Below are 71489 nucleotides of genomic sequence, written 5' to 3'. Positions count from 1 at the left end.
GACCTAGAGTGTGCAAGCTAAAAAAATCTCTCTACGGGCTCAAACAATCTCCAAGAGCTTGGTTTGAGAGGTTTACTCAGTTTGTGAAAAAACAAGGATACACTCAAGGGCAAGCAGATCATACCATGTTCATTCGACATTCACTTGAGGGAAAGACAACTATCCTAATAGTGTATGTTGATGATATCATACTTACAGGAGATGACTTGTCAGAAATGAAAAATTTTAAAAATCAGTTGGCCACGGAGTTTGAGATCAAAGATTTGGGCCAATTGAAATATTTTCTTGGCATGGAAGTAGCGAGATCAAAAGATGGCATTATGGTGTCACAAAGGAAGTATGTGCTAGATCTTTTGAACGAGACAGGGATGAGTGGTTGTCGTCCAGCTGAAACACCTATTGATCTGAATATAAAATTCGGATACACAGAAGGAAATTTAATTGACCAAAGTCAATATCAGAGACTAGTGGGAAAGTTGATCTACTTGTCACACACTCGGCCGGATATAGCTTTTGCTGTAAGCTTAGTCAGTCAATTCATGCACTCTCCAAAGGAAGAGCACCAGGAAGCGGTCTATAGGATTCTAAGATATCTGAAAAGTTCACCGGGGAAAGGGTTGTTTTTCAAAAAAAAAACAACAAAGGAGCATTGAAAGCTTTACAGATGCGGATTGGGCAGGTTCTACTACTGACAGGAGGTCTACGTCTGGATATTGTACATTTATCTGGGGAAATCTCGTGACTTGGAGGAGTAAAAAGCAGAATGTCGTAGCCCGTAGCAGTGCCGAAGCTGAATACCGATCTATGGCTCATGGGATCTGTGAGATGATTTGGCTCAAGAAGATGATGGAAGATCTAAAAAAAACATTTGCTCTACCAATGAAGTTGTACTGTGACAACAAAGCCGCCATAAGTATTGCTCACAATCCAGTTCAACATGATAGAACAAAGCATGTTGAAGTGGATAGGCACTTCATAAAAGAGAAGATTGAAGAAGGAAGTGTGTGCATGCCTTTTGTCCCAACAAATAAGCAGATTGCGGATGTTTTCACAAAAGGACTCTTTAAACCAAAATTTGAAATTCTTGTAAGCAAGTTAGGCATGACAGATATTTACATGCCAACTTGAGGGGGAATGTTGATTTGTGAATATCTGATTATGATCAGATCTGATTTTATCAGATCAATTGATTATGATCAGACCTGATTTTGTAAGATCTTAATTGATCTGATAAAATCAGATCTGATATGCTATTGGATGTTTTAGGAAATTAGATCAAATAAAATCATCCCTTGATTATCAAATCTGCTAGAATCAAGGGATCAGATAGCTAGTTTGTTTGTTTGTTTCTACTATAAATTTGTACCCCTACAGATGAATAAAGTATGCAACTTGGGTACCAAAACTTTTAATCCCAACAACTTTTGCATGTCTTTAGCATTGAATCAACCACAGATTAAAATTGAAAGGTTCAAACTTTAGAAGAAATTTTCCTTTGGCAGGAGACAGCTTCAATTAATCTAAACGAAAACATGATAAGACGAGAATATCCCTTCGAGTGACAGACATGAAAATGAGAAGGGAGTTTGACAAGGTCTCCTGAAATTGCATTAAAGTCATCATTGACAATTTTTAAGTACAGAAGACAAATAATAATGCCCCAAAGAGATCTTTTATGACGCTAACAATAATAATATCATCAAAAGATCTACTTACAGCATATGATTTAGACTCCCTCCAGACTGTACTGTAATCTGTATTCTCCAAACGAGGGAGATGTAAGCGATCTAACCCAGATTCACAAAATTTTACAAATAGTGAGTATCCCTCAGCAGCTCTAGACTCGCTGCTTTTAGAACTCTGAATAGAAGAGTGTTCATGAGGAAATTCCACACTCCCCTGTGGTTCACCTGCATAGGAAGCACTTAAGAGATTAATTTCTTAATAGGTAGCCTTCACATGACACTTGGTTGCATATACGACATTTATGTTATTTCAATTGTTTAGGCCAATGGTGTCACGTTTATGTTTTAGAGAACTGCTATTAGGTTGTATGTTTCTTATTCATGCATGGAATGTATTTCAGTATGTCATGTTAGGTTGGTTCGCTCAATGCAAGTTTAAGGCATGGAGTGCCGGTTGTAAACTTCCAGTTTTGGGCCATGCATGATAATAACATATGTAGAGTTGCACAAAATGATGAAATCTACAAAATCTTAGACTGGTCAAGAATATATGACATATCTTATTAATAGATATTTGAAATACATTCTCATGAATAAGTTATTCAGAAATTAATACTAGATATACATTATGTGGTTTTACCTTGAAGCCTAACGAAATTCATCAATGGTGTCTTTTACAAATACTCACCAGACTCTGAAGGGCTCCCGTGATGTAAATTAGACTCCAGGATCCTCTGATTTTGTTGGCGTCGTAAGGCTTTCCCTTGACGCCCTATTGTCGGACTTTGTAGCAATATATTTGGATAATGTCTGAAGAGAACCTTCACAATCACTGCAGGTTAGTGGGCTACTGCACGGACTAGGTGTACATCAAACCACCACTACTACTAACAGAATGTTTCAATGAAAGGATTTATAGATAAGCCCAAGGAAACCAATTAGAATAATAGACCACAATAAGCAACACGTACCATCTGGAAGGCAGCACGGTATTCATGCAACTCAAAGTTGTGAAGCCCTGTGTGCCCACCCAAGCCTCTCCATCTATGAGCACTCTGATAAAGCAGCCCAAGGTCAGAATACAATTATAGTGAAAAGGCAGACAGCTTTAGAGATGCAATGAATTTGAATTGTGAATCCAAGCAAGTTCTACAACAAGAGTTAACAAAGAATAGTATAATACCCATCTACCTGACAAGCTAGATCACGAGCACTTTTGCCGAGCATTACTCCAGCAGATTTAACACCTTGGCTTACAGGAAAACCACAACAAGATACTGCTATGTCGATGGTTTCCTCAGAAAGCAAGTTATAACAGCAACCAACGCTAATCACCGCCTCAACTTTGTCACAATCCAAGAATGTCCTTAATTAAAACAAATATTGAGTCAACTACATATCACACAAATATCAAATTTGGTGGGACTATCACAACAGCCTAAAACGATTCCGTGAAGCAAACTAAGATAAGAATAAGGCATATAGTAAGAATTATTCACATAAAGCTTCTCATTATACAATACCTAATATAATAGAAACATAAAACCCAAAACTTATTCCAAAGGAGAATAGACATGGGATATCCCCCTTTTGTACATAGTATTTATGCACCAAAAACGAAAGTCGATCTCCACTAACCGGTCAAACGAATGGAGTAGCCCATGAACATTCATGGTCATCTTAGCACCCTTTAGTTTCATTGTTAGGTCAGTACCACCTCATGAGACTTTGAAAGGAGCAAAATTAAACAATATGGTACCCACCTCAACATTGTCACCGAGAGGTCTCCACAGGCATGAAGTCCAGCAATAACCAATGTAGAATCACTATGAAAGCCTGAACAATTTTGGCTCAAATATTGATTCCCAGCGTGATCATTCTCTACTGGGGAGTTACTCAAGGCCTTCAGCGTGTCAGAAGACAGCACTCGGCATGTAACTGTCTTTGGCACACTAAACTCTCTGTGTTCGGAGCTGGAAAAGTGGAAATGGATTACGAATAAGCATTCTGAAAGAGGAAGACCATCCAATAAAATGACACAAAATACTGATGCTAGCTAAATGTAACCATGAATCAGATTAATGTAGAGCACTGAAAGCAGACGCATATTTTGGTCAACTTGCCAATGAATACTACCAAATTTCTGCAATAATTATGTTATTTTTAAACACCCCAACGGTACAACAACAACAACAACAACAACATACCCAGTGTAATCCCACAAGTGGGGTCTGGGCAGGGTAGGATGTACGTAGACCTTACCTCTACCTTTATGCAGGGGCGGATCCACACCATTGGGTGTGGGTTCGCGGGAACCCACAGCTTTTATCCGAACCTTGTATTTATAATGTGAAACCCGTCAAATATATAAGAAATTTGAGCTGAGAACCCAGTAACAACAGACCCTGCTAGCTGGGAACCCACAAGCTTCAAATCCTGGATCCGCCTCTGCCTTCATGGGGTAGAGAGGCTGTTTCCGATAACCCTCGGCTCAAAAATATTTCTTCTGTTACTGCTCATTAATTGCTTTAGCAAAGCTAAGACAGCATTTAGACTTAACCTATGTACTTTTTGGGTGTATGAAATAAGGTGAATAATCAGGCAGTGGAGATTACTGCTCACTACTGTTACTTATTGTGTAAAGTCCAACCAATAGCTCAAGCTGCAGCAGCTAAAAAGGTTTATCTCCCTCTCTGAGGTAAAAAAGAAGTTTATCTCCTCAACACAAAGGAAGAATCTCCCTCTCTGAGGTAAAAAAGAAGTTTATCTCCTCAACACAAAGGAAGAATCTTCACTATATTCAGTTTAGTTTCATTTCCTGTGAAGTGTGAACCAAACATAAAACAAATCAGATTTAGTCCTCAACTTTCAATTTACAGCCAAGTTTTTCAGACCAATTTTGCGTTATATAGGTTGATTTTAGCCTAGTTCATACAAAGATTCATTAGCATAAGGAATATGTGCCTCATATATATATGATAATCTCAACAAGTGCGCATTCTGAGAGACTCTACCTACCAATTTTTACGCATCTTAGCTGCATAGTGTTTCCTGATTCGCTCTGCACGTGCATCAGTAATCTTACCATGATGTGAACAAGCATCAACCGCAATTACAGAAAGCTGGTAGTCAAAAGCAAGCACTTGTGCAAGATAACCCTACACCACATGAACAGTCTAAGTAGAAGCAGACAACAGGAAAGCCAGGTAATTATTTCTCCACAAACAGAAGTACTAGAATATTTTTTCATTATTTTGATCAGGTAAGCTCAGAATTTCATTGATATTGCATCCAGTAGTTGCTGAAAATTACCACAACGGGCTAAAAAAGAGTTAGCTCTTTAACAATGAATCTTCCTGTATGCATTCTGAGGAATTCTAAAAATAAAAAAAAAGGTCAAAAAATTCATTGAAACTATTGACAATGTGAAGGTTACTCCAGCAGAAAAGGTTCACGAGACATTTAGTTTTCAGCTGATCCAAAGAAGTCCTGAATTACTACAATTTTAGTTCTGTTTTGTATAATTTTTGAATGAGATAAGCTTAAATGGAGCGACATGAAGAGTGAGGATTCTACCCGACCCCAACTTGCTTGGGATTGTGGCATAATTGTTATTGTATTTAGAATTACTAGAAAAAGTTTTAGATTTTCTTTTCAAACGCAACAACAACAACATACCCAGTATAATAGTATAATATAATCCCACCAGGTGGGGTCTGGGGAGGGTAGAGTGTACATAGACCTTATCCCTACATTGTGAAGGTAGGGAGGCTGTTTCCAAGCACATCATGAATTATTGCACCGTAAGGCTGTCTGATGGTTAATGTATTAACCCAACATGGAATTACAGCAAAAAAATATTAACTAGAACCATCTACAAACTCACAAAAAGGTTCTTTTGTCCTGTAGAGTCTACCTATCTATTGAGTCATTCTACAAAACAAATTAAGATAAAATAAATATGTAAGTTATAATCCTAATATGCAAATACAGAAACACACACCAGAAGAGGCAGAATATTTGAATTGCATAGGAACGAGCCTGATAATTGCACAAAGCAGAAGGGGACACACCTGTCCAGCGCCAACATCCACAACTGTCCGCGCTCCAACTTGCTTTGCAACTAAACTGACCAGGGCAGAAAGGGCTTCCACCTGCTTACACAGTATTTTACCATTCTATCGTTCAGGTTGAGAAAATTAAACCCGTAGAAGGAATCTGCATAGTTGGTTTTTCGAACTTAAGCTCATCATTAGGAAAAACATTTAAAATCAAAAAACAACATCTCTTAAATCCTTTGATCCATTTTGTAAAACTTCTGGAAATTTATTATGTTCTTTCATTCAGGTTGAGAAAACAAAACACTAAAAGAAATATTCTTAGAAGCTCTATCGCACATAAATTCGTCATTAGAAAAAATATTATGCAATCACATACGTCGAGCATTAGCTAGCAAGAGAGGCCACTTCTCTGGTGTACCTAAAAGTTAAAAGTAAAAGTAAAAGCTTGATGGTAAAAAAAGAAGCTTCCCTAAATGACCTGATATCAGCACGTAGTCATCTACAAAAATGAAACTCGAAAGCACAAAGGATAAAACACATTTGTAGCCAACCAATTGAGCACAAAGATAGGTGTGTAAAAGGACTAAGAAAATAATTCCATGCCTTACTTCATGTTTTTTCTTATGATTCATGCCTTGAGCTAAAACATTACTTAGTGAAGCTGTGTGCATTCCTGAAAATTCCTGCAAGCAAACAGAAAAAGTGAAATTTAATGCCTGACTGCCTCACAAAATGGTCTTGGATGGTTTGAAGAAAAAGGAATTAATTAAAGGAAAAGAACATGGAAGGTATTGCTATCTCCAAAAGGGCACGGCAGAGATCATCTAGCACCTTTCAAGAACTCATGCAACTTTAGAGGTCATCTAGCACCTTTCAAGAACGCATTCAACTTTAGATGGAAAATTATGCAAATGAACCAGCTATGGCAGTAGGCAAAATATCCTTAGTCTAGTTCTATAGATATCATAACCCAGAAGACACAACAACTAACCAAAAGAAATGTCACCAGTACAGAAAGCTACATGTACAAAACTTCAAATATGGGAAAAGCATAAGTAACAACAATGGGACCAAATAAGTAGAAAAGCTCTAATTGTAATTCTAACTACTATGTATCATAAATTTAAGAAAAGAATGAAAAGAAAAATAAATGTACCTGAAAATCTGCCTGTTCACGTGAAAGAGAAAGAGACCTCAGAGTGAGGATGAACCCCTTAAGTGAGTCAGGCCAGTGATCCTAACAACATAAATGAACAAAGTCAATTAACAAAGAAATATAGGTTTTCCTACTGTTATAGATACTAGTTAGTTAGGAAACAACAAAGTTGTTCCTTTTTCTTAACTTTTCCTTTTAGTTCTGGATAGGTGACACTACACTGAAATATTGAGAATCTTGTTATTTAAAAGTAATCTGTACAGAGAACGGAATAGCTACAACACTAGAAAAGTTACGGCTACGTTTATCTAAATTACATTTGATAGTTAGTGGCCAATACTTGACAGCAACAACAACGACTATGCCTCAATCTCAAACTAGCTGTGGTCAGCTATATGAATCCCCGTTATCCATATGGCTCCATTTGGACCCTAACTGCCAATACCTGAGCCAATGAAACTTTGCTATTTATTAACACTTGGTACATTCAAGATAAGTTCAGAGACTAGTAATGTGAGGTGAAAATATGTGCTACTGCTTCACCTCTACAAGTAATTTCTCCCAAAAATGTGCAGTTCCTCTTTCTGGAAGCAAAGCAGCTAATGAACCTCCTCGTACAGCTCTACACTTTCTATAACTCCAACTAACCACACAAATTCGAATTAGAAATGCTTTAGTAACAGGAAACCAAATAATTCATCTAAATCCACATGAAATTAACACGAAAACTAATAAATCGTAAAGGTAGGAGTATTAATAAATATTTAAAAAAGATACTTACAACTACCTGAACCACACCAGAAGGAATTTGGAGAAGATTTTCAACCGGCTCCTTCCGTAAACAATCCATCCATTCTTTATCAACAGATTCCCATAGTCTATCCTGCATATACTCGGAAAAAAATTCAAAATTTACACATAAATTAGCAGAATGCTACACACATAGCATAAACAATCGCAAAAAATAGCTCAACTATGCTTATATCACAGATGAATCATGTAATAGACATAAAGTAATTACTGAGACATAGTAAATTGATTAACATACAGTAAACTGAATCCAGCATATACTCGCAAAAATAGCTACATACAAAGCATAAACAGTAGCAAAAATAGCTCAACTATGCTTAATTCACCGATGAATCATATCGTAGACGTGAAGTAATTACTGAGACATAGTAAAATTGATGAACATACAGTAAACTGAATCCTGCATATACTCGCAAACTTTTCACAGTTTTACACATAAAATAGCAGAATGCTACATACAAAGCATAAACAGTCGCAAAAATAGCTCAACTATGCTTAATTCACAGATGAATCATATCGTAGACGTGAAGTAATTACTGAGACATGGTAAAATTGATGAACATACAGTAAACTGAATCCTGCATATACTCGCAAAAAAATTCAAAATTTCACACATAAAATAGCAGAATGCTATATACAAAGCATAAACAGTCACAAAAATAGCTCAACTATGCTTAAATCACAGATGCATCATATAATAGACATAAAGTAATTACTGAGACAGTAAATTGATTAACATACAGTAAACTGAATCCTGCATATACTCGAAAAACTTTCAAAATTTTACACATAAAATACCATAATGCTACATACGACGCGTAAACAGTCAGCAAAAATAGCTCAACTATGCTTAAATCACAGATGAATCATATAATAGACATAAAGTAATTACTGAGACATAGTAAATTGATTAACATACAGTCAACACCTTTTTTTTTTTTTTTGGATCAAGAGGTGCTATGAATTTACACATTACATACCACTATACAAAGCATGGGCAGTAGCAAAAATAGTTCAACTATGCTTAATTCATAAATGAATTATATAATAGACATAAAGTATTTACTCAGACATTGTAAAATGATTTGACATATTAGCTGAATAGAAGGTGAAGGTGAATACCTTGAAAAAGTTGACAACATGAGCATCTAAGAAGTATCGATAAGGTGTTATGAATTTGATAATTGCATGAATCCATTCTAGGGTTTCACTAGCAGTATTGCAAGTATACTTGCAATGCTTAGCCATGGAACCGAAGATTTGCACTCTCCCGCCACCGTACCTTACTTCCAGATTGGCTGCTATGGGAAATTTCATCAAAGGCCGGGTCGTTGGGCCTCTTAGCCCAAATATTTTGAACTGGGCTTGTCCAGAATGACGATAGAAATGGATATTATTTTGGGGTGGTCTTTAATTCTTGGCCCTAAAATTGTGGTCTTTAATTTTAGCCATTCAGCATTTTTGGCGGGGACTAGCATGGTTAGCGTTTACCTTCCACATATGTATCATAACATCTCATATGTTATATCAGACAGGGCAAAACTTTCAACATAATCTTGAAAAAGGCATAAGTATAGATTTCGGACGGCATAGTTAGCGTTTAGCTTCGACATATGTATCATAACATCCACATAAGTTATGCCGGAAAAGGTAAAACTTTCAACACTCAATATAATCTAAAAAATACTACACAACTTATCCCGCATAACATAATTCCTAAAGAACTTGTGCCAAGCGAAGCAAAAATTCAGTTCCCGAAGATAAAAATATTGCAGGACTTATGCCGAGCGAAGCAAAGTTAAACACTTTCATTAAACAAACAGCAGGGACAGAAATTAAAGACGTGTGCATTTGAAGGGAAATCCGTGCAAAAACTTCCAAATATTTGAACTGGGCTTGTCCAGCATAACGATAGAAACCAAAGCATTTTTTTGCACGGATTGCCCTTCTTTTGGGGTGGTCTTTAAATTTTGCCCCTCATATTTGTGGTCTTTAAATTTTGCCCTTCGCTTGGATACTTAAGGTTCTGGGTTCGAACCCCCGCTCAGGCATAAAATAAAAAAATAATTTCGCAAGGCAAGGTTGGGGGGAGTGTATGCCGGATCCGGCATAAAGTCCTTAAGGAAAAACTAAAGTTATGCCGAAGGGAGCATAACTTTTCCTCAAGGCATAGTTTAGTTATGTCTTATGGGGCAAAACTTTTCCTTAAGAACTATGTCTTATGGGACAGACTTTTAATCAAGGCATAGCCAAAAGTTTGCCCCATAAGGCAGAACTTTTTCTTAAGGTATAGACTTTACCTTATAAGGCAAACTTTTAATTATGGCTTAAGGAAAAAATTCGCCTTATGTGGCATACTATAAAAGTTCGCCCATTAAAAGTATGCCCCCATCGGCATAAACTTGTGAAGGAATTACCAAAGTTATGTCGGACCCAGCATACTTACGCCAAGTCTGCCCATAAGGCATAAGTATGCCGGGTCCGGCATAACTTTGGTAATTCCTTCACAAGTGTATGCCGATGGGGGCATAGCGAAATTTAAACTCTGCCTTGCGAATTTTTTTTAAAATTTTGACTGTGTGGGGGTTCGAATCTGGAACCCATAAAATTTAGCCGAAGGGCAAAATTTAAAAATTTCAAATATGAGGGGCAAAATTTAAAGACCACCCCAAAAGAAGGGCAATTCTGCGAATTGCCAAACCAAAGAATGTTATCGTGTAGCCAGTAGCCATTTGAGTCAGAATTATTAGAGCGGGCCGGCATTGACAGACGTATGGGCTGTTAAATAAACTTACTAAGGTGTGAAAATTATGTGGCCTAGCCACTTTTTTATATCTGTATTCAAAGTTTAGTTACTGTTTGAAATGTAATTAAGAATTAGTCATATTTTAATACATGTTAAAACTTGAATAAAAATAACTTAGCCAAAACACGGAAAAGCTCCAGCGTATTGTGCTGAAGTTCGAAAATTTAACTGTATTGGAGTTGGGGAACTCCCTTTTATGTAAAATTTCACTAGAGTTTCAAACTTTTACATGTATTTGAAAACTCCCTTTATGTGAAACTCCAACAGAATGTGATAGAATTTTAAATTCTAACATGTGAGACTTCAATATAGTATGATGGACTATTTAGACTTTAAACTGAGTATTACTCGTTTCAACTAACACTTCAGACATTATCAATACTAATCTTTACTACTCAAAAATTTCATGATAACACTTATAGATTCACTAACATTTATATATGTTCTTTAGAAAAATGTTTTTCATAAAAAATAACAAAAACTCTTAAACTCTACTTTTGTTGGAGAAAAGCTAGATGACAGAAAAGGTGGCATGTTTTTATTTGTTTCTTTATATCTGGTGTTCGATATCCGTATTAGAGCCCGATAAAATTTGAATGAACGCTAACAAGTATCCTAACACTAGAGATAAAGTATTTCATAACTAGATCTATTACTCCAACACAACCTTGATCGGTAATAAAGGTGGCATATTGATTCTGGACAGAGAAATACTCATTGGGTAATGCCTCTTGAAGAAACCTCCAAAGACCAAAAAGGGGAAAAGCAAAGAAAGGATATACGAAAAGAAAAAAGGAACAAAAGAAACTCTGTGTTGCAAAAGCAGATGCACAGCTAGAGACATCAGAGTACTTTCACGTTACAACTCATAATAGCACACCACAAATTTCAACAGCACAGTAGCAAACACATCAGATTAATTTAGGCAGCTTTAAAGCTCCCCACTGCAAAGTAGTACTACCAAATAAATACCTATTAAAAGTTCTCAATCGTTATTTCCTTTACTCTTTTCTTCAACAAATATTAGCTTTTTCCCCCTCACAGTCACCCAACGAACAAGTCCTAATTCATGTACGTATCTTTGAAAGCTAAATTTCCTTTCCTATTTTTAAAAAATTAATCAAGGGAGAAAGATTTTCCTGTTGCGCAAAGTTCAAACATTACTTTTAATGCAGTTTGATATAATATGCTTTGGATCAAGCACATATGGTTTTTCCTAAAAAATCTTCATAGCTAGCTTTAAAAGTTTATCTATAGTTCTACACTTTATATGTAACTTTATAATCTTTTCAACTATCAACATGAGATTTTGTGCGCACAACCAATAATCTCTCTTTCGAACTAATTCATCACTACGATTCACGATTCTTTCTCTCGAACTAAGTTTCACGTGGCCTATTAGTCACTGTGTCTCACCCGCGTGATCGAGCATTTATGACCAGCGAAATACAAAGCTAGCATCTTCTTGTGTGTGGGCATTTCCGAGTTACCTTTGGCATGATAAAAGTAGTCAATCAAGCCTCATGCCATCACTTCGCCATCTCCAAAATGATTGGTTTTTATTAAATGAATACCTTATTCATCTTCAAATTATAGATTGCAATATGTTACAGTACTTAGTTATGAGAGTTAGATGCGAATGCGATATTAGTACTATGTAATACAACAGTATAAAATATTGAAATAAGAGAAGCAAGGTAAAGAAGGAAAGAAGCACGAAACAGAGAGGCAGAGGCGCAGAGCACAGGGAAAGTTCAAAATTACTAGTCCTTTGTCTTGTTCGAAATTTTGTTTGTTGGGATGCATGTCCCTGTTGTATCTGTTGATGTTACTTGTAGGACTGTTAGCTGTAGGATGTAGCTAGCAACAGCAATTTGTCGTTTACAAGTCTCATTTTTAAAATATAGCTCCATTTCCATCTCATATTCCTATATACACATTTACCGTTGTGGACTTGACCAGTCACTTCTAAAATTTCCCCTCCCTAGCTACCAATCTATATAGTACATGGTAAAGATTGACATACTAATAGCTCTTTGATTCTATGGATAGTGCCGCATGACCGTTCTTAGTCCGTAGAGAGATTTATCTTAGGGAAAGGATCATAAATGCCTCTCTATTTTGAGAAAAGGATTAAAAATATCCTTCACGACAAATTTAGGTAAAAAATATCCCTCCCGCCATTAAAGTTTTTAAATATATCTTTGTCTTAAAGGAAATCCCCAACATAACCCGATTTAATTTTTAAACCCGTTTCATTTAACCCGACCCAATTACATAAAAAATTCATATGCGACCAACTTGTTCCCGAGTCCTCCATCTGGAGCTACTAGGCACGGGAGCTGATAACCCATATGAGTTTTTTATTTAGTTTGATCGATTTTAAAAATAAAATCGAGTTATATTGGAAATTTCCGTTAAGACGGGGGTATATTTGAAAACTTTAATAACGGGAGGGGTATTTTTTACCCAAATTTATATAATGGAGAATATTTTTAGCCCTTTTGCCAAAATAGAGGGACATTTTTTTACCCTTTTTATTAATTTCGAACCAGACATTAGCTGCTACACTTTTGGTTTCAATTTATGTAAAGTACTTTGACTTGTTATGAAATAAAAATAATAGGTTTTTGATTTGTATGGTTTTAATATGTTATGATATTTGTGTGATTATAAAATTTTGAAACTTATAGTTTTAAATACATAATAATATTTGTGTGGTTATAAATTAAGCTTTAGTAATGATAAAATAAAAAAAATTAAAGTTAACTATTTCCAAATATAAAAAAAATATCTTGGAACGAACTAAGAAGAAAATAACAGTATCACCTGAAAATCAAGAGAGTAAAGAAGTGACCCTATATGGATATTATCCGTAAGAGACGAATTCAAATTTTAGTTCCATTGAACATACAAAATAATATTACACTCGTTATCTAATTAGAGGTTTGATTGAATATAAGTATACACAGATCAAGTCGATACACTATTTCAGTCGTTCTTCCTCTGTGGTGACTCTGTATTAGAACCAAAAGGGATCAATGTTGAATTTTGGTCTCGTGAATTTTGTCGTGATAGATGTGGGATACATGCATGGAATTTATAAAATGGGGTTGGATTTTGCAGTAGAGATCCAGACGACCGAATATTTCCAAATCCCACTAATTTGTCCATAATAAAGAGCAGGTACATGACTCCCAATACTATAGTAAACTTAATCATTTATTGGGGTAAAAGAGAATCTCGTGAACCGACAATTTTATAAAGAGCACGTTCCAAATGAATTGTGAAAATAAAAGAATTTAATATAGTTCCCATTTAGAGTCCGTTTGGATGGCTGACTTATAAGTCAAAAGTCATAAGTTAAGAATTATAACTTATAGATTTTAGCTTATTTTTATCATTTTAGTTTAAAAATAAATGTTTAAAAGCATTTTTTAATTTTACTAAACACTACAAAAGTGCTTAAAAACTATTTTGGCTTAAAAACACCTAAAATAAGTCAATCCAAACAGGCTTTAAAAGTTTAGCTAGTTTTTACATTTTGTACTATTTTTGGAGTTTATTGCAGCTCTTTCAAGTGCAGATGCAGTACTTCCTACGCCTTTTTATTTAATTTTGGTGATTAATCTATTATTTTTAGTGTTGTGATTTCTAAGATTTGATAAGACTCTCTTTGTGTTTTTGGTTAAATCTTTTGTTACGACATTTTTAAACATGAACCAAAAAACTATTGACAAATTTAAGGACCAAAATTGCTTAGGAAGTATTTATGGGACCATTTGAAACCTACCCCAAACATGCCATTTGGATCGAAATGATTTATCATATCAGTATTTTACATTAAGGTTGCAACTTGCAAGTTACATCTCTTAACTTTAGTCTTTAAGTAGATTATTATTTCAAATCTAAGTGAAAGACAAAATTCATTGTTGGCTCATTCCCTTCACCACAAGACAAATATATTGTCTTCACCAAGACATTTCCTCAATCTGTGTCTCCTTTCGAAAGAAGAAAGAGACGCTAACAACTCTACTATTGATATAAATAATTAGAGAATTGGAGCCAAAGACAGTTCACTCTGTAACCACATTACATTATTAACCTTTGTTAAAGAAAAAGATGATAAAAACAAAGGCAGGTTGATAAAATTAAGGCAGGCTGCAGGGGGCTGCCTCTCTGTCTAAGCTAAACAACAAGTTGTGCATCAGCTTTTTCCAATTCTAACATTTGTCTTTGGTTTGCTCATTAGTTGTTTTAAGTATATACTAAGTACATGCTAATCCACTAATCTCCGAATTAAAGTATTCAAATATCTTTTGTTCCCAAAACACCTTTCTCATTTAGTTAGAGTATGTTTCAATAATTTACTCACTCGTTTAATCAATCTTGTATGTGAACATGAAGGTGAAGACCCACTTGCTACTTGCTAGCACTTTTTCTTTAATCATTCGATGTTTTGATTATGATAGCCTGATTGATTTAAATTTGTGCCTGTTAGAAATAAGAATCAGTCAATAATGGGTGTTTAAAAGCATATCAGGAAAATACAGTATGCAATAATACAATAATTTTGTAAAAAAAATCATGGGTAGCCTATTTGGATATCTTAGCATATCTTAGCATTTCAACCTATAATTGTAGTAATTACTGTTAATCCGAATATTTTTATATAAAAGTACACCTACGGTGTACAATTAATATTATAGATGAAAGATAGTATTTCTCGTGGTCTCTCTTCTATTCCGCATATAGGCGAGTGTAGGCTATGACGTAAGAGGTTGCTCCGACATAACGTGACAGATGTCACTGTTCAGTAACTTCAATCGTGGTTTGTTCTAGTCTTCGCTTCTGCTACACAAAAAACTTACAAGTTTTGGTTCTACGATTTACACGTTACCTATTACGTCCCCTACAATGACGACAAACATAACTAAAAAGGTAAAACGCTCGCTATCAACACGAATCAATTTAAGAGGTGCATGATCATGACCAAAATGCAAGCGAATATTGCAAGGCTGCAACATCGACTACTGCGATAATTGTATAACTGCCAGGGAGAGATGGTTTATATTTCTGTATCACTTTTCCTTTTACTGGCACTACAAAAGAACCTTTAGCCTGCTCCACTAACACTATGCTACCTAAACGAAATTGGGCAACGACCACTAGATCTGCACACTGATGTCAATATCAAATTAATAATATAAATGACAATACTGAATACTTTCGGTTGACAGAATATGTAATTAAGAGAACAAAAAAACAATTCTTAATCCAAAACTCCAGTATCATTGGAAAGATTTATTAAAATTTAAGAGATTCATCAGATTTTCTTCTTTATCTTTTGAGTCGTACTGATAACCAAGATAAATAATTAAGCACATTTAATTTCATGATTGTGGTTGGTTGGTGCATATTTTGGTCAAATGAGCAAAGAATAAACTGGCATTGCCGATGTCTAAAAAGCACTGAGGGTGAATAACCCCATGATCAGTCCATGACCATAGTAAAGACCAGTGGTCAAAGTCAAGCAACTTATCATGGAAATTCCCAGTAGAATAATGAACTTGAAATTTGTAACATTTACATTCTCAATACAAGAAATAACTAGTCACTAGTAAGGAGTTACGAAAATATTACCGTACTTTTATCGAACCCCTAAAAAATGTATTCAACAATCTGACACATATCTAGCGGCATTTTTAAAAAATTCAAACCACATAGAACCGGAGTAAAGTGGACAAGAACGGTGAAGGATCCAATCACCGAATTCACGAGTTCAATAAAGTTTAGTATTTTGGAGTTAGTTTCTATACGAGCGTGCAAGAAACAAGTATTGATAAAGTTAGATCTATAAATGTGTCTCTATATGAATCTATGCTTGTCAAGTGGATCGGACCGGGCCATATAAATGAGGGTCACATGGGACCGGGTCATAGTTAGTGGACCGGGTTGGGGGAGGGAAAGGGGTGTCCGGCCCAGTCCCCTAACCGGGTAGGGGTACATAGTGGGCTAAGTGAGGCGGGCCGGGTTTTAGTTAGTCGGTCGGGCCGGGTTTTAGTTAGTGGGTCGCGCCGAATTTTAATTATTTTTAAAGAAAATTCTAATACTAAAATTTATTAGGATTTTAGTTAGTGGGTCGCGCCGAATTTTAATTATTTTTAAAGAAAATTCTAATACTAAAATTTATTAAGTTTGATACTTTAAAATCTAGTTGTTGTCAACTTTATTTTAATCATCAAATTCCTTAAATTATACTTTGGCCCTATTTTCAATCTATAAATACCATTCATTCTTCTCAATATTATCTCACAATTCCCTACTCTCCTCTTTCTCTAAATTTCCTACTCATCTAAATCTCTCTCTCTCTTCCAAGTTCCAAGTTCAAATTTCAAAATTTAAATTTAATGGATAATGATAATCCTCCACTCAAATGATTATCCCACAATTATAGCTACAACTATTTTATCCATAAATATATCAAAAGAACATCTCTCTTCCTACTTTTCTCCTACGTCGTTCTACATTTTCGTACGTCATCACAATCTATCTTCCAATTTCTCTTTGAGTTCATCCTTTTATTTTATTTTAACGATTCTGTAAACTCAGCTATCAGTAGGAATGACTGATGACACAACATTTCGACATAACTATCTTCCTTTTAATTATGCTAATTGATTATTTTTATAATAATATCCATGATGCTCAATAGTGTTATTATATATATGTAAAAATGTTTATTTATGTTTTTTTTTAAATAATAATAATTCGAAGTGGGCCGGGTCGGGCCCTCGGTGGGCTAGAACCTGGGCTATTGGTGGGCCGGGCTACCGGGCTAAATGGCATGTCCAGCCCAGCCCCCTAATTTTTTCCACCAGCCCAGCCCACCAACCTCTTTCCGGGTTGGGAGGCCGGGCCGTTTATGGGCCGGGTTAGGTGGGCCGGTCCCGGGCTGACCCGGCCCAATTGACAGGCTTATACGAATCAGAACCTATAAAGTTTAAATTTTGAATTCATTAAAATCAAGAATGGTCCATTTATTGAAATCAAGTGGCACTCAATCATAAGAGAGCACTGTGCACTTCAAGCTCTTGAGAAGCATTACAGGAAGGTTATAACAAAGAGAATGGGGACATGAAGCGGAGACAACGACAACTGAAAGAACTGTTATATCTTTATCTGATCCTCTGATTTTCACTACACACCTTTCTTCTTTCCTACAAAATTCACACATGCATGGACCTCTTTGCCAGCTGCTTTTTCTATATTGTCTTCAAGTACGTATGTATATATAAATCAAGAAAATAGCATTGTGCAGTCTAAAATCAACCCTCCCTTACCTTAATGCCTTGCTACTGTTTCAATTCCGCTTGCAAATGTCAACTTTTGAATGTACAAGTTTCAGGTTAATTGGAAAGGCAACATTTCTTACAGGGGCAAAAATTTACATGCTGACGCTAAACTATACTACTACTATTTTATCTTAGTTATAGTATATTAAGAATATGCATTAACTTATAATGGTTAATTAAATGACAAAGTGGATGTAAAAGTCATGTAGATATGTTCACCGACTTTATGTAAATATCGAATACGAGTAAATTTTTACCCCACGGGAACAGATCTCTTGGGGCTTATCATCTGGATAAGTAGTTTGCTCATTGGCTATGTAGGATTCGATTATATACACTAAATAGTATAGTATAACATATAGAACATGTTATTTGCCACTTTCACCGAGTGACCAGTGTAATTACCTTACGAGTAACATAATTTTGTAAATATTTTTATTCAGTCAATGGCAAAGACATAACTAGTCCTCGGGAAAAATATGAGTGTAGCCAATGGCAAAGACAGGATTTTCACCAATAAATTCAACGTCTATATATATGTAATAGGAGATGGTATATTTTTCCGACAGAATCCAATCCCCTAGCGCCGCCCATGAGTACAACTCAAACTCCATGCATATATATCCATCAAAAGCATTAAGACCAATTTAATTACTTTTTTGATTGAACAGGTGCTAGACTGATTGCATCTTCATATCTTTGAAACTCTATGATGAGTAGGTACCAAGCAACTTTGTTTTTAGTTAGCATAGAGAAAAGAGATGAGTCCAAAAGAAGCACTATAGCAGAGAGAGCAATTGGCTGTTGAGTAGACAAAGGTGTTATAGGCTTTTTTTTCTTTTGCTGACAGCACAGTTATTTAGCAAATGGATTCTCCAACAACATTTATTTCACACTTGGAAAGTACTCTGAGATATTATAAAGAGTTAATTTTAACATGGACTTATCACTTAATGGACTGTAGATGCCAGTTTTCCACATGGTAGCAACAATCATGCAAGCTTTACAAACTCTTCTTATTTAATGAAACAGACTTTTTTCAATCAGTTATAATGTACTAGTGGATGTATACGGATCATTCTCAAAGTAACCACAATAACATCAACAAGGCAAAAGGTCCAATTTTTTCTTCATTAAAAAGAGAGAGCTATGTGACGTTCGATCACTGCCATTTAAGAATTTATTGTTTTAAATTTCTTGATTAAGTAAATTATTCCCTTTTTATTCCCGAGGAAGGATAAAAATTAAGGTAATGTTTGAGTAGTTTTACGAAGTAATTATATAGGGCCGTTTGGTTGGAGGCATTAAGTGGGTTATTCCGGTATAAAATCTATCCTTTGTTTGGTTGAGGATATATATCTCATTTAGAAGGTGGCATAGATAATCCTGATTATAATCCTAGGATAGCCTCATTTTGAATTAAATTTGGTTATAGGAATTAGGGGTTATCTCAGAATAAAATTTGAGATTAAATCTATCCAACCTTTGGTTAAGAACATTAGCTATAGCAAGGATAATTTTACACCACAAGCTTGAGATTGTCTATCCAAATTCTAATTACAATCTCAAGATTATAATCCTAGGATAACCTGATGTTATACCAAATGATTAATAAGGATTCACTTGATTCAAAACAAGGTTATCCCAATATTATAATCAGGCTATCACTACTAAGAAATCTCTATTTTCCTATTGATTTTCCACTGAAAAATGTTCAGTGCTATTTTTTTATGACATGGAAACCCGCAGCCGCTACCCTTCGGGTGCGCACGGGGTAAACTTAGCTCCTGTGTAATAGCTCGCAAACCACACATGAGAGATAACCCGCACTATGTTCAGTGGCTATTTCCCACTGAATATTGGTGGGAAAGAACTAAATAGTAGTAGTATTTTCACACGGAAAAATCAAGAAGTTTCCCAGCGTTTCAATGGGAATCTGATTCCCACCATGCGTTTTCCCATTGAGCTAGTTCAGTGGGAATGAGGTGGGAAAATCATATTTTATAGCACAAATTTTCCATTGAATGTCGGTGGGAAATTTTTTATTTCTAATAGTGTATATAATCCCACCTTCTACATATGATAGATAATTCCAAGATTTCAAAATAAATATTATTCTGACTTTAGCCAACACTAACAACAAAATACTGGACAAATTTTATAGCAACCCCTAAGTAGAGTTGTATAGTGATGTTGACATTATAATGTGGGATTATAATAAAGCTGAATGATGCTTGTTTTTAAGAGCCCGTTTGGATTGACTTATAAGTTGACTTATAAGCTATTTTCAGCTTTTTTGAGTGTTTGGCTGGCCAGCTTAAAGTCATTTTATGCTTAAAATAAGCTCAAAAAAATAATTGGACCCATTTGACTTAGTTTATCTAAAGCAGCTTATAAGCTGAAAACAGCTTATAAGCCAAAAAAAATAAGTTGGACTACCCCAACTTATTTTTTTCAGCTTATTAGCTGCAAACAGCTTTAAGCTGTAAGCCAATCCAAACGGGCTCTAAGTAACCTGTGACGTAAGTAAAAGAATTTAAACTATAGTGCACAAAGCTAAACCAATTTGGATTTTAGGGTCTTTAATTTGAATGTCATTATTTTCCGTTATACCAATGGTTTAATTTATCACACTTTTTGACAATAATTTTATTTTTGCTTTTGAAAATAGAAGAAAAATAAAAATATATATTGCAAAATTCAAGAAGCATTTTTCATAGAAATCTTTACACCCATACAATCCATACAAGGCCCTTGAGGTGTTGTAGGGATCAGACTGACGTGCATAAAGCAGATTGATCAGGCAAAAACTGTCAGCTGGTTTCTCATTGTGCATTCAAGAACTTGTAGCCATTTCCCAATTCCAGTATAAAAAACAATAATTGAAGTAACAAAAATGAACAAAAACATTTTAAATTATATTTCCAGTAAAGCATATGCAAGCTAGAAGATGCCAATGCATGTCACGCTACCTTCTTTCTGCCCAGAAAATGCTAAACCTCTTATAAAAAGCATCACCACAACCAGAGAGAGCGCGTGAGAATCACGCTCTTAGTTCACATCACTGTTCAAGCATCACTGTTCATGATTCAACATTCAAGAATGAAATGAAGGGAAGAAAGAACTTTTTGAAAAGCTTCAAAAAGTATAACAGAGAGATTCCATAGCTTTCAGGTACAAGAAAATATAAATAATACTACTTTAATAACGATACTAAATAAAAGATTCAATTACGAGAAAAAAAATGAAAAATTCAAAAACATTAGCTTTAAGCATCAGAGTTAGCAAAAACAACAATGGAAGTAGTAAACAAGAGTTGCCTGGATATTTACATAAATTTTTCTAAGCCTGGAAAAACTGAAACTCCCATAACAACAAAAAACCCTCATAAATCTAACCGGAAAAGGATGAATATTACCAGGTTCTAACCTAAAAACTCTCTTCATTCTTTGACTGTTTTTGGTCTGCTGTTACTGTGATATTGTCCCTTGTTTCCATTTACAGATGAAGATGAAGAAGAAAACAGAGGAAATCCAAAGACCCCAGATTTACAAACTGGAACATTAAGAACAGGTGTAACACGAACATTAGCTGAATAAGATCTCTCCATTCCTCTATGTTTATACCTTGGTCCACCATTAAAAGTACTAGGACTGCTTGAACTTCTTTCTAAGCTATGGAAAACAATCTTCCCTGAAGAATTCATTCTAGGACTATCAACAGATGCTCCTCGAACAGTTGTGGTGAGAGTGGAGTCCGTTTGTCTACGAACTGGGCTTCTACCAGTTCTTGTAGCTTCAGATGATGATACCCTATGCTTCACCAGTCGTACCCTACGTGGATTAGCTGCATTTCTGTTTGGTCTATCTGAATCAAGGGAAAGTCTAGGAAGATCATCATGGTCATGGCCAGAAGAAGAAGAGGAAAGTGATAACCGAGAAGAAATTGAAACAGACTCAGTATCAGAGTCTTTTGTTAACAATGGAAGGTTAAGAGACGAGTCTAGAGAAGAACTCAATGATTTTGAGCTACGATGAAGGAAATTTTTGAGAGATTTGGTATTGCTAGGTAAAGATGAGGTTCGCTGATTTTCAAGCTTTGCGTTGTTGTTGTTTTGATGTTGTTTCTTTAAACCTAGAAGCTCCCTCCATCTTGTGGTACATCTTGGTGCTTTTGGAGAGAACAAATACGGATCAGCATTCGAAATCTCATTTCTCATCCGAAGTACTTGAGGGGTGGCACTATCTGTGGATGTAACATTAGCTGATGTCGTGGTAACAGGTCGGGTCATGGAAAGGTGAAGCGGGACTAGCTTTCCATCAGAGAAAAGCTGGTCGGCTGGCAACATAATCACCGGATCTTCAAGACAAAACTCGAAGTCATTTGAAACTTCTGGATCTAATTTTTCCGTTTTGTCTTCAAGAGTTGTCTTTTTTGTTCCTGCAACCTTGGATGTGTCGCCATTACTGAAGGACATCCTCGGACTCAACCAACCATATGACTTGTACTTAGTTGTCGGAGAACAATCCAAGAACTTCTCCGGCGACATACCCATTTTGTTTACGCAAGCTGAAGCCATTATAGAAGAAAACGTAACGTTTACAGAATATAATGGGGTATATATTAAAGTGAAGAACCCCAAAAATATCAGAGAGAGAAGCTAGGTAGCTAGGGTTTTGAAGAATGCGTTGTGAATAGTGCAAAAATAAAAAAAAAAAGATTAAGCTGAAAGCTTGCAGTGTATGTGGCGCTCCATTGTTTAGTGTAGCAGTATAGTAGCAAGGAGACTCTGTCCCAGTGGCATTATATGAGAAGGGGGAACACATAAATAGAAACAGTAGTACAGGTGGGTCCATTGTTTCCAACGAATGGGGAGTAGACACGTGTCATATGGTCAAAGATTAAAAAGCCCAAGGTCGATGTGACGATTTGGGTTCAAGGCCCAAACTGAAAAAGCGGGATACTTTTTGGGATCTTGGCGGGCATAACATAAATATTCGTTTTTATCTTAGTGGTCGTTTGGTTTAAGGTATAACATGGGTTATGTCGGTACTAATTTTTATATCACGTTTGGTATAAGGTATAGATTTATCCCGAGATTATTTTATACCTTGTATCAAACGTGGTATAAAAATTAGTGCTGGAATAACTCAACTTATACCTTCATAACCCACTTATACTGGTACTATTTTATACCATCTTTCAGATGGTATAAAATAATACCAACAGATGGTATAAATTAGTCCCGGGATTGTAATCCCGGGACTATTTTGACCTCAAACCAAACGACCACTTAATGAATTAAAATATATTAAATACTAGGTATTTACCGTTGTAATAATAAATTAGTAACTTAAAATATTTGATTTGCATCTGTTAATTAGGATGGTTCGAGGAAGTATCCTTGGAGCTGCGTACTGGCTACTTCGCCTGCTTTGCTTATTTAATTAACTTAATTAATTGATTAATATATAATTTTTACACAGCTAACAAAGTGAGTTTTTTTTTATTATTATTATTATCCTTTTTGTAATATGCGTTTTTTCGTTATCTCCAAAAGTCATGGGTTTATATTCTTACGAGAAAGTTAGTTTGTTGTTATGTTAAGGCGATGCCTTGAAGACCTCCAACTTGACTGCATCATTTGGATAAATACATAGTAGTTGCAATCTAGATTAGTGTTAAAAAGTTCCACTATACCTCGTTTACTTAAAACACATTGGATGTTTTTGGAACCCAGTGAATAATTTTAGTACTTGTACATTTATCATAAAAGAGAGTTGATATTATTTGTTCCTCCTCCCCTGTTATTTTATTTTACAAATGTGATTTATTTGACATATATTAAAAGGAAAAGGCGGAACACATCGACAATCTCTTAAATTTAATTAGACATCGAATTACGACATATTTCAATTAAGCATTTGAACACATAAAATGTGCCCAGTACACATTTTCGATTCAAAATTTGAAAAGAAAAAAAAATGTGTGTGTTATCATACGCCTATTATGTAGATAAATAACCACATAAAAAATGTACACATTCTTTACTATACTCATAAACCTCAGTTGGAAAGCGTCGAGGTTTTATGCTTTATTGAAGCTAATGCATATACTTAAGAAAGTGACATATTTTACGTTAACAATGCATATTATTAATGAAAGTGACATATTTTAAGTGATTGACTTATCTATGTAATAGACGCTTCAAAATACGCGCAAAAACTTTTCCAAGCTGAAAGTGTAAAAAAATAGAAATATTTTATCATGGTTTCAGGTGTTTAGGCAAAGTGGGCTGTAATTCAAGTATCTATGACAAATTTAGGAGAATGTAATCCACCAAAGGAAAAACTGGAAATCACGTTCGTAAATAAATACATTCAATGCTTCAATAATTCCTAACTTCTAAACTAACAACTACTTATATAGTTTGCGTGAATTGCAATTTCATTTATGTCAGGTGAAATCTTCGTTATACTAAGTCTTGGAACTTGTTCATTTGCTTATTATTTCGAGATCACTGGCTTTCACTACTTTGTTCTTCGAAATTTGATTAATATAAAGTGTTACTTATTGTTGCTTACCCCATGTGGCAAACTCAGAACAGAACAATTTGAAGATAGATAATCATGTTCTTGTTGGTTGATTTGTTAACAACGAGTACCGTAATTAGCGTGTTTGCTTATGGGGAAATTTTTAATTTTTGCTTTTTTGGTTTTTATATAAAGGGGGAATGTAAGAATATTTTCAATTTATAGGGTTTCACGTGAAGCACTTCACTGTCTCTGTTTCATCTTCCTTTAATTGGTGTTTATTATAAATAAATAATTTATATTGGTTGGTGATTTGTTGCATTTTTACCTCCATGCGCAAAGGTGGAGCTAGACTACTAGAGTATCAATTACGAGTTTAACAGAGCTCAGTAGTTTTAGCCAAAACTATGTATATAATTTCTTGACTTTTCACGAACAAACATTGCTCTTTTTTTTTTTTTTTTTTTTGGTTCATTAGACATAAAATCATCTTCTTTTGAATAATCATTTTCTGCCTTCAATGTCGATAAATTGTACATTGGTTTTACCACAATATAGAAAGACGAAGTTGAGAACTGATTATCAATTCACAAAATATGCAACATATGTGGCAGACAATATTACTGCCTTCAATGTATATCATAATACGTACCATATACATGAATGAAGCCTGTTTCTTGCTACACACATTATTTTTCCTTTTCTTTTACTAATAATCCATTTAATTTATGTGTGCTTCCATACGAACAGGACATGATAAGCCCAAGATTAAAAATGTTTGATAAGCACCTTCATATAGCTGGGAATATACTAACATAGGAGGAGAGTCATCTCCATAGCATATATAATAAGAACCAAGATTAAAAATGTTTGATAAGCACCTTCATATAGCTGGGAATATACTAACATAGGAGGAGAGTCATCTCCATAGCATATATAGTAAGAACCAAGATTAACTGTGAAAATTGAAAACTAAACTAAAAAAAATTAACTGTGAAAACTAAAATAAAAAAGGAAGTGTGGCTGCTGGGATTCGAGCCCAGGTCTCCACGGCCACAACGTGGAATTCTCACCACTAAACTACAGCCACTTTGTTGGTGGCATGATCCAACTAATAATTATGTTGTTTATTCCGTATGTCATTCTTTAGTTCTTCACATTTGACGGAGGAAATAGGATCTCTTGGCCTCTTACAATTTGAATAGAAGAAAATGTCGAACTATGATTCAAATTATAAGGAGGACATTCCAGTTCACAATTGGCTCCTTGTTAAATTCTTTTCAATTGACCATTTAGATTATTAGAGAAAGACGATTTACAATCAGTGGCGGAGTTATCTTTATCCAAAGGGAGTCAATTTGACGCCCTTTTGTCGAAAAAAAGATAAACTATATAGATATGTCAACTTTTTTATTATTTATATAGATTAGCATATGTTAAATCTCCTTGAAAGATGTAAATTATTTCGATTTGTCTTAGTGAAAATTCTGGCTCTGTTATATGATTAGAAGTCAAATGAAAACAAAAGTATCATCATATATATATAAGATAATAAAACACACGTAAATTGTAAAATTACATAATGGAAATATGATACAACATAATGTAAAATTGCTATACGATAGTCTAGTATACCACCCCCGCTTTCTCCCTAGAGGAAAAAGAACTCAATGGAATACAACGACAAATATTCTGAAACTAATAACATAACGACTGGACCAATCAAAACAAATGCAAAATCAACAAAAGGAACTACAAATAAAATAGTGTGAGTATAATCACCTCCCAAATAAGAATGCTTTAATTAGGTAGACAAATCTACTTAATTAGTTCTTAGGAGGTGGTGGAGTCAAAAATGGGATAGATGGAATAGAAGGAATATTTGGGATTGATGGCATTGGTGGCATTGCGAATTTTGGAATTGTTGGAATTGATGGCATTGGTGGCATTGATCCAATTTTTGGAATTGAGGGCATATTTGGAATATTTGGCATATTAGGAATATTTGGCATTCCTGGTATAGTAGGAATACTTGGATTATTGGTCTGTAATAGATTACGACCAGCTTCAGATTTTCCACTAATTGCTAAGGAGATAATAGCAATTATGAACATGCAAGTGTATATGCTTCTAGCCATAGTTTCTTTTTTACGTGTGTGGATTTGGAGTTGAGGTGCTGAGAAGATTTTGAGATTTTGTTTGATGATGATGAGAAGCTAATTGATTGAAGTATTTATAGTGGAACTTTGGTTAAGCTTATGATGTGATTATACAGTGTTAATTAATTTGTTGGTTTTGGTTATGACTTTTGATTGGTTGGTTTGGAAAGTAATGAAGGCTGAAGATAGATTGTTGTTGATGTTAGTTTACCATCACGAGTGTTGTATTTGCAACAATTGTCGAGTTTTGTTTCTTGTTGGATATAATTTCGTGTACGTGTTCAGCTTTCTTGGTTTTAAGTTGAACTATAATGGTTGTTAAACCACCTCATAACGGTACCTCTTCAAAAGCCTATCACAAGAAAGAGAATTTAACGAGATAGACTCAAGATTTAGTACTACAGATTTCTCTCATACGATTATTATTGTCAATTAGATGTAGAAGAAGTTCGCCTTCGTTAGCTTACCCAATAGTTTTGGTTATGACAAGCCAAAAACTGATCCTCTAAATGCCTTATAATCGTCCTTTTAGCCTATTCCCCTTATGCAATCGGAATACATTCAAAAATACTCTTGGAGTATTAAATTTGGTGCAAAAATACCCTCCATCCACCTTTGGGGTTTAAAATATCCCGGACGTTAACCTTTGGGGCCTAAAATACCCCTGGCGTTAACCTTTGGGGCCTAAAATACCCTTATTTTTAACGGACCCATTTTAAAACTCAATTAACAATTTCATTTATTACGTGGTAGCTTCTCATTGGTTAATAAAATAATTAACTTAAACTAATTAATCCCCCATTTAACCCGATCCAACTAATAAGCCCTACCCGCCCAATTAAATCCCCTTTTATCCATATCAAAAGAAACCTCGAACCCATTCAACTAATAAGCCCGACCCTCGAACGGTGTAGACATTTGGGAGGTGATTCAACCAATACATGAAACACCGAAAGAAACAATGTGTTTCCATTTCATGGTTTGTTTCTTACAGTGTTTCATGGTTGTAATTTCAGTTGAAAATGACGTATTTAATTTCCTTTAACAAGAAATCTCTTGTAGTCAAATTCTGGTACGTCTTCAAGTGTTTCAATGTAAAGGTTTATCAATTTAACTGATCCTTTTTATGTTGAGTTATTTATTGGTGAATCATGAATGTATATATAGCAATGCAAAAAAAAAAAATAGAAAAGAATATTACTTTTACAGGGTGGTGTTTGACTAATTCTACTTTGAAAGTTTGAACTAAAATAAAATAGAAACAGTGTATTTCTGTTTCATGGTTCGTTTCTTTCAGTGTTTCATGTATTGGTTGAATTACCATCCAAATGTCGGCACCGTTAGAGGGTCGGGCTTATTAATGGAATGGGTTCAAGGGTTTCTTTTAATATGGATAAAAGGGAATTTAATTGGGCGGGTAGGACTTATTAGTTGGATCGGGTTAAATGGGAGATTAATTAGTTTAAGTTAATTATTTTATTAACCAATGAGAAGCTGCCACATAATAAATGAAATTGTTAATTGGGTCTTGAAATGGATCCGATAAAAATAAGGGTATTTTAGGCCCCGAAGGTTGACACCAGGGGTATTTTAGGCCCCAAAGATTAACGTCGGAGGTATTTTAGGCCCCAAAGGTGGATGGAAGTTATTTTTACACCAAATCTAATAGTTTAATGGTATTTTAGGCCCTTTTCGTTAGCAGAATAGAGATTCTAAGCGCAATAAGAAGGATTACTCTCTGAAAATGACATAACACTGCATTCTCTGTGTCTGCAACTGGTCAACTTCACCTCTGATCACTTTAAGTTCTTCTTCACCTGATGACGATGACCTGTGATCATTCCTTCTATGCATCTGATGACTCTTTGGTATAGAACTTGTTTTGCATTGCTTGCAAAACAGTATGGTGTATAAGATGTAAAGCTCTACTTAGATCTTAATAATGACCGTTAATATTGCCATCCAAAACTCTTCTGGGTACACATTATACACCAAAAATTCAGGTTGTAAAACAAAACGGTTAACAATAAGTTCCGAGCAGAAAATAACAATTAAGTTTCAGAAAGATACACCCTTCAAATTGCACCTACAGGCCTACTCTAGCTGAGCTGCTAACCAGGCGTCACGCGTTTTCCATTTTTAAGTGTTTTGCTTTCCTGGGCAACTCGGACATACTCTGGCAGCTGAAAACGTACATTTTTGACAGACAAAAGAACCAATTTCAAATAAGGGATAGCACTTTCACCCAATCTGTTCGGAATGCCAGAATGCTATAACCTCGTGCATCAGACTGCCTTTTACACCACAAGGCTGAATCAGCTTCAAATGCTTGCAATCAGAAGGAGATTCTACTGGCACTGCAAAGGACATCTGAATCTTGTACCTGGATTTTGATCATGAACTGCCCCAACAGAACCACATAGTAACTGATTTAGAAGTTTGTCAATGATATAAAGCCAATACACTTCCTTTCGGACATTATCGAAGCAATACTGAGAAAATTTAGCTCATCCAAAGGTTATCACGCTTTGCATCTTCCAATAATATTGCAAACTAACACACCAACTTGCAAATGATTGGCACAGCAAACAATTGAAGCACCAAGACATTGAAACATAAAGACAGAATAAGTATATCGAATTATTTTCCATTTGATGCATACTGAGAATGTTAGTGATGGAAGGTAAGAAAATCCCACGGAATGCATACGGGCTGAAAAAAGGTCATGTAAGAGGGCTCTACCTGCAGCCCGTTGCTAGGTTTGGGTATCACTTACCATGCAAGATAATCTAAGGATGGGATGTCAAGATTTGCCACTAACATTCTCCATAAAACAGTGGAAGTGACTTCTTCCATAGAGGAGAAAAAAGGGGTAAGACTGCGTGGATCATTGGCTTATTTCTCAACCATGTTTATCATGCTAGTTTCTGATGTACTCCTACAGAGTAAAACTGTTTTAAGAAGTTCATATAAAAATCAAATAATGCACCAGACTTGTGTGTTCTAGATCCTAACAAACATGGTAGTAAACACCAGATATGACCCAATAAACCTCAATAACCTTTTTGCATCAAAAGACTAGGAAACATTTCACGAATTAACCTCTTACACAAATTGTATCCTTGATGTTGCCACTCATGCATATCCAAAGGGAAGAATCTAGCATGTTCATCGAACACCAGAAACACAAATTTACATTACCTCTTCAATGAAGACTGATGGTTCTCATGGTCTCGTGCACCATCCCCTGTGGACTTCTCTGCAAAGAAGATATAACAAGGTATTATTGGATAATCTCCAGCCGACTCAGCCAAAATGCACAAACGGAAAAGCAGGTACTCTAACTGATGTTGTAATTAAGCTAGTCTAATTCAAACTACTTTACTCTTAATACCCTGAAACATCTTTAGCACACCACAACATATTTGCCCTGCAGTCATAGACAACCCACAAAGAGAGAAATAGATAGAAAGTGGAAACATTTCCTATTTGAAAAATATGCACGAAATAAAAGCCAATTTGTTCAGTTTGTCCATCATAAACTAGATCATGACAAGATTTGGGACAGCTGGAGTAATTTCCACATCATAAGCGAAAATTCCACTGGTTTGCTGCTTATTACCCAAAATAGATCAGTACCAGTTACATATAATATACCACAAAAGTCTCAAGCCGCACAAGGGACAACTAATATTCATAGAATGCACTTCTTGAATATCAGAAAACCACATCAATTATACAATTCTCATATATCCGTGCCTACCAAAGATACAATAAGACCCGCAATCTCTCAGAGTGAATGTTCAAACCATTGTCAACCTAGACCACAGCAATAACGCAACATCATGCCCATGCCTTGCCGCAACAAGATGCCAATGAAGAAGAAGAAAAACCATAATTATATCCTCCAAGATCATCATAGTGAAATCCCCCAAGTTCATAACCCTCTAGATGTACCACTTTTTTCTTTTTTACAACTCCCTATGTTTCAATTTATATGATTTTTTTTAATAACCTTTCCATTTTGGAATGTTTAAAAATGTTTAACACCATTCCATTAAAAACATTATTCTATAACAACATCCAAGAATTTAAATTTAGTTAACTACTCAAATTTTAAACTTTGATGAAATTTTGTTTTGTTAACTTTTCAACCACTATTTTAGTAATTTCTTTATAACCGAGACTCCCTGAAGTCTAGTGCCACACGGTTCGACTCAGTGATCTATAAGTCAAATTAACATTTTAAACTTCATGCACAATCAAACAGATCATTTAAAATGCAAAGGAGGAAACCCTTTTTTCCATAGATAGAGTGGATATAAGCTTAACTTTACTAAGCTTTTGAGAAAAATACTCTCATGGAAAAGTTAAATTGCCAAGAGAAGATGTGGAATTACTGTTTCACAGAACTTTATATCCAATGGCTTGGACATAACACCAAATTCATGTACTTATACCTATTTACCAAGATAAATCGTGTCCACAGAACTATTTGAAAGATTACTAAGTGAAGCACTCATATCGAAATGCAAAGTATCAATCAAGATAAAGAATGAGAACCTGCATACATCCTATTCGAATTGCCATGAAAAAGCTTGATATAAGGAAAAAAAAAAAGCGTACCATGTATCAAGCCAGCAGATAATGTGTGGTCGATATTATCAAGACGCCTCTGTATAGACTTCAAAACTGAGTTCAATGATGTAATTCTTTTCCTAACACTAGAAATTCTGGCAGCATGCTGCATGATAAAAGGCAACGGGGCATCTTCCAGCAGCTTGTCAAGCTCTGCAGGTAGAAGCAGGACCATGAAAGAACAAGACAAGCAATCACATAAAAACAGAATTTTGATTAAAACACCTCACTCAGCAACCTAATCCCTATTCCTAATAGCCCTTTTAATATTTTAGATATTATATAGACAATATTTTCCTTGCATATATATAGCATGAAATTTCCGGGTGCTTGTATATATGCGGCTGAAGTTCTATTATGTCTGATCACTGTTTCCCTTTACTCCTTTCCAAACTTCTCTATCCTATGGCTCTCAGAGAGATCACCCTCCTGTAGAGAAATCATTTAGGATCTATATTCATTTTCATATTTTCCTTGCGTATCCAGCCATTCATCAGCAAAAATGGAAGATAGGACTGATACTGTCCAAGAAATAGTAACACTGGAAATGAACTACCTGGTCGAAATAAATCCTTTCAAGAAAAGTTCCTACAAAGGAATGAAAGGGGTGACTGAAAGTCTAAGAAGCACTGTCAAGGGAAATCTATCAACTATTTCAAACAGTCATATGCTTGCACCCGAATTCGGCTGAGTGCACAACGTGTAGTAAGAATAGTAGTTATGGACCCTGTAGACCATCCCTGTGGGGATGGTGAAGGGAGAGTCCCATATACAAAAGATATGCTTTTTGATTGATTTAGGCGGTAACCCTTCTTAGAAGTAGAACCCATTGAGGGGGGCCTCAGTCCATCAAGGGGAGAGTGGTCAAAAGGAGCAGACTGTAAATCTTTATAAGTAGTATTTATCTTATGCTCCAGCTTTCTAATTAACTTATTACTTGCTCTTCTCTACTTTTGGAGTCAAATACAAACAACTAAGAGAATTAAAACTTTATTAACAGCCTCTAAACCCTGTCACCTCTGAATTGTTGCAACTTGCAAGCCAAATTGCAGTGCAGTTATCCTCGTATAAAAGATAACTTAACACATTCAAACTAACTAGCCAAAATTACTGAGAGCTTTTCCAGGTAACTGTTTCAGATATCTACTTTAACAAAAGTGCTGTTATTTTCTACTTCTGGAATGATAAGGAACAACCCTTGAATAGTAGAATCATCCAAGACCTACACATTATTAATGCAGTTGATGTGGATAAATGGAGAGAAGAGTCTACTGTCATGTCACTGGGCAATTGACATGTAGAAACAAAACTCAAAAAAATGCAGTTTTCTTCATTTTTCAATTGCAATTGCATGTCACCACTAATAATCAGGTATAGAGAAGAACGGCGACATGGCTTCTTTACATAGAGAACACAAAAGTCTCATTGTACGTATCAATGGGAGAGGAAGGAGGTAAAAAATTATTTCAAGATATCTTAAACTCTTTTTTTGCACACAAGGAAATATAGTCCACTAAGTTATTTGATTGTTCAAAATGTCTGGAATAAAGAGGACTTTTTTCAAACAATGTCATTAAACTTCTGTTAAAATGTACAAAAACAACGTGTTCCCCTTTTCTGCTTTAAGCTTTGAGGTTCATTGAAAACTTAGAATATCACTTAACTCATTGAAAACTTGGGGTTCACTTAACTAATGAAAGTAATTTGGATCATGACAAAAAAAAGTTTGTGTCTTTATTCGCATGAAAACAAATCCTGAGTTGCAATGGGAGTAGAAGGTGCGAAGGAATTACATATACAAATGTTTGCCTGCCCCTGCCCCTGCCCCCACCCCCATCTCCAACCCACCACACACACACACCTTAGTGATTTTTCTAATTTTTTATTTTATGCATGATAATGGTGTCTAGGCAGCTTGTGCTCATCTCGACTAATCCATTGAACAACTTGCTACATAGCACAACCACATCTGTTTGGGTAAGCCTGCATATCACATTGCAGCTGGATTGTTACTCCTATGGCTCAACCATTCAGCTATCCTGTTGGAATATCCACCTTAGTGAAGATTATTTGGAGTGTTTTCTAAGATGTACCATAATAGAGCAATTTTGTTCGCAAAGGCTCCTACTTTATACTATTCCATAACAGTTGGGAACTAAAATGTAATTTTCAGACTAATAAACAGTAAACGGATCCCTAACTCCCAATTCTTCCCCGTACAAAAGAAGATAATTTAAGTGTCTTACTTGTCTTTTTGGTTTGTCCCAAAAAGAGTGTCTCTTTCTATATTTAGTAAGTTGATTGTTCAAATGAAAAGTTTAAAATCACACGATTCAAAAGACATTTTAGTACATTAGACACATCTTTAATTTAGGATCACAAGATTCAATGGTATAATCCCACCAGGTGAGGTCTGGGGAGGTTAGAGTGTACACATACCAACACGGGGGTAAGGTTTGCGTACACTCTACCCTTCCCAAACTCCACCCAGTAGGATTATACTGGGTATGTTGTTATAAGATTCAAGAGTGTCTCATTATTTTCAAAGCTTCCTACTTTCATACTATTCAATAACAATTGGGAACAAAGAATGTAATGTTTCAGCCTAATAAACAGTAAATGGACCCCCAACTCCAATTCTTCCACACAAATGTGGAAATTAAGCTCATTTGATTAAAGGTACCTGCAGTGAGACGATCGAGGGTGGAAGAGAGTTGATCTTGACTACGACACGTGGCGGCAGCGCTATCATCAAATTCCTTAATTATTGATGAAATTATAGTTGAAAGCCCCTTCGCTAAGGGAGAATTTGAAGTGTCGTTGTTGTTGACGCCATCGCCGCCGCAATCGGCGGGGATAGTGGTTGTCGAGTCATGCTCCGCCGTGTCGGACGGTTGTTTTTCTGATGCTTCGTTTGACATTCTTTTTTCCGCTACTCGTCAGCAGGAATATTCACTCGTCTTTTACCCTCTGTTTGTATGGTTGTTTCCTGTGGATCATTAATGTATTCCTACAGTAGGTGGTGTATTGTATTGTAGTATATTAATGAATACGATATTTGGATAGACTGCATCGTTTGTTGTGGTTTAATAATATTTATATTATTTTGTTTGACTGTATGATACTGTATAATAACTTGTAAGTTTACTAAAATATCCTTAACTTCTAATTAGAAATAATTTATATATATTAATAAAACTCATGTAAAGAATAAAATAGGAACTTTAAAAAATAAGTAGGTAGTGAGTGGGGGAGGGGTGAGTGGTGTGAGGTGGGTGATTGTGAGATGAGAGTGGGGTAGTGGGTAGTAGGGTGGGGGTGAGTGGTTGTGGGGGTGGGGTTGGGTGGTAGTGAGGGATAGTGGGTAGGGGTGGGTAGTGTGGGATGAGGGTGGGGTGAGTTGTTGTGGGGTGGGGTTGGGCGGTGGTGAGGGGTAGTGGGTGGTGGGGTGGGTGGCGGTGAAGTGGGGTAGTTGGGGGTGGGGGTGGATGGTAGGGCGGGGTGGGTGGGTGGGTGGGGGTGAGTGGTAGCGTAAGGCAAGGGGTGGGGTGGATGGTACAGGGTATAATGGAGAAATGAAATACGTAACCACGGAAAAACCACCAAATCCGTGGTTTCAAAAATTGGGACTTTTCATGGTTATATAACCATGAAATGAACCACGGGTTTACAACACCATACCACATAATTTTAAGAACAATGGAAACAAACATGGTTTCCTAGAAAACCATACATTAATGAACCACGGGAAACCACCATCCAAACAGGGGGTATATACTTCTTTTAAAAAAAAAAAAAAAAAAAAAAAAATCTCTTATTCCGTTGGGTAGGGGAAGGGGGAACGAACAGGGACCACTACGTGGGATTCGAACCCTCACTAATAAGGTCAAAATTTAGGTAGCGAGCCAACTGAGATACTAGAGGTTGATAGGACCCTTTTTTATTCCCCATGTTCGTCGTGTGGCGACATACCTACATCTTTTATATACTTCACTAGTGGATATACTTTTTTTTTTTGCGCTTTTGACATTTTGGATCATGAAAAGGGTAAAAAAAATGGACAACTTACATAAATAACTATCTTTTAGGAGCACTTAATCATCCGTAACTATTTTTCTCATATTTACAATTCATAGCTACCATTAGACATTTTTGCTGTATTTGAGTGTATTTGAATACACTGTTCAGTTGTATCCAATCTTATTTAATGTCACATGTATTTGAATGTATTCGAGCTGCCGCGAAGTTGAATGTATTCACTATATTTGAATGTATTTCAACAAAATTTCAAAATACATATAAAGCCAAATACATTCAGATACAAGACAAGAAGCAAAAATACATTCAGCTACAAGATAAGAAGCCAAATACATATGAGCTACAAGACATATGACGAAATACACTCAAATACAAAGGAGAAGAAGCCATGAATTCCAGCTAGACGAGATTCATTTTAAAGGGGAGAATACAATCAAAATCGGTCGAATCTCCAGCGAAATACAAAATACCACAGTATTTACACTAAAAAAATGAAGAATACATTCAAATCATTTTAAAAAATACACTCTATGTACACTAAAAAATGGAGAATACAGTCAAATCCGATCGGATTTCCGGCTAAAATATAAAATACACTTTAGATCTAAAATGGGACGAAAAGACGGAGTTAGACTTGGTGAACGAGTTGATGTAGTTGAATCTAAGTCGTCGGATCTCCGGTTGTGGATCTGAGCGGCGGGATGTGCTGGTTACTTGTGGTTCGCAGAGTTCCGGTTGCTCGTCGTAGGAGAACTCCGGCAATTGTGCGAAGGAGAGAGAGGAGAGAGGTGTTGTTGTCGGAGCTCCGGCAGTGGGGCGGCGGCGACTGTGTTAGTGAATAGAAAGGAGAGAGAGTTTTTTAGAGTTTGGAGAAGATGAAAAATCTAAAATGTGTATTGAGCGAGAATAGAGAGAGGTGTATGTATTTTGGTATAGCTATCAGTGGTAATTTAAAAAATTAATTTAGGTACTAATATAAATAAATCAAAAAGCATTTATTATCAATAATTATCTCTTAGAAGAAGGTACACCAAGTAATTTTTTCAAAAAAAATCTCGTCAATTAAGGAAAATAGGATAGATTTATCTTTTGTTTAATTTGGTTGTAAATGTATCTTTATCATAGTGAATTTATTTTGGTTTACTCCTCGATATGAAAAATAGATAATTTGATCTCAATTATGTCCTTAGCTTTAGTGAGTTGGCTCATATTTGCCGCTCAAGACTAACGACTTTTGCAAAACAAATATGTCTTTACTATTAGTATGCTCGATTATGTTGCTTCGGTTGCTTCAATTGAGTCCATTTAAATGCTCACATCTACAAGTTAATGTTTTTAAGGTTAATTAATGACAAAATTTGCGATATTCCACTATCAATTTTATGTTTAAATGATAAATCTTAAGATAAATTCGTGATATACTTTCAAGGATACGCTCAAATCACTTAATACATACTCATTAATGAAATTCTTGCCAAAATCCCTTAAAGGATGGTAACCAAGGTCTTCAAATGATAAAGAATAAATTAAAAATTCGAAACTAGACGAATGATACTTCTCCCATTTTGAACTTGTGATGTGGGGCATGCACCGCGTGATAGGTCGTGCGATGAACTGTGGCATTTTTGCCAAACTATAGTAATCCATAGTAACTTTCTTTTTAGATCTTTATGTTATTTTGTCGATGCCATTCTTTTTCGTAATTTAGCACTTAAATTATTTTTAATAATATTGATAAAAAATTAAATTAATAACAAAAATACTTTTCAAATAATTTAGTCAAACACAAAGTGCTATATTTACTATAATAATATTAAAAAATACATTTAATTAAAAGTATTTTTTTTAAAGCTGATTTTGGCAGTTTTATCAAACATTACACTATAGATATATATATATATCCATTTTATAATTTTTGGAAATTTGATCTGGTTTAAGAAAAACGGTGTTGAAAAGAAAAATGTTTATTTTCTTCTTCTATTTAGTAGTAGCATTTATTTGGAGATTAAAAAAAAGGAAAAGAGAAACACGAAATTACCAGAATGCCCTGCTAGGAACTAGGGTTTATTACCTCGCTATAAATACACAAGAGGAGGCCACCTTCGCTTAAACGGTGAATTTTGGGCAAAGATGAGGGCCAAGGTTTGTTTTCTTATCCTAAATTTTGCATTTTCGTTTTAATTTTCCGGTTATGTTATGATTTAAGTATTTTTAATTGTTATGTGATAGTACTAATCTGGTTTTTAATTGCTACGGTGGATTAGTGGACCTATTATTTTCATTAAATTCGTTCTATAACTTGATTTTGAGCAAGAGATGTATTAACTGTGGCATTTTTTGCCATCGTATCGGGAATCCAAAATATTATTGGATATAGCTCGTGTTTTAAGTTATTTTTGTTTAAACTTAAATTTTGCAATTGATAGTTGCTAGTAATGATCTGGTTTACGTTTGCTATCGTGGATTAGAGGATCTATTGGCTATTGTTTTCGTTGAATTTACCAGGGGATCGAATCTCAACTATCTGACGTATCGTAATATCAACCGTCCTTCAGAATGGAAAGTCTCGATGTCGATGACCGTTCAATAAAAACAATAGCCAATAGATCCTCTATCATTACTAGCAAATATCAATTGCAAAATTTATTATGTTAGCTCGAAATTGAAGATTCGTGTTGCTTTTTTGGGAATACAAAATATTAACGGCTATAGGTCTGGTTTTAAGTAGTATTTTTGTTTAAACTTAAATTTTGCATTGCTAGTAGTGATATGGTTTGTGTTAGCTATGATGAACTAGAGGACCTATTGTTTTCGTTAAGTTTCGTGTTGTCGTCTAGCCACGTTTGAACTCATTGATTGATTCTGCATACCCCGCAAAAAAATTCTTTATTTCTCATACATACCGCAATGTTCCTTAGACTTTCTAAAAAAAATAATGCTTTTGCTCCTTGCTGCTTAAGAGAGAATTATAACCTGTTATTTAGGTTGCTAATATAAGACACAAGATATTGCCATATATCTGGGAAATTCGTGCGCTGGACAATTTGTTTGTACATTTCACCTGCTTTATAGTTTACATGCTTGGAGAAAATTCAGTTAGATTCAGCAAGTTTTGGAACTGAAAATGCTGTCTTTTGACTTTTGTACTGTTTGTTGTTACTGAAAGAGCCAAGGTTATGTGTTAAAAAAAGGATCATAAATACCTATAGCGCATGAATTTTCCGCGCTATATATGAATGGGTCATCGTCCCATGTCAAAAGCGTTGGCTGAGTTTTTTAATATTAAAGAAAATGCACAACGCATAAAAACATGCGTTATGCAAATTTCTAATTCAATTTGAAGTGAAGAAATGACAAGAAATGGGTCATTAATTATTGAAATTTTCAAGCGTCAACAAATTGTAGTAATTCTTAGTTAAAATCATGTTATAAGAATAATACTCATTAGGGTGTGCATATTTAATATACTCAGTCAGCACTTTAGTGTGTTGGCTTCATCATCCGAGTTCTAAAATATTGTGATGATAATGATAATATATATAGTTTGCGTATGCTTTTCTTACTCCAAGAGAGTCTAGACAATTTTTAACTCAAGGTGCCTCTCAAGTCTTGAATTAAGAAGAAAAATTGACCTTGACCAGGTCAACTAAGATTAAGTAAAAAATGGGCCTGATTATAGCTACTAAAAATTTAGGAATGAAGATTAAAATTTCAAAAATTCTTAAAAAGACCCATTTGAATTTCAAAATTTGAATTGCCTCTCTTCTCTTTACCTTTTCATCTTATTTGAGTCGCCCACTCACTTATAATTGATTCACCCCGTTGAGAAAAAATAGGATGAAAATGTAAAGCGGAGAGGGGGAAATTCAAATTTAATTCAAAAGTGGGAGGGGGTCTTTCTTAGAATTCTTTCTTAGAATTTTCAAAATTTTAATCCCTCCCAAGTTTTTAATAGTTATAATCAGGCCATTTCCCAATTTTACTTAATCTTAGTTGACCTGGTCAAGGTCATTCTATTAATTATACATTAAATCTATTAATAAGTTCAGCAGGTAATATTATCTCGTTTATTTTAAAAAATTACTCGATTTGAAATACGAGTTCCAGAGTACGTAATTTTAAATAAAAAATTGGGCACAAGTATTCCGTAGTATCCTTTTTAAAAAACATACACGTAAATTACTCAAAATAATTATAAATAGAAGTATTCATGTGATGTTTGAAAAGTTTAATAAATGAAAAATGTTGACTCCCAAAATAGTAATGTCCTCGTAAAAGAATAAGACAGTAATTTATATGTAAAGTTTTTCTAAACACAGGAGCTGTGTTAATTAGGAAGAAGATTAGGAGTTATGCAGGGAGTGTTTTTCATACTTGACTATATACTAACTATATTGAGATATTGAAAAACAAAAGGAGACTTCCATTCGTCATTTGAAGAACATGTTTTTTATGCGTTATGCATTTTTTTAGAAAAAAACTCAGCTAACAAATCACTCATACGTAGCGTATGAAATTCATGCGCTATAGGTACTTATGTTCCATTTTTTAACAAATTACTTTGGTTGCGGACTATATAGAAAGCCCCATTAGTTGGTGTATTCATGACTTGCTGTGAGAAAATAATTGCTTAGACTGGTTTCTCAAGCGCATGAAATCCCACGTGTCCTCTGTTACCTTGTCAAAAAAAAATCCCACATGCCCTGCATTGGTCCTCCGACTCGTTTTCTCACCCGCACCATTCCCATGAGATTTCTCACTCTTGTTTGCATGACCAACCCTGTTGGTCAGCCTGTATTTGTGGTCATCTCCATGGTATCACCCCCTTGCCTTTCCTTGGACCTCTGACCTCCCAGTCATCTCCATCATCTACTCCTATCTCAAGGCAGAATAGATTTCAGAGAGAATGGTAGAAGAGTTGATAGATAATTTTTTTTTATTCACTGTCTAACCGAGTATGATAGGAGATGCACTTATCTTTTGCAAGAGTGGTGTAGTGGATTACAATTGACAGTGGAATAAAGATAGAACCAATGTTGAAATCAGTGGACTCCTCAATAAGCTTAGCTCACTGACGCTGGAATTTAGTGTTTTAGTAACATTGCCTTGACAAGTTGACATATTGTTGGCTGGATTTCATCTTCTGTATTCAGATTTCTTCTTGTTCTTTCATGATGTCTTCACCCTAAATTCCCTTTTATGTGGCGGACTACCTATCATGAGCATGAATATGCTTGAGACAGACTATCATTTTTCTAGTGCATGAATTAGATTTTTTTTGATGTGTTGGGTCTTTTGAGATCTAATGTTGGGGTAGGTCGGTAGGAACAATTTGAAATCTTGGGTTTCCATGAAAGAAAGAATATGTAAGCCTTTATTTGAAAAAGAATGTGCTGGGTTAGTGTGCGCCCAGGAATGGCATAGAGAATTTTTGGATATAGATGTTTTGAAAAATGTGGCCTAATACGCTGTTGCATTGCAATATTCCATTTATGAACAATAACGAGTTAGCTGAGATTTTGTTTCCTTGTACCATTGTAATTGCAACTATCTATAATGTCTTTTTTTTTTTTTTTTAAATGCAGTGGAAGAAGAAGCGTATGAGGAGACTGAAGAGGAAGCGCAGAAAGATGAGACAGAGATCTAAGTAGAGCAGGGATCCAGATGCCTAGGATGGTTTCTTGGGTGAATCTTCTGCCTTCTACTACCGCTGTCCATCTCTGTGGCAGCTCTGAAGAATGGAGGTTGTCCGTTGTTTGAAGCTGCATTAGTTGATCTACTATGTTCTATGAAGGAGCTTAGTTTTAGTTTTAAAGTATTGCTAGTAAGGATGTTGATTTATGTTTTTGAGATAACTTGCTAGTTTTGTCTACCAAAGATATATGTCAGATTATCTTGAACCTAATTCTCTTTTGAGCAGACGTTATTGAGAGGATCTCTCTTTGTGTGGGCTGCATTTCATTTGAATAAAGTTTGGCTATGAATAGTATGCTTCTGAGTGATGTTCTGAGGATAAACAGTCTCCAAGTGAAACGTGTGCTTGGTCTTGATCTAGTGCGATCTTGGCTCATCCTTGCTCTATTCAGGAACATGAAGGCACAGGCATGAATACAGAGGCTTGGGATCGAGTCCTTGACAAAACTAATATTGAATTCTGAATCATCTGGAATAACATTTATCATGTTAATTGTTAAAACAAGTGTTTATACCACTTTAATGTGGGTGTACTAATATTGAGCAGAACTTCCAATTGCCATTAAATGACTCCCCGGGGAGTCATTTATTTCCTTTTGACTTTATATTTGCTGCACGTATAAAACAAGAATTTTCACTTCCCACACCAAGTCATAGATTTACTCACTAGCTGCAGCTGCAGAATTTACAAAATATGTTCAAAATTTCAACATACACGGAAAAAGAAGAGATGCAGTAATTTGTAGCCACGCTAGACATTACACCTCAGGCAACATCAATATTCTCGTGCTCAACATGTAAAAGGACCAAAATCATTCATAATGTTTGGGTTTGGATCAAAATCATACATATTCTTTCACATGGTGCACTAATAGTACATTATGTTTGCATAAGTGGTGCACTTTTAGTCACAATCCCAAATAAATTTAACGGAAAAGAACAAAAATGCCCCTGAACTTTTAGAAAAGGTATAAAAATACCCTTTATTCATCTATTTTGCTAAAACTACCCCTCAATTCAACTTTTTGGCTCATTTATTCTCCTTGACTAACGGACAACACTAATTTTTTTTAAAATAAATAAATAAATAAATTGCACATGACATTTTATTACTGAAAAATTGATTTATTCTTTTAAAAAGAAATCTGAAACCTTGGAATTTTTTTAAATTTGGAAAACTTTTTTTTAACGAGTAAAACCTTGACTAACGGACAACACTAATTTTTTTTCTTTTCAAAATGTGAAAATTGGATTTTTATAAAAATCTGAAAAAATTATTTTTTTTATGGAAAAACTGTGTTTAAAAAAAAAAACTAGAAAACTATCTTTTTTTAAATCTAGAAGAAAATTATAGAGTATTAGTTTTGCACATTTTACTTAAAAAAACAATCAGTTTTTCAGATTTAAAAATTGAATTTTCTAAAAAAAAAATGGGGTTTCCACCCGTTAAATTTTTTTTTCCAAACTTAAAAAAATTCCACATGTTTTAATGAAAATCCAATTCTGTTTTTTATATATATATATATATATAAAAGGCTTACTACATTTGTTTTTTTAAAGAAATGGATGTTGAAAAATTATTTTTCCTTATTCTACAAATAACGATTTTTCATATTTCTTTTTAAAAGAATAAATTAATTTTTCAGTAATAAAATGTCATGTGCAATTTATTTTTTTTTTTAAAAAAAAAAAATTAGTGTTGTCCATTAGTCAAGGAGAATAAATGAGCCAAAAAGTTGAATTGAGGGGTAGTTTTAACAAAATAGATGAATAAAGGGTATTTTTATACCTTTTCTAAAAGTTCAGGGGCATTTTTGTTCTTTTCCGTTAAATTTATTTGGGATTGTGACTAAAAGTGCACCACTTATGCAAACATAATGTACTATTAGTGCACCATGTGAAAGAATATGTATGATTTTGATCCAAACCCAAACATTATGGATGATTTTGGTCCTTTTCTCCAACATGTACTTAGACAACTAAATTAAGAGAATGAGGAGGGCATATGCGAAGTTAAAAGATTAATTTGGAACTGAACCTCAAAAGAATTAAGAATGGCATTGTAATGAAAAGAATTTCAGCATTGCTATGATTTCTACACAAGACTGGGTTAATATACAATGTTGCCGCGGGAAACAAGCTGTAAAGTTACACTTGGAAAGCAAATACTGTATGTATATCATACAATAGGCAACTAGCAAGAAATCTTTATTAGATAAAGGAGATATATTGCCATTTTCGTAACAGCAACTTCAGTAACAAAAGAGTAAACTTTAGGTAAAAATACAGAGAGAATTGGAAAGTTTCACTCACCTCTACAAAGCCTACTATGAATCAACTACCATATCCGAAAACCAATTATCCAAAGGGTTTATTAGTTGTGTAAAATTCCCATCTGACAGGCAGGATGAGAATGATTTTGTTGATTTGGTGTATTTAGCCTATGCTGATGAATAACCTTTTTCGTGAAAAATCAGCATACTGCCATATCCTCAAGCTCATATTGCATAACAAGTCTTTCAACGGTATTTCTACTTATTACTTCTTTCAGATGCAATTCCTTTAGGACTAGTGATGCAAGCTCCCTGTGTTCTTCATGTATGATCCCTTCAACTAGAATGGTATACGTTATCTCATTAGGCATATAACCTTTTCTGATCATATCCTCAAATACCTTTAGCGACAAGTCTGTCCTTCTGGATTTGCATAGACCAAGAACAAGCGCATTGAAATTGTCGACATCAGGCCTATATCCATTTTCCTCCATGATGTAGAATACATCAACAGCAGCCACCAACATCTTCTCCAAGCACAACCCTCTGATCAATGATGAATATGTGTAAGAGTCGGGAGTAAATCCGTGGGCTGTCATGTCATACAAAAGTTGAAACGCCGCGAATGTGTTTCCTTTCCTACATAAACCAGAAATCACAGCTCTAAAGAAATCATGAGTAGACGAGCTCTGTTTAATCCTCAAAGCTTGGAGAATCGAGAAGGCCTCATGCACTAATCCTTCCTCGCAAAGCACAGCGATGGAATTAAACGTCCCTTCATTAGGACTACAATGTCGTTCCAACATTTGATCAAGACACTTAATTACTGCATCCACTTTCCTATCCTTGCATAAACGTGCAATTATCGGATTATAGCTAGCAGCAATCGGCTTAAACTGTTCTCCATAGTACATCTCGTCTAGAATCTTGATGGCGTGATCGGTTTGGCCATGAAGAGCAAGGGAACTAATCAATATATTGTAGGTTACTATAGACGGTGAACGATCTTCTCCAACCATTTCCGCTAAGAGCTCGTTCGCTTCATCCCAACGTCCTTCAAAACACAAACTCCTCAACAGGATATTATAGCTAACAACATTAGGATTAAACCCCTTCAACGGCAAGTTTCTAAAGAATTGTTTTGCTTCATCTATTCTTCCTTCTTTGCACAAACCAGTCAAAAGAACATTGTAACTAACCAAATTAGGCTTTCCACCTCTAGCAATAATAGTGTCTAAAAGCAACATTGCTTCATTAACCCCTTTTTCTTTATAACTAGCCTCAAGCAATATAGAATAAGTATATGCATTTGGTACTAACCCTTTTTGAATCAACTTTTCCACAAATTGCAAGCTTTTGCTCAAGTTCCCCCTCATACAAAGTCCTCTTATAAGAGAATTGTAAGTCACAGTATTAGTAGGATAGCCATATTCCTCCATTTTATCAACTAATTGCATAGCATGACCAACATTTCCTCTTTTGCACAAATTATTCACCAAGAAAGTGTATGAAGCTGCATCAGGTATAGTACCAGAACTAACCATCATTTCCATAACTCTAGCAGCTTTTCTGAGTTTATTACAATTACAAAGATCATACAAAAGCTGAGTTGCATGAGTTTTATCAGGCTTTTGGCCTTTACCTACCATGTATTCCAAATACAAAAAGGCATCATAAAGCCTAAGTTCTTTGTTTCTTGGATCATTTTTACCTGACCTCCAATTAGGTAAAGTAAAAATACTACTACCCTTTGATGAAGCTATTGGTACTTGTTCTTTTAGAGGTGGACTTAAATGGGAAGATGCTAAATTTCTTGAAATGGACTTAGTATGGAAGAAAGATGGGAACTTTGGTGCGTGGGTAAAAAATCCACAAGAATTTCTTGCATTATCTGGTGATGGATTTGTTACTGTGGACACTGAATTTAAAGGGACAGCCATGAAATCAAGAAAATGATTTGAAGCCAGTGATAGCCTAATCTAGAAATGTCAACTATTGAACCAGAAAAGAATCATAAAAACAAAAATATGATCTGGGGTGTTAAGGAAACAGTGGAAAGGAACATACAATAGGGTCTTTTAGAGAAGCTACGCCATTCTTGATGATTCAGAGCTTTTCTCCTTGCTAGTAATTGCACAATATTCAGTTCTAGAGAAAAAATGGGTTTCTTTTTTAGTACTAGTACTAGTAAAAAGGAGTATAGATCAGTTGAGCTGCAGCTAGTGTTGGGTCGAATGTGTCCACTCCCTCCTGATATTATCCAAAAGATGGGTATGGGACCAATGAGCAAAGTCCCCTTTTTGTTACTTTTTTCCGAGTTTTTTTGTTTGTTTTGAGCTTGAAAATAGAAAAATATATGAATGGAAAGATAGACAACTATGACTCTTTACAATGCGAAACTCTAATATGGATGAAGCAACACTAATCAAACTAGAAAAAAATAAAAATAAAAATAATATAAAGCAACACTAATCAAACTAGAAAAAAATAAAAATAAAAATAATATATATATATATATAATACTAAGCAATTGCAAACTAGATGGGTAAGCATTGCCTATTACTTGTCCCGGGTGAACACCCATTAACGTGCATCACAAAAAGGAATAGATCGTTCAAAAACAGTGTCCATAACATCATCAAAATAAGTACTAATGCAAGAGTCTGGGTTCCCCCTATATTCATGCTTTAGTACCGGATGGCCCAGCGTCATTAGTAAAGACCTGAATTCAGAGATAATATTGTTATAAGGTAAGTATCCATGTGTTATCATATGTATTACCTCTATTGAGTCAGTGCTGATCTCAATTGATTTTAAATTATGCTCCACAGCTACTCAAAGACCCTGCATAAGACTGGTCAGTTCAACAAGATTATTAGTTGTATGGGGTAGGCCTTTCATGTATCCCAACACCCATTGTCCATGGCAGTCCCTTATCACCCCCCCCCCCCCCCCCCCCACCCAAAACAAATCCCCCCTTTCCTGGATTGCCAAAGCATGATCCATAGTATTAAGCTTGTAATGATTAGGGGCAGGAGGTTTCCATTTGATGGAGATTGTAGTTTTGGTTTTAACTATGGGGTTGGAAGAACATACTAGTGAGAATTCAATATCTTGGGTGTAAAGAGTCTAAGGAAGCTTGGTCATGCCTGTTTCTGAAAAGATTGTTATTCTTGTTTAGCCATATGCCCCAGATTAAGAAAGATAGGAGTTGTTTCTAGCTGATCAAATGGTCAAAGTCTAGTTACTTAATTTGTCCACCTATTGGCCATAGAGGAAAGGCTACTGAATATGGTTGTAGTGGCATTATGGGAAGAGTTGTACTGTGTAACTTAGTGCCAAAAGATTTTACTAGTGCCACATTCAAAGAAAATGTGATTGATATCTTCCTTTTGATGGCCACAATGTTTGCATGCAGAGTTGATATTAAGGCCAACGGAGTGTAGATAGGAAGAGGTAGGGATTCTGTTATGGTTGAACAACCAGAGGAAAGATTTAATCTTGTTAGGTGTTTTAAGTTTTCAGATCCAGTTGAAATTTTGGTTGTGGTCAGGGGGAACACTATTCAGGAGTGAGTAGGCAGTTTTTGTACTGAATTCACTATTGTTGAAGAGTCTGCAGTGGTCTGAATCTTCCTCAGTGGACAGAGGTGCTCTGATGATATCTTTGATGTTTCTGGGTAGATCAAAAGAAAGGTTAGCAAAGTTCCATTCCCATTAGAATGTAGATCTAAGACCTTATAGTGTTCCTCATTTCTATTCAGGGGTCCTATAATTTGTTTTTTAAGGGTAGGACTATTGGGGATCCAATGGTCAGTCCAGAAATTTACATTATTCTCATTGTTTGCTACCCATTGGGTGCCCTGCCTATAGTATTTGTATCATTCAAGGATATGTTTCCAGGTTCTAGAGCACTGGTTGCTATTTGCAATCCTACAGTTTCTAGCAATTAATGGTGAGGCCAAAAGAGATTCAGGTTTCTTAAGGAGTCTCCAGGTCAGCCCTATAAGGATAGCTTTGTTCTTGATCTCAGCTTTCTGCATACCAAGTCCACCTTCATGTTTGGATCTCGTGAGGGTTTGCCAGCCCACAAGATGCATCTTTTTCTTGTCAACAGTGATTCCCCAGACAAAATTTCTCTAAGTTCTATTAATTTGTTGAGTAATCTTAGTAGGTAACATAATATATGCATAACATGGTTGGGATGCTACTAAGAGGTTTTTGCTAAGGTGGTCCTGCCAGCTATGTTGAGGAAGTTAGTTTTCCATCCAGCAAGCTTAGTATTAAGGTTGTCTAAAATGAATTGGTAGTCAGAATTTTTTGATTTCTGGTGCATGATAGGAAAACCAAGATATTTACCAAAATTATTATTAGCTTTAATACCAAGGTAGTTTGACCTCGGCTTGGGCAAATCTTCAAGGTTAAAAGTCAAAACTTCTTAAATTTAAAATTTTGCCCCAAGCACAAACGGGATCAAAATTCAAGATCTTCCACTTCCAAAGTCATTCAAGTCATTCCGGTAAATTATTCAAAAAGTCGTAAAGTATAATATTCTTTAACAACTAATTTAGATGAATATAGTCTCATCTATGAAATGCTTGAATTGAAAGTAGGGGTGGCGATATTTGTTCAATATACCAAAAAAGACGAATATATCTATGTCGTGGTATACTTGGAAGAAGACCAAACAGAGAGCAAAGTATTTGCTAAACTGAATAAAAAAAGGAATGTAATGAGATTGATACCCCGAGTGAAAATTACGAGTCATTTCATTACTAGACTAGATATTATATAAAAGTGTTTTATCCATTTCAATTTATATGAAAGTATCCTTTTATTACGAGGTGCATGTCTTAAAATATTTAATATTATTTCATCGTTTTTGTGTAACTTTGCTATGATATTTCCTTGTCAAGCTGATTTTTTTAACCACTTCTCTAATATTATCTGCCACATTCACTAATATAATCGGACTGAAATTAAGGAGTAATAACTTGGGGATATAATTTGTTTATTTATGTTCTTTTCAAGAGCTGAATGCCCTTCGTATTGCTTTGCAAGCTGTTAGTAGTATTAGCCCATTAGGCAGCTAGAAACACTGTCCACGTCTTCAGAATGGAAACACTTGTCTCCCTCTCTTAGAAGAACGGCCACGCTGACCCCTGCACTGCTTATAAAACTCTGCCTGGGACTAACTAAACCAAGTCCATTCTAGTTGCCAATTTGATACCCAAAAGAACTAGAAAATAGAGAAATAATCAAAGAGTGTATTGCAAAATCATGGCAAAGAGCAAAGATGATATTAGTTATGGGACAGCTCAAGCAAGACTAACTGAAGATGATGCTCTTAGAATAAGGTACAAAGCAGGTACTCCTCTTGAAGGAGGAAAAATTGCTGATTCTCAACCCGTGGACCTTTTTTCAAGTGCTCGTAATATTGGGGATCAACAAGGAAAAATTGCTGAATCTCAACCTGTTGACCTCTCTTCTAGTGCTCGTAATATTGCAGCAGCAAAACAACCCCAACAAGAAGAAAAAACTCGAGATTCTTCTAATCAAGGAAAGAATAATTTAGTTTATGAGGATGAGAACATGGATAAAAATCTGCCTCCAGCAGCTGCAACTCTAATGTTTGATGGCAAGACTGCTGATAATTTGACAACAAATCCTCCCTAAGTTGGAACTAATAACCTCATCATCGGTTTTAAGTTTTCGTCGTTTGGCACATGTTTGTGAAGGATCTTTGGATCCTTCTGTAATCGTACTGTTGAAAAATAATAAACCTTTATTTAGCTACTTCTTCCTACTGCTGTGTGTGTGGGTGGGGGGTGGGGAGGGGTTCTTCCCGTTTTAACATAATTAAAGTATTAATTCATTGTATGCCCTCTTGTAGGAACATAACAGCATCAATATTCTTGTAAACCAATCAAGGTATTAATTCATTGTATTTCCTCTTTTCTCTTATGGGAACACAACAGCAAATTAAAGGCAGCATATTTAAATAGTGACTATCTTTTTGCGCTTATGAATGTTACACTATAAAACACAACATGACTACCGTGAAGCATTCGATTCCTGCCTTAATGGCATACTCAATAATAAGTTACATGCTACAAAAATAAGTATCCAGACAAAGATATCTAATCATGCTACCAAAATTTTCAAACCCACTTAATCTGGGCATTTTTTTCTTGAACACAGACAGCTTTAAGAAATGGTTGCTTCATTCTTGGACCTGGTTATAAGTTGAGCACACCATGGGAGTACGATATGTGCATGTCATGCAGCTCTCTCAGCTACAACAGGATCAAGCCGAACAACAATGTTGCCTTCTCATCAATGAACATAGATTAGACCAGTGAGACTGCCTTGCAACAAAGCTCAACCGGACACTACTGGCAATCACTCAACTGCAGTAGTCCTCTTCTGCAATAATGATTCCAGGAATGTGGAACACAATTTAGTAAGAGGAGGAAGATTGTGAGATGGTCCACTGAATAGTGTCTCCCAATGTCTTTCTGATGGTACTGATGTGATAGATGGGACTTCTTTTCTCTCTAAGCTAAATTCCGGTAGGTCACCATAGATAGATGCATAACCAAACTTTCCTGCAGATAAGAATAAGCATATAGTTTCATCAGTCATCTTTAAATTATCTAAAAAAACACTGTTTTCTGAAATACATAAAGCTTTGGGACATATTAGATTAGACATGAACTTAGGTTTATTGGACACACCTGTTTCCTCAAGATCACCAAGATTTCCTCGGCTTATCTTATGTATTTGGTTGTGACTGTTGAATGGATCAAAAAGCACATATTCATGATCAATGTTTAGGTAAGCTAACAGCAACTGCACTGATCTGCCATCAGTAACACCATCCTCCGACTTAGGACTTCCACGAATGAAAGCAAGTGAAGAACCTTTTGCCTGTAAAGAGAAAGGATGAGATGCAAACAAAGTAAAGACGTCCAGTTCTGGCTCCAGTTATAGGTACCTCTCCCAATATATGAACTAAATTAGAAAGGCAAGAAACTGTCAGAACTCAGAAAATACACACAACACAATGCAGAGGCCGTCTTCTGAAGGGTGAAGGTGACAGAAAAATAGAAGAGATTCACAAGGGTGCAGGAGACAGGAGGGAATGAAGACGGACAAAAACTAGGACAGGCTGAATGTTATTATTTTCTCAACAGCCTTAACAAGATCAATATTCACCACCTCTAAACAAGTAAAAGGTGATTTGATAACTGACATCAAGTTCCCAACTAAAAACTTTGGAAAGAAAAAAGAACTCAAAATTTGAGGATACAGGAGTCAATACCTTTCTTACAAACCAGCTCGCTGCGGGAACAGGATCGCCAACGTTGAATAATAAGATCACCCCTTCCATACTCGAAGTTGTGGCTTCATTGGACATCACAGATCCAACTGACTTTGGGAGAAGGACCAGGATGGCAAACAAGGAGTCATCCATTGCACAAGTTACAGCTGCAATGATGAATAAGATACTAGTTGGGATGAAACATTACAAATAATTTACGGTAATGTTTGACACATTGCACAACAATAAATAGATTGTGCCAAACAGACCCCTCCCTCTCTCTAACCTTAAAAATAAATGATGACAGAGAATTATCATAAGCTGCCAAAGCAGGTGGTTCACTGTTGTCTGAAGTTTATTGGGGCAGAGTATGTGAAACAAGATATATACGAACCTTCTATCTTAAGCTTGTAAGACCATGATACAGACAGCTTTGACATGCTCCACACTGATACTTGTGCATTAGAACCTTGCGATGTGGTTAAAATATACTCCGACTTCCCAATAAACGCTAAGGAAGAAATTGGCTGTACAAAGAAAATAGTTTAAATGAGAAAAGGTATAGATCAATATAAAAAGAATAATAGAGGTGTACAACGTGCCACAAGGAAAGCATCAAATCTGCAAATATTTTTTCAACATTTCTTGTCGAGGTATTTTGATTGTTTCCTTGGGCTCATAATTCTGTTATTTATTTAACAAAAAGCAAAGCTAGCAGATTTGCCGTCCAATGAAATTTTCCAGACAGCAACTCAGAAGTGACTCATAAAGAACAACTTGAGGTAAAAAGGATACAAATACTAGGTAAAAAACTTTCTTTCTCCAAGGCAAGTGATTTAAATTTTGAACTGTAGGTCCATAGAGTAAAATTTATACTGGCATGTCAAGAACTTACCTCAAGACTCTCCCCAACTGTCGCCACAAGAATATTCTTCTCTGGATCCCACAACGTAATAACTCTTTCTGCAGCTACAGCCAACACAGAACCATCTCCGGAAAAGGCAGCAGCTGTCATTGGCTTTTTCCTGTGAAAGGAGAAAGTCATGTCAAACAAGAAAATAGAGGTCCTATCAATTTATTATGTTGTAGTCATCAACATTGGCAGAGTTTAAACAATCCGCCATAAATCATAGAACACTAAATGCAAATGACAGCTAATCGCTACTGTTCATGTGCAAATGAAATGGAACTGAATGAACAGCAAAGGAAGTGGCATTTTCATCTTGAAACTCTTTTCTCAAACAGTTAAGATTTTCTTAAGCGGTTGGTCAACGATTTATCTGACCATTGTAGTCATTTTTTAAAGATGAATAAAACCAATAACGTGACTTCTCTATGATGTAATATTTAAGCCAAACATACTTGTAAGAACCAACAGAATGGCATGTCCATCCAGCATCTTGCTTCCGGTCTTTTTGTCGCATCTCCTGACTTCCGACCCAAACCTACCAAACAACATGTCGTTAGTGAATGCATAATTTCACAATTTCATTTAAATCTATCCATTTACCTTGAAATCAGGACCCGTCGAGGTGGTAACAGCCATGTGACGTGAAGGATGGAAAGCAATGGACAAAATACCAGAATCTCTGCAAATCCAGCAGAGCTTGAAAGTCAAATTTATGAAAGGAAACTAGAGTATAGATAGATCTTACAAGAGAGAAGTACTGTCCAATCGATTAGAGCACAAGCTAATACATATTTGAGACCAAAGGAACTCCGAGAATTAGATAAAAAAGAACCTGTGGGGCTCATAGACAACAGTGGATAAGCTGAAGTCTTTATTTGAAGAGCTGCACGACCAGAACTTCAGACTTACAAGACCTCCTATTCCTTCTTCAGCAAGCCTGGTTTCTACAGTAATCATGACAGAACCCTCTGGAGAGAGAGCAACTAAATCCACTACCACCTGCAGTAGACCAAAAAATAACTCTTCAACCCTGGCAGTATTTTAACAGCCTGTTCATATTATTAAAATAATTTCAACTGAAGTACTGTTTTACATAGAAGGGTTTCTAACCATCTATGCAATTTGTTCCAGGAGTCTGTTGTAATGTATAGTATGAAGACTATGGAACTCGAGCTATGAAGCACAAGATGAAAGTTCAACAGGCAAATTATTGCCAATATCGGCTAAGTTTTTCGTTCTTCATTTTTTTGATGAAATAAGTGGTATATTAATAACAAGGCATCCAGGGGATGCGAGATTTACAAAAGTAGGAAAGTCAGCTCTAGAAAAGGCAAAAATAAAGACCTATCATAAATCTAGAGAGCTGACAAAATCCAAGAATTGTTCAGGGTTATACAAAGGAGTATGGTAACCCAACTAAAAAGTAAGACTAGGCATCTGCCTTTAAAATTGGAGCTGTTAGTTGCGATGCCATCAAAACATCTTTGGTTCCTTTCTGTCCATAAACCCCACACAACAACAGCAGGAACCATAGACCAGATTTTTCTGATGGACTTCTCAACTTTCCAATTGCCCCAACTTACAAAAACTTCCCTGAGACTAGTTGGCAAAACCCACTGGAGACCAAAAAGGGAGAAAAGCATTGACCAAATGTCTCTAGCAATCGGGCAGTGCAAAAAAAGGTGGTTGACAGTTTCAAGCCTGTTCAAACACATATAGCATCTGTTAACTGTATTGAAGCCTTTTCTGTTAAGATTATCTATAGTGGAACAAGAGTTGTTCAAAGCTATCCAGCAGAAAGCACTGATCTTGGGGGGCAATTTGACCTTCCATATCAGCTTCCATGGCCACTGGTCAATCAGAATTTTGTTGGAATTCAAGAGCTGATAATTAGCCTTAACTGAGTATGATCCATCCATGCTAGCGCCCCATTTGAGCATGTCATTTCTCAGTGGGTTAATAACACTGGGCTGCAATCTTCCCAGAAGCGCTGCAAGTTCATCAAATTCCCAATCATTCAGGTTCCTTCTCAAGTTGGGGCACCAAGTATGCCCCTCCCAGTTTTGAGAGGCAGTAGAGTTAGGATTAGAGGCAATGGAAAAAATCATAGGATAGAGCTCCTTCAAGGGATTCTGCCCTAGCCAGTTGTCTTCCCAGAAGCGAATGCGGTTCCCATTGCCTACATGTAAAGTTGAGTTAGAAGAAAAATCAGTCCACAACTTCCTAATTTCTTTCCACAATCCGCAGCCATGAGGTGATTTGCTGAGATTAGAAACCCAATGGCTATCATTTCCATATTTAGCCTGGACCACTTCCTTCCACAATCCCGTATTCTCTTGGTTGTACCTCCAATGCCATCTCATGAGCATGCTTTTGCTATGGAGTGCCAAATCCTTCACTCCTAGCCCACCAAGAGATTTTGGGATGGTGACCTTGTCCTAATTCACCAAATGAAGTTTGTGGCTCTCATCTTTGTCATCCCATAAGAATAAGCACCTAAGCCTGTCAAGCTGCTTCAAGACTTCACCTGGTACGGGAAATAAGGACATGAAATAAGTTGGGATGCTGTCCAATACACTGTTGATCAATGTAATTCTGTCTCCGAGAGAGAGATATTGTTGTTGCCAAGAGGCCAATCTTTTTTCAAATTTTTCAACCACCCCATTCCAAGCTTCAACATATTTGTAGCTAGCACCCAAAGGAAGTCCCAGATAGGTAGTTGGGAAGGTCCCTGTACTGCAACACATTATCTCGGCCAGATCTTCCAAACCATTAACCATATTCACCGGATAGATTACACTCTTAGACATATTGATGTGAAGTCCAGATATAGCCTCAAAGATCATTAAGGTAATATTAAGATGTTGAACCTGGGACCTCTCAGCACCACAAAATATAAGGGTATCATCAGCAAATAGTAGGTGGGAGATAGAGATTGATTGACCAATCCTGTTGCCCGCATCAAATCCCTCCAACCAATGAAGTTCTTTTGCCTTGTCAAGCATCCTGCTAAGTCCCTCCATTGCTATGATAAAAAGGAAAGGGGACAGAGGATCCCCTTGCCTTATTCCTCTCTTGGGAGAAAAAAATCCAACTGGACTCCTGTTAACAAGAACAGAGTATTTAACAGTAGAGAAGGAGAACCTGATCCATCTGATCCACCTATCTCCAAATCCCATTTGCCTCAAAATAGAGATTAGGTATTTCCAATTAAGTTTGTCAAAAGCCTTTTCTATGTCCAGTTTAAAAAGCAGACCAGAAACACCACTTTTTAGTCTCCAATCTAATACTTCATTGGCAATAAGGGAAGCATCAGTTATCTGTCTACCTTTTATGAATGCATTTTGATAGCCTGAGACCAACTTCCAAATTACCCTTTTGAGTCTTTCAAAGAGCACTTTAGCCACTATCTTGTACACACTGCCTATCAAGCTGATGGGTCTGAAGTCCTTTAGTTCAATCGCCCCTTTCCTTTTAGGGATAAGGGCTATGAATAAGGCATTAAAGGATTTCACCATATGACGGTGCGGAAATGGTTGAAGGTGTTCATGACATCCTGCTTGATAGTGGACCAGCATTTCTGAAAAAAAGCCATAGTAAATCCATCTGACTCTTATCTAGAGCACAAGAGGTGATATCATTGAGGACTTCTTCTTCTTCAAAAGAACATTCTAAGGTTTCTTTGTCTTCATTGTCAAGACAATTCAAACCTTCAAAATCAACGGTAGGCCTCCATTCTTCATTCTCAGAGTATAGTTCTTGGTAGAAGTGCAAGATCACTTGCTTAATATGTTCTTTATCCTCAATAATGTCATCAGCCACTTGCAGCCTGTCGATACAGTTGTACCTCCTATGAGAATTGGCAATTCTCTGAAAGTACTTAGTATTTCTATCCCCTTCCTTCAACCACAAGCATCTAGATTTCTGCCTCCATGAGATTTTCTCAGCCTTGGCTAGTTGTTGAAGTTCCAATTTTAGTGTCAAGGATTTGTTGGTCTCGTCTTGAGTCAACACTCTATTTTCAGCAACCTGATCCAACATTTGCAGCTCCTCCAAAGCCTTGTTGATCTTAGTGTTGACGCTACCAAATACTTCCTTGTTCCAAGTGACCAGGTCCTTTTTGAGCATTCTGAGCTTCTGAGAGAGCACAAAATCTGAGGATCCATTCACTTCATACCTACCCCTGCCACCACTGTTTCACCAGATCCCCAAAGCCTTCATGTTGCAACCACATGATCTCAAACTTAAAGTAGGAAGGTTCAGATGTCCAATCCCCACATTCTAGCGCTATAGGGCAATGATCAGAGAAAACTTTGGGTAGAGCTTTTTGAGAAATAACCCCAAAGTGATCACTCCATTCAGAAGAGACAAGAAACCTATCAATTCTGGAGGCTTAAAGAAAATCAGCATTCCTGGTCCAAGTGTAAAATGCCCCTTGAAGAGGAAGGTCAATCAGTCCCATATCTTGAATGAAATCAGAGAAAGCACTCATTGCCCTGGATCTCCTGATGCAATTGTATCTTTCATTCTCGAATCTACAAACATTGAAGTCCCTACCAACCACCAAGCCTTCATCCCATAATCCTCTAACATCAGCCAGTTCCTCCCATAATTCAGCTCTCTCCCAATTAGTGTGGGGTCCATAAACTCCAGTAAAGCAAAACCTAAAATTAGAATGCACCCCTTCCAACATAGTTGTGATAGTAAACTAGCCTTGTTGGGAGTCAAGACAGTTCCATTGTCTCTTGTCCCATATAATAATTACGCCTCCTCTAGTACCACGAGCCCTCAATTCAGCCCAACGAACCCATCTAGAACCCCAAATTTGTGTGATAGTAGCCACTGGATAGCCATCTGTTTTGGTCTCTTGCAAGCACAAAAAGTCTGGTTTCCATTTTTGAATAAGAGCCCTAATAGTACTCCTTTTGCTCAAATCGTTGAGCCCCCTCACGTTCCAGCTAATAAGTTTTAATTTCATTCAGAGAAAGCTTTTTGAAACCTGCCCCTAGCTGATCCTTCCCCTTTTTCATAAGTAACAGTGCATTCCATGTTCCTGGCCTCTCTTACCCCTTTCTTTGCAGAGCTCCTTTCCCCATTCTTCTTTTCTTTTTGTAACATTAATTGAGCTTGTTTTCTCTGTTCCATCCTGAGAATCATATCGAACATCTCATGCTCGAATCCAGCCAAATTAACTCCAAAGGCTTTGCAAGCCCTAGTCATAAACAGCTTGGTCCAGTGAGAAGTCTCGATTACCATAGGTGTGCTGATTAAACAATTCCCATTATTTAACCCATCATGCAGAACTAACGAGTGTGTCTCGCTGCCAGAGAAGGAAGAGATTTCAAAATCCATGGAGGTGTCAATAGGATAGTCGTTTAGCGATGTCAGAATAGAGTAAAGAGGGGGATCGACCTCATCATCTGCGTCCTCTGCTCCGAAGTTCTCTATATTTTGATCAGAAAGGGCTACCGCAGCCTTCTCAATAGTGGGGTCGTTAATGAAACTTATGGAATAATGCTGAATTTGGGCTGGCCCTTTTGCTTTCCAACTCTTTATCTGTCTGGGCTTTGCTCTTGATTTGGGCCTTTTCCTTTTGGGCTTGCTGCTATTGTTGTTATAATAATAATAGAGGTGGTCCCTATTAAGGGAATTAGAAATATTGACTTCACAGTTGACCACTTGTTGGGCTGAATCAAATAAAGATCCGGCCCACTGACAGTTTTTGGAATTCAAAATTTGAACAGGCTCATCCCCCTCTTTGGACCGAAGGTCCATGGACCAAAGTTTATTAGGGTAAGTTCTTTTGTCTCTTCCAGCCATACTCCGATTAGCAACAACTTTCGAGGGGCTATCCATGATAATGGAAAGTTCAAAAGAGCAATCCCCAGACGGAAGTTCCAGTTTGCAAGGGAGAACGAGATCCGAATCCTTAACAAGGATACGAGCCCATAGGAGATTGCTTCTTTTCTTGGTATCCTCATCAGCATCGACATATCCACCGCATTTACCACCAATGAACCTAAGGTTTTCCTCAGACCATTCATGCAAAGGGATTCCAAAGACCCTTATCCATTTTCTCCCCTGCTCTTCTGCCACCTTATTGTTCATCAAGACCGGCGACCACTAGTCGAGTGAGAGCCTTCTCCCATTATAGAACCAGTCGCCAATCTTGACCCTCTCAGCCTCTTGCCTCGATGGCAATTCGAAAAGAAAGAGGTTGTGAGCAAGAGCTGAGACCTTCAACCCAGCTGTCATCGACCAGCGACTATAGAACCATTTCTGGATAACATCCAGTGTCGGAGTAGCACTAAAAGAGTCATTGAAAGCCCCCACCAAACATCGGCTCAGAATGTGTTTGTTTCCGCTCTCCGAAGTGGACTGACCATTCATAACAGGCCAAGATTGGATGCTAGCAGCTTGAGAGTAGGATATCTCCGGTGAAACAAACCTTTGCAATACCAGCTTTCACTTGCCCAGAAATTTGAGCACCTTTTCAGCAAAATCGCACCAACCTGCATTGTAATCCTTTTTTGGAAGGATGATTGCGGTTTTCCTTGCCCCATTCCATTTCTCGATTCGAGTGAATCACCCATAAATACTGTAATTTTGGTACACCCTGTGTAATATGTTTTGCTGCTTCCTTCCCCATCTTCTATATAAATTCCCCGCCCCTTTTGATGCTTGCTTCAAAGAGTCACATACCCATCGAAGGTTGCTTTCATCAAGCTTAATCTTGCTAACAAAACGATTGCTTTTCTCTGTAATAAGGAACCATCGGAATTGCCCTTCACTAATGTCTAAAATCTCAAAAGATTTTTCGCCTGATGGGAAAATCAGCCTATCCCCCATCCCAAAAGATGGCTGAACCTAGGAGAGGCCTCACCGGAGAGAGAGAATAACGACGAGAGGCAGACTCAATGCTAGAGAGGAGAAAGAAGATAAGAAAAAGGGCTGAGTTATGTCGGAATAGTCTAGGGAGGAGAGAGAAAAGAAGAGAGGAGGCTGGGTCATGTCGGAACAGTGGTTGCTACTGTCGGCATGAAGGTTTGAGGAGAGAGAGAGTGCCGGAAAAGGTTATTTTAGGTACAACCTCGATTTTAGTGCATGGGAGCATATTTCCAAGAACTGTCTTCCAATTCTCCTTTTTTTTTCGTTCTTCATTATTCCTAGAAAATTTATTGGAAGATGAATTTTTTATAACCAATATATCAAGGGAAAATCAACATTCTGGTCTGAGCTCTTGAAATTCAAGCCTTCCTACATCTCCAGAGTTCAAAGAAATCACTTGCTGCCCCAAATTAATGAACTTCGAAGATCACTTTTCAAACATTTCATGGGACCATATGTGCAGCTATCTTGTTTTCAGATTCATGAGTATCATGTAAATTCATTAATGTCATGTTAGGTTCCGTTTCCTATGGATGGCATGAAACTTGGTGCAGAAGCACATGGTACAAGGTACTAGACAAAGCAGATCAATTTCTTAAGTTTTTTAATTCTAGTATATAGGTAGGTGTACAAAATTACGGAGTGGACTAGTCAAATACACAGACGAACTTTCAATCACATATACACATGCATATAAACAATTATATATACTGATTCAAATACTGTAATATAAATTTATATATGGCCATTCAGGACTTCGCAAATAAAATAAGAAGATCAACAGGAAAAAATTCTATACCGTGACTTCATCAGCTGGTTGGTGGCTTCTTTCGCAAACTTGAACCTACAAATGGACAGATTAGGACAAATCAACAGCTAACTCTGGTACAAAGTATACATTCTTTAAGCATTAAGGCAGGAGGAAAACTGTTTTCTAGCTCACAAAAGTACATCTAATGTTTAAATGCTTGCTCCTCTCTAACCCCCTCTTCCCCACAAATCATTGGATATATCTAAAGCTTGCCTGTAAAACAAGAATGCATAGCTCGTAATCCTAAAGGTGGGGACATCAGATATCCAGGAAAAGTACAAAAATTAAGGGCAAATAAAGGCGAAGGCCTCTCTGTAAATTAAAGCAAAAGTAAACACCCCAAGGGTGCAACCTGACTAACTAACCAACACAGGAAAAAAAAAGGGCATGAAGGTGTGCTACTGAAAAAGTGTGAAACAAAATTAGCTTCTGAGTTCCTTTTCTTTTTTCTTTTCTTTTTTTTTTTTTTGCCAATTTTTTCTTAGGTTCTACTTACTTTATATCTTCTTAGGTTCTACTTACTGGGGGAAAAAAAAAGGTAAAACAAAATTAGGTTCTACTTACGTTCTATACACTTACCTCAGAAATCTCACGGTCATCAAACAAGCTATAGAACTGGATACAGTAATTTTCTGAACGTATGGCAACTAGTCCCGTGGCAGAGTCGAAAACAATTCCTTCAGATGAGCCATCAGACCTATCCAGAAGTGTGCTACGAAGCTGAAAATTAAAGCTGTAAGGGCTCCCAAAGGGAAAATTTTCCATATATCATGTCAAAATATCAGGTACGATGGAGATAAGTGTTTTGAATGGATTAACAAGCACTCCAAGCAAAGATAAAATAGTACATGCGCATAGAAGATCATCCACAACCCACCGCAATTATTGGGTGAAGGAATCTTTATTATTGCTCATATACACGCGGTTTGTATTTATCATAACCAATCTACATAAAGCCCACATAAACAATATACATATGAAACCAAAAGGGAAAATGTGAGCCAAAAGTAACATGTACTGCTGCAAGAAGAATAGATTTGTTGTAGCGCTTGGAAACAACATTCCAAAGCTTACTACTCTGAATGCTCATCTTATATATCAACAAAATCAGTACTGAAGCTAGATTTTCTTCCCTTGATAAGTATTATGAACACAGAACAATATCCTAGCAAAATGATGCCAGGCATGAAGTCGCTTCTCCACTTTTAATCTTTTTTAATTGTGTATTTCCTCAGAGAGAGAAGAAGAAGAAGAAGAACAACAAACCTTGATTCCTTGAATGGATCTCAACACCTCCATCGAAGGCATTTTAAGAAGGTGGATTCGGTTATCTGCACAAGATATCTGAACAAACTTACTTAGTAAGAACAAAATCCAGTGGCAACAACCTTTACTTTATGGACAAATCTGCTTACAGAGGACAAAGAAGGATCAGATGAGATGGTAAAATACAAAAGGGGGGATCCTATTCGCGGGAGGAATTTCTGCTTCCCTGTGTCTAACTGCCAAACCACGAGAACTCCTTCTCTCCCACCTGGATCAAGTTAAAAAGTAGTTAAAGTTTAAGCAAACATCAAATTATAATACATTTGGTACTCTAAATTCCAAATAATTAAAGTTGCTCCTAAAAAGTTTCTACTACCTATGACTTTGTATACAATAAGCAGTCCACAAGAACATCCCATGAGTACGAGGCTCTATCCTTATGCTGCTCATAGTAATTTTATACCTGAGTAGAGATAGGCGCCATCAGAAGAAAAAAAGAGAACTTTCACTTCTGCAGAGTGCCAATGCCTTGTGGTACAAGAATCAGCATCATCGTTTCCCCTAACACCAGGGCTTTCCTCCATATCCTTCATTAGTCCTCCATTTCTCTGTTTATTTCTAGATGAGAAATTATGCTCCCCAACACCCCTCCATATTAATATCCTTCCAGTTACATCTCCAGCTGCAACAATTCTCTCTGTTGGATGAAAAGCTAGAGTGCTCAGGGTTTTCGTATGATGTAATCTGATTTTCTGAAGCACTGCTTGATCAGAATCTTTTGTTGGTATTTCCCATATGCGAAGTTTGCGCCTGTCACAGATGCCCATGTATCTTCCAGAGGGGCTAAGTGTTATAGACAGTGCGTTTTGACTCTGAGAGAAAGTTACAAACCTTGGTCATCCTCAATCGCATATGAAAATGCTATTGTAGGCTTTACTTTGTAAAATATGGTAAGGGTAAGTATTTAACTGTGGCAAAAGCAATGATGTGAAAGATCATTGACACCTTAAGGAAGACGATAATCTAGTTGTGACAGTGTTAAAAGTATGGACGATCTAGGAGCAAAAGATAGCTCAAGACAACTTTTACACGAGCTAGAAAGAATTCGACATGAAACCACACATTTTGCCCCCGAAACACTTGCAGAATTGTTAGCGTTAGTTGTTGTGATATATTTTTATAAGATAGATAAATTTTTATTCATGGTGGCATCTGATACATAAATGAAAAAAGGTAACTTCAAAATGCTTTTTTAAAGAATCCCCATGACTTTTGTAATAGATTTTCTATTTGGGGCAGTCTAAATTGGCACCGTTCTAAAAAAATGGTACACTAATCACAATTTAGGCAATTCAACAATGATTTACTGTTTGTTATTTGAAAACTGGCAAGTTAATAACGATTTACGGTTTTAGACCTAAAACCATCTTAGTGCACATTACTGTTATTTATAAGGAACCATCTTAGAGCAAAAATTCCAACAATGAACAGACACTGTTTCTACTGGAAAAAAACAGATATTTTTTCTTCCCTGTTAAAAAAAAAAAAACATGGTAGACAATTTTGCATACCTCAGCCAGAGTCACTCCACCAATCAAAGTAGACTTGGTTAAGTTACACTTCCTTATCTGCCACCATAAAGCATTACTCTCTCCTTTCTGTTCTTTGAACACTCTGATAGATACATATGCAAAAAGATCAGAGGGCTTTTCGCTACTCTCTGCGGGATGTGATGATAAACCTGGAATTACCTGATAGAGATGACAGAGGGGCAATAAGATAGATATGTCGAAATGCAACCACAAACAGTCTGAGAAAGAGAAGTTACTAGACCTGACTAGTAGTGAACAACCATAATAAAGCAACAGCAAAGGTGAAGCTGGAAAGGAGCTTCATCATGACGTGTTATCATTTTGTTCGTGTATAATGCAATTCGTGAGTTTTCCAGGAATCTAGTCCTACACTCCTGGTATATAGGCAACTACCATTTCCTCAAGTAGGAAAGGAACCCACAGCTACTACTCCTAATTTTGTACCATTCAGGTAATTGTGTGCTTGCCCAAATATTGTTCCAGAAATTCCCAAGCCTCGGCATGATATTTATTGAGCAAATTAGAGCACCCCTAGCACCTGAATCACCTGATGGTAGATACTATGCTTCACTAACCAATCATTTTTTTCCTTGCAATTTCAATTTTTATTTCATTTTTTCATATATGTAAGCAGTACAATCAACATTTTCTTGAGAATTCAAAAAAATAAAAAAATGAAATTATCAACTTTAGCATTGATATAGTCCTGATGCAAGATTTAAATCCCAATGGAGGCAAAAAAGTGTTTTTAGCCAAGGTGCATAGCTTATTTTCAAGCTTGAAGTAACGATACACAATGTATAACTGCCAAAATGACCAAGTAGAAATTATGCACAAAAACTAGTGGTTACATCACATAACAAGCAAAGCACTTCCCAATCCACCATTTAACAGTACTTAGATTCGTATCAAACGTTTGATTGATTAAACATTGAGGCACTCTTAAAGTGAGAAACTGTTACCATTGAGTGAATAGGAAACTGAACATCAATACTTTTCATCAGCTCCGGCACCGAAAAATCCCAATATTTAATGGTACCATCATCTGATGCAGTCCAACAATAGCACAATATTTTGCCTGCAGGAGTAGTAGATGGTACTACCAACACCGATGTCACCAATCCCTTATGACCTTCCAATTCAGCAATCTGTAAAATTACAAAATTTAACAACTTACAATATCTTAAAGGAAATTTTCAAAATTATACAACCCAACATAAAATATTACGCCACGTAGCCCAATACACAATATTGTACAACATTATACCTGGTGGAAAAGCATTATACGTAATGCACCAGCCTTGTATAAAACTGTATGATAGGTATTTATAAACAAATATGGGCTAAACCCAGTGGCGATTTTCTGTGTAAATTTTGGGGCACGTGAACCCATGGGTGTTTCCGCAAAACTAGATATTTTATGTACATATTTTCTAGAATTGATCTAATATTACCTGATGGCACCCATGCTACAGAAAGACCTAATGGTATAGTGCACTTGGTTAAAAGCTTACTTATTTACCAAGAGGAACAAGAATCAATTGCCGCTTAATGCAATTTTTTTCTCCTTCTTTTTAAGTAGTGCACCCATGTTCTAAAAATCCCCAGGTTACAAACTCAAAATATGGGCTACGCGGCGTAAATATTTTCTCCTAGTAGACATAGAGCGTAATTTTCCCTATACAACGGATATTTAGTAGCACAGAATAATACAATAATCGAAGTACAAGGAATAACAGATACTAGCAGAAATCGAGGGACGACAAGACTAATACTACGACTACAGTATGAAAGGATAAGCAGGACAACGCTCAACAAACTACTAACCTTCTACCCTAATCCGTATCCTCCATTACAAAAATTAACAACTTACAATATCTAAGGGATTTTTAGCTATAAACGAACCTGTAAACCAGTTGATGTGCTATAAATAGAAACAGTGTTTCCAGTGCATACTAGAAGCTTCTTAGCATCATTTGAGAAAGCAGGTTGTGAAGAAATCAAGCTTCTTCCACCTGTAATCATCTTTGAGAGCGTAAAGAAGAACAGTGGCTTAGGTGAATGTTTGGCTTCTTCTTTTCCTAAACCCTAAAAACCCTACATGTACTAAGCATTTAAACGTTGGTTATTTTATGACTTGTTAAAAAACAAAAGCCAAAAAAAAAAAATGTTAATCTTGTAGTTTCATTATTTGTGCTTTGCCTCCCCTCTAGATTCATTATTTGTGGTTTGGTTGGGAAATTTGTAAAAAAACATCTTTGTGAAAAAACAAAAAACAAAAAATGTTTTTCTTTGGATGAAATTTTTGTTTCATTTTTTCGGGATAATGGTTAAAAATACACCTGAACTATTATTTTTTCGTGAGTTTCCTACCTCAATCAGGTGTGTGAGTTTCCTACTTATCAAAACACACCTCAACTATTAGTTGTTCTCTATCCTACCTAAACTATCACCATTGTTCAGTAACTCGACCAATTGTTTAAATTTAAAATTATTGATTTTATTGTAATTTAATATCAATATAGTGTTCCTGTATATAGTAAAAGAAATATAATTCATTTGATCATATTGAACTTTAATCAATTAAAATTATTTAACCAGTTTCAATATTTATTTATATGACTGCATACACCCTTTCACTCATTTGAAAAAAAAAAGTGTTTATAGATTTTCTCAATAAATACAAATGCAGTTCGTATAGATTAAAAAGGAAGTGATCCTAAATTGAATTTTATTATTTTATTTGGGAAGACTTAGAGTTGCATTCTAAAATTTTCCGATTCGTGTTTGAATATGCTATTTATAAATTGTTGTCTACGATCACGCCTATAAAACCACTCTTCTCAAATGCAACTTGTGAAGTCGAGACTCCTGCCCAAAACTAAAGAATTAGACAAGTTGTTACTAAAACTCATGATTTGGATTCGAACCACTGCTTCTCCTTATTATCGTGAGCGAGTCTATCGTCCTCCTCATTGTAATCCTTTTATATCCTGAGCATTTTTCGAAATATGTGTCTTTTCGCCTTAATAATTCTATGCATAGCCAACTAGGGTGCTTATTGGTTGGTATTACTAGTTCAGTTTATCGGTTTTCGATTTTAAACATGCTAAATCGATAACCAAACCAATAAAATATTCATTATCGGTTTTTGGTTTTTAACAATTCAATTTTCGGTTTAACCGATAAGAAAAAAAAAAAGGGCATGTTCACACTCATGGTTAGAACCCCACCAAGCCAACTACTTCAGAAAGAAAATAAGCAGCATCGAGACAACAACTATAAAATACAAAAGCCCACTTTTAACCGTTTATAAAGTTTTTGCCCAATAACCCGATATTGATAAATCAATACCTTTTTCGTCCCTTTTTACATGAAGGTATTTGATTGGCCACGAAGATTAAAAAATAAAGGAAGACTTTTGAAACTTGATCTAAAATAAATCATAAAAATTTGTGTGGCAATAAATCATTTCATTAAAGATAAAAATGTAAATTCAAAGTTAAATTTGTCACTAACTATAGAAGTGTCATATAAATTGAGATTCATTTAAAATAAAAAAAGTGTCATATAAATTGGGATGAAGGGAGTAACATTTTTATCGGTTAAACCAGTTTTGCACACCCCTATAGCCACTAGCCAGTACTATAACTCCAAACATGACTGCTAATAAAATTATAACAACATCATACCTAATATAATCTCATATATTGATAAAATAAGACTACAACAACAACATACTCAGTGTAATTTCACAAAGTGAGGTATAATAAAATAAGACTATAAGCTAAGTAGGCGTTTGGCCATAGAAACTAAAAAAGATTTCACTTTTTTTTTTTTGGATTTTTTGAAGTTGGAGTTGTGTTTGGCCATAGTTTTTGCAAATAATATTTGGTTGTTTAAATGTAATTTTTCTAAAAAGCATGAAATATGATTTGTATCCCCCAATTTCTTAAATCTAGTAAAACCACCCAAAGCAATTAAAAAATATAACCAGTGCGAGAAATATAACAACTATACTCGATATTAGCTTATGGAGTTGATATGATCCTAAATGACACAAATGGCACAAGGATGCTTTGAAGGACGTGGGACGTGTGGATGATAGCATGGAAAGAGATTGTGGAGGCTAGTACACCAAGTGGATAAAAGCGCAGAGGGCTTAAAGTGCAAATTGTGGCATAAGATGCAAATCATGGCCAAGAACCCAAATTCAAGGCTAGGGATGTAATTTGGGCTACAATTGCAAGACAATTGGTATTTAGATAATGAAGATCCCATGTTGGGCCATTTTCGCAAAGAGCCACTTTAGGGTCTTTGTTGTAAGAGCTTTTAATATAAATAAGACACTTAGTCCTTCATTTCTTCCTTAGCTTATGCATGATGATGAGATGAATACTCTTGTTGAGTGAAAGATTGTTTAGCTAGGATTAGCTTTAGTTAGTGATAGATAATGGTGGATTCCATTGTTGATTTTGAACCTTATTTTCATTGATTTCATGAAGAGTTGTTCATTTGTGAATTCAATTGAATTTCTCTTTCCTTGAATTCAAACAGTTTAGGTTCTCTTGATTGAATTCAATTGGAAGGGTCTAGTTTTGATATATCTAGTTTTGTCCATAGATTCATTATCATTATGGTCTAGCTTCTATCCCTCCTTTCTTCAATTCTCATCCCAATTTCCTGTTATCCTTTAATTCCGCATTTTAAGAATTGATCTGGTGTTTTCCCCAAATCAATCCTTATCATTTGATATTAGAGCGTATGCTGGAGTGTTGTTTCTACAATCCTCAATCCTAGGTTCATCTTATTTTGAAAATCTCAAAAAAAAAAAAATGAAAATTCCCCCCAAAAAAATCGAAAATTTGGTTTGTTGTTGGATATGTGTGAAATTGAGTGTAGATTTGAGCTCCTTGATATCAAATCTACTTAGATCTAAAGTTTTAGAGTATTTGGAGGTGTTTTGGGTCATTCACCATTGTTGAGTTTGAAGCTTTTGAGGAACTTGAAGAACAAGCAAGTGGGTCTTCAATTTGGGGTGTTCAATTGGTCTCAATTTTGAGTGGGCTTTGTTCTCTAGGTTAAGGGGAGGCTAGATCCGAAATTTGGGATCAATTAGAGTTGAAATTGAAGGGGTTGATAATTTGAATGTTCTTGTGCTTCTTCATAAATTCATGAGGAAGAAGATGACCAAATAAGCGTTTTGATCCAAAATTTCAAGTACAAAAAGTGAAAAAGTGTTTGTTGGGCCAAATTTAGCAAAAAATATGATGTAGTGGGCCCAAAGTACCTCAAACACAAAGAATATTCAGAAAAATCAAGCCTAAAGATCGAGGTACGAAATACAATACTTCATCACTGAAGGATTTTTACGGTCCGTAAATTGAGGCGTGAATTGGTTCCAAAATTTGAACTCACTGTTACGATTTTACGGTCACAAAATACGGACCGTAAAATGCACTCCTCAAATGCATTTTATGCTTCTGCTTGTACGGTCATATTTTATAGACCGTAGATCAAAGACGGTCCGTCAAATTGACCCCAAAAAACTTATCTTCTGTTGGTGATTTATGATCACAAAATACGAACCGTAAAGTGCACTCCTCAAATGCATTTTATGCTTCGGCTTGTGGGCTCGCAACGGCCCTTTGCAGCGTCATATTACATGTCATCAACAACCCCTATGCAAAGTCACGACTCCTAGATGTGGGTGCATTTACCCGAAATTGCATTGCAAGTTTGTTCTTCAACCCGAATTCACTTCATTTTCATTTCTAAGTTTCATTAGGTATTTGTTCATCCTTCCTTGATATTTATTTCAATATAATTAACACTTGTAATTGACATTACTTAGTTGTTGATTAGTTCTTGAGCCCCATTTCATTTTGTGCTAATTCTTTTTCAAGCTTTTCTCGTTTTAACCTCGTCGAAACTTCTTTGGCTCAAGTCCTTTAGTTTAATCGAGTCGACCGTCTTTTAATTAACAAGAATCTACTCTTCTACAAAGATTAGCAACCTTGTGAATTAATTTGGATAAGGGGTTCTTGACCAACTTTGGAAAAAGCTTTAGGTTGAGTGGTAAGCTTGCGTGCAAATACGAGTGACGTGAGGAACTTTACTACTAATCTTGTTTGCTCGTTTTGTAGGTACAAGAATAGAAGTCATAAGGAGAGGATATGTAATGATGTCATTCATAGCTTCAAAATATTATGGTGATGATTTGGAGAGTTATGCCTTTAGCAATAGAGGGTATGACTATGATAGTTAAAGAGGCTATCGAGGAGATGATGTGACTTATGACAATGGTTGATATGAGGGTGAAGAGTACTACTCCGCAAGTGAATATGAGATAAGTGGATCTCATGGGCCTTATGAAGACGATAAAGGAGTAGAAGAGCTTAATGAAGTGTTCTATGAAGACGAGAGCTATGAAGAGCCTCATGCTACACACCATGGACTTGGAGGCGACTTGAGGTATATTCCTTTCTCACACTTACAATATGAAACAATTGGTGGAAACTTGCATGAATTAGGAAGTTATGATGAATATGAGCCTTACGGTTATGCGTTTTGTTGTGACTATGTCTATGAAGATAGTAATGTTGAACATGATAATTGTGAAGAATATTCTAGTGGCTATTCACGTACATTAAATTGTGAAACCTCATATTCCAAGCGAAGTGGTATAAATGTGTGGGGTGGACCAAGTAGGAGTCGTCCTAGAAAGAGTAGAGAGTATACATTTCCTACTTCAAGAAATACAATGAATTATACTTCTTATCCTAATACGAAGGTATTATGTTCTCAGTATGGTTATGATGTCGAAGAAAGGAGAAAAGAAGTATTGAAAGGTGATGGAAGTGGAAGAAATGCAAGGTCTCAAGCGAGAAATGACCTGAAGACGTGAATTCTTGAGACAAAGGTGAACTTACTTGGTAGTGTGGGGTATGTCATGTGTTGGATGATTATAGCTACAACAACTACCTTGCCCCTCAAGTGGTTGAGACATTGGGTATAGAGTGTGTGATGAAACGAGGCCCTTACTATGATCAAATAGGGTACTTAGTTAATAGGAGCGCAATGGTGTTTTTTACCCATGGCAAATACCAGGAGGTTTGATGTGATGTACTTCTACTAGACAATTGTCACTTTTGTTTGGGGAATCCTTGGTTCCAAGGATATAAGGTTTCATATGGGCAAGAATGGTACAAGTATGTAGTTATCCTAATACGAAGGTATCATGTTCTCAGTATGGTTATGACGTCGAAAAAAGGAGAAGAGAAGTATTGAAAGGTGATGGAAGTGGAAGAAATGCAAGGTCTCAAGCGAGAAATGACCCGAAGACGTGAATTCTTGAGACAAAGGTGAACTTACTTGGTAGTGTGGGGTATGTCATGTGTTGGATGATTATAGCTACAACAACTACCTTGCCCCTTAAGTGGTTGAGACATTGGGTATAGAGTGTGTGATGAAACGAGGCCCTTATTGTGATCAAAGAGGGTACTTAGTTAATAGGAGCGCAAGGGTGTTTTTTACTCATGGCAAATACCAGGAGGTTTGGTGTAATGTAGTTCTACTAGACAATTGTCACTTTTGTTTGGGGAATCCTTGGTTCCAAGGATATAAGGTTTCATATGGGCAAGAATGGTACAAGTATGTAGTGGACAAATAATGGAGACCTCTCTTTCCACCCATACTTCCTAAAGATGAAGCAATTGCAAGTGAACATCGTCCTATGGGGAGTGGTCCTGAAATTCCACAATGGGCGGAATTTAAAAGAGATTCACCTAATGATGATACGCTTACGCAAGGAACAACAAATGAAGGTGAAGAAGTCTAAGCCTAGTGAAGCGAAATAAAAGAGTAAAGTGGAGGGTTCTCTTAACCCTTGCAAAGAGGTACTTGGCATTTGTCCCAACTCCCATGAAATTGAGAGAGAAAATATTGAAAGGAGTAAGGGAGTGAAAAGTGACAACTCTAGAGTGGAAAAAGGAGAGGTTGTGAGGAGTGATGTAAGGGAGTTGTCACAACCCCATTCTAACTCATGTGACTTTGCTTTCTTCTCTAGTTCTCTTAATGATGGTACACGTATTCTTGGAAGCAAACCGAATGATGAGCCTCAAACTTTGACAGTTCATGAGGTAGTTGAAAGCTTCCCGAAGGAGAAAATGGACTCCCAAGTTGAAATCCGATGCAAGGAACATGTTGTATGTGAACTTCAAGGTAAAATAACTTATCTAAACACTCGAATGAATGTGAATGATCATGTTGTTAGAGTGATGGTCAATGATAGCTTGCCCTTACTTGAGCTTAATGAGTTTTTACCTTGTATTGAGCTTCATGAATCTTTATTGATTAGCGATAATATAGTTGATATAGGTGTTCCAACACTAGTTGATTCTTTTGATGACCGAATTGATTCTTCTTACGAGATCGATTTGTCTCCACCTAGTGTTGACACTTGTGAATTGAATGTTAGTGCATTGTCTTGTGATGTGCCGCGTATTTGTGGCACATTCGACGCCTTTTTACTATCAATTTTGGTTGTTTTCAAATAAGTCTGGTTCTTGTTAATATGTTTTTGTTGTGTTTTAGGAAAACAATGGCCCAAAAGCAAAAACAAAGAACAAAGGAAAAATTGGCCTGAAATGAAGAATCGACGTTTCGTCGATCTTGCCATCAGGGGCAATTTTGTCAGTCGCTGTTGTGCATTTTTTGGAGCCTATTTAAAGAACATTTTAGGTTATTTTTAGCAGCGAATTTTCATTTTATGCACATGAACAAAGTTCCATTGGTGGGTGAGCATTGATTACTCCACTTTTGGAGCTTAGTGAAGACAACAAGATTCCATTTTTCATCATCTTTATCACACTTTGTAAGCTTTATGTCTCATTTATTGCTTACTACTTTTGAGACCATCACGTGTGAGTAGTTTCTTTAATCAAAGTTGTGGACCCAAATGATGGGTGTTATGTAATGGGTGTCTAACATTGTATATATATAATGGGTTGTGATATGTTTTATTATTCTCACATTCATTGTTCGTTAGTGGTTGCAAACAGTTGCTTATGCACAAACCCTAGTTTATTTGAAAAGATGAACTAGGGTGTGATTTGAAATAATATAACAAGGACTCGGGGCGCTAACCCTCGTTTAATGAACTCACTTAGGGATAAGATAAGTTCTACTTGGCATATTTAATCGATCTTACTTACAACTTTTCTACATTTGGGAAAATCATGAAAAGAAATACTTTCTAACTATTGGAAAATATTAGAAAGTGCATTAGAGATTAAGTGCATACAAAACCTCAACCCATTAGAAATATATCATATTGATACCCATAGCATAACATCTAATCACCACGGGGACACAACTTTGGTTCTCCCAATCTAAACAAATTCCAAATACTTCAAAATAGCTAATACAAACCAAATCTCTCCTCTATACTATTCAGAATAAAATCAAAGTTTCTAGAGATTAGTTACATA

At 36.0% G+C, this 71489-nt stretch overlaps 6 protein-coding genes, 1 long non-coding RNA gene and 2 other non-coding genes across 18 annotated transcripts in view; 2 read left to right on the top strand and 7 right to left on the bottom strand.

Moving 5' to 3' along the window:
- Positions 1–9019, bottom strand: part of LOC132616674 (uncharacterized) — a 14514-nt gene extending 5495 nt beyond the window's left edge. For 2 of the 10 annotated variants that reach the window (XR_009573328.1, XR_009573329.1), the window contains exons 1-11: positions 8835–9019; positions 7684–7785; positions 6903–6983; positions 6355–6429; positions 5759–5839; positions 4704–4843; positions 3449–3658; positions 2877–3051; positions 2657–2740; positions 2374–2506; positions 1717–1910 (exon numbers count right to left, since the gene is read on the bottom strand). Coding sequence is in view for 8 of the 10 variants with exons in the window: in XM_060331243.1 (XP_060187226.1) it covers positions 1717–1910; positions 2374–2506; positions 2657–2740; positions 2877–3051; positions 3449–3658; positions 4704–4843; positions 5759–5839; positions 6355–6429; positions 6903–6983; positions 7684–7785; positions 8835–8960 (1401 nt within the window). In the remaining 2 variants the exon portion in view is untranslated. The other 8 variants (XM_060331247.1, XM_060331248.1, XM_060331245.1 and 5 more) reach the window with 8 other exon arrangements.
- Positions 9020–20637: 11618 nt separating this feature from the next.
- Positions 20638–20735, bottom strand: LOC132620686 (small nucleolar RNA Z122). Its single transcript, XR_009575123.1, has one exon. It is a non-coding gene; the product is annotated as a small nucleolar RNA Z122 (small nucleolar RNA).
- Positions 20736–21109: 374 nt separating this feature from the next.
- LOC132619101 (uncharacterized) lies at positions 21110–22680 on the bottom strand. The gene has a single exon (XM_060334065.1). The coding sequence runs from the start codon at positions 22450–22452 to the stop codon at positions 21316–21318; it is 1137 nt and encodes a 378-aa protein (XP_060190048.1). The 5' UTR covers positions 22453–22680; the 3' UTR covers positions 21110–21315.
- Positions 22681–25424: 2744 nt separating this feature from the next.
- Positions 25425–25496, bottom strand: TRNAH-GUG (transfer RNA histidin (anticodon GUG)). The gene has a single exon. It is a non-coding gene; the product is annotated as a tRNA-His (tRNA).
- A 2998-nt stretch (positions 25497–28494) lies between these two features.
- LOC132617993 (uncharacterized) lies at positions 28495–34124 on the bottom strand. Its single transcript, XM_060333063.1, has 4 exons — positions 33893–34124; positions 31192–31362; positions 29767–29824; positions 28495–28966 (listed from the first exon to the last, which is right to left on the bottom strand). The coding sequence occupies exons 1-4, from the start codon at positions 34122–34124 to the stop codon at positions 28960–28962; spliced, it is 468 nt and encodes a 155-aa protein (XP_060189046.1). The 3' UTR covers positions 28495–28959.
- Positions 34125–37141: 3017 nt separating this feature from the next.
- On the top strand, positions 37142–41230 carry LOC132617323 (uncharacterized). The gene is made up of 2 exons (XR_009573713.1): positions 37142–37383; positions 40827–41230. It is a non-coding gene; the product is annotated as an uncharacterized LOC132617323 (long non-coding RNA).
- Positions 41231–43130: 1900 nt separating this feature from the next.
- LOC132618329 (pentatricopeptide repeat-containing protein At1g79080, chloroplastic) lies at positions 43131–45474 on the bottom strand. The gene has a single exon (XM_060333398.1). It carries the CDS (start codon positions 45146–45148, stop codon positions 43409–43411), a length of 1740 nt encoding a protein of 579 aa, XP_060189381.1. The 5' UTR covers positions 45149–45474; the 3' UTR covers positions 43131–43408.
- A 2927-nt stretch (positions 45475–48401) lies between these two features.
- LOC132616851 (SEED MATURATION PROTEIN 1) lies at positions 48402–49003 on the top strand. The gene has a single exon (XM_060331586.1). It carries the CDS (start codon positions 48488–48490, stop codon positions 48881–48883), a length of 396 nt encoding a protein of 131 aa, XP_060187569.1. The 5' UTR covers positions 48402–48487; the 3' UTR covers positions 48884–49003.
- A 200-nt stretch (positions 49004–49203) lies between these two features.
- LOC132616850 (uncharacterized) lies at positions 49204–64116 on the bottom strand. The gene is made up of 16 exons (XM_060331585.1): positions 63904–64116; positions 62961–63146; positions 61978–62157; positions 60870–61278; positions 60556–60674; positions 60407–60484; positions 59720–59860; positions 59129–59173; positions 52274–52440; positions 52042–52120; positions 51894–51976; positions 51427–51556; positions 50926–51058; positions 50532–50698; positions 49945–50137; positions 49204–49815 (listed from the first exon to the last, which is right to left on the bottom strand). Exons 1-16 carry the CDS (start codon positions 64021–64023, stop codon positions 49610–49612), a joined length of 2436 nt encoding a protein of 811 aa, XP_060187568.1. The 5' UTR covers positions 64024–64116; the 3' UTR covers positions 49204–49609.
- Between the last annotated feature and the right edge of the window lie 7373 nt (positions 64117–71489).

The sequence above is a fragment of the Lycium barbarum genome, chromosome 11 (assembly GCF_019175385.1).
Source record: "Lycium barbarum isolate Lr01 chromosome 11, ASM1917538v2, whole genome shotgun sequence".
Taxonomy (NCBI): domain Eukaryota; kingdom Viridiplantae; phylum Streptophyta; class Magnoliopsida; order Solanales; family Solanaceae; genus Lycium; species Lycium barbarum.
This window is presented reverse-complemented; position numbering and strand designations above follow the sequence as displayed.

Excerpts from the sequence above, each read along its gene's own strand:
- LOC132616850 (XM_060331585.1), bottom strand. The coding sequence starts at position 64,023 with ATGATTACAGGTGGAAGAAGCTTGATTTCTTCACAACCTGCTTTCTCA. Across the intron at positions 59,174-59,719 it reads ATGACCGTGAGATTTCTGAG|GTTCAAGTTTGCGAAAGAAG; the intron begins GTAAGTGTATAG and ends GTCCATTTGTAG. Across the intron at positions 51,059-51,426 it reads CAGTTGGGGAGAGTCTTGAG|CCAATTTCTTCCTTAGCGTT; the intron begins GTAAGTTCTTGA and ends TTCTTTGTACAG.
- LOC132618329 (XM_060333398.1), bottom strand. The coding sequence starts at position 45,148 with ATGGCTGTCCCTTTAAATTCAGTGTCCACAGTAACAAATCCATCACCA.
- LOC132619101 (XM_060334065.1), bottom strand. The coding sequence starts at position 22,452 with ATGGCTTCAGCTTGCGTAAACAAAATGGGTATGTCGCCGGAGAAGTTC.
- LOC132617993 (XM_060333063.1), bottom strand. The coding sequence starts at position 34,124 with ATGTCAAACGAAGCATCAGAAAAACAACCGTCCGACACGGCGGAGCAT. Across the intron at positions 31,363-33,892 it reads TTCCACCCTCGATCGTCTCA|CTGCAGAGCTTGACAAGCTG; the intron begins CTGCAGGTACCT and ends TCCTGCTTCTAC. Across the intron at positions 29,825-31,191 it reads ATCTGCTGGCTTGATACATG|AGAAGTCCACAGGGGATGGT; the intron begins GTACGCTTTTTT and ends TCTTCTTTGCAG.
- LOC132616851 (XM_060331586.1), top strand. The coding sequence starts at position 48,488 with ATGGCAAAGAGCAAAGATGATATTAGTTATGGGACAGCTCAAGCAAGA.